At 32.1% G+C, this 72089-nt stretch overlaps 1 protein-coding gene and 1 long non-coding RNA gene across 2 annotated transcripts; both read right to left on the bottom strand.

Moving 5' to 3' along the window:
• Positions 1-39120: 39120 nt before the first annotated feature.
• Positions 39121-43523, bottom strand: LOC142229424 (uncharacterized). Its single transcript, XR_012720402.1, has 3 exons — positions 43293-43523; positions 42864-43227; positions 39121-40032 (listed from the first exon to the last, which is right to left on the bottom strand). It is a non-coding gene; the product is annotated as an uncharacterized LOC142229424 (long non-coding RNA).
• Positions 40040-40896, bottom strand: LOC142229423 (uncharacterized). Its single transcript, XM_075299987.1, has 2 exons — positions 40258-40896; positions 40040-40174 (listed from the first exon to the last, which is right to left on the bottom strand). The coding sequence occupies exon 1, from the start codon at positions 40878-40880 to the stop codon at positions 40434-40436; it is 447 nt and encodes a 148-aa protein (XP_075156102.1). The 5' UTR covers positions 40881-40896; the 3' UTR covers positions 40040-40174; positions 40258-40433.
• Positions 43524-72089: the final 28566 nt, after the last annotated feature.

Genomic DNA, 72089 nt, shown 5'->3' with positions numbered 1-72089 from the left:
AAAGACACAAGTTTTGATTAATTGATCATATCAAAGACTGGATGGTAGGCATAAATACCTGTTGGAAGTGTAAAGATTGGTACATTAAAGTGGTGTCTCGGACCACAAAGAGTGTATGCTATAAAAATGATTCAACGCAGGAAATTTCCCATGCAAAGGCATTTAAAAATGTGTCCAATCTTTGATTTCTTGACCATTGAGGAAGTGCATTTCTCATCCGATTTATTACATTCCGAGTTCTCCAGGTAACAAATTATGCTTAGAAGATTTAAAATTAAATCAATAAAAATACGTCTTCTTTAGACATGAAATTAATATTTTAATAGAAATGACATTTGTATAATAATTCAAATGGCATTCGGTTGTGAAAGCCATCCGTAAGTTGTGATAACAAAGTGACAGTTACGAAAATTAATTAAGGCAGTTTGTGTCATCCGAATTCGAGCAACATTTTTTGAAGTAGAGACATTTATTGGCTCCTACAACTGTCTGTCTTCTATCACAAACGTAAATCCATTGAAATAATCGAAACATTGTAGTAGAGACCCACGTATGATTGCAAATATATTACATAGATTGGGGCAACTGATATTTAATTAGAAATGTAGAATTTTCTTTACTTCAACCGGTTTCCAACCAATCTTTTCTCTGTGTGTATGTACACAAAATAGCACAAATAATTTTCGTCTTCTGCCTTGATTACCAATTAACGAAATCTGCAATTGATAATGAATAGCGCCTCTTGTTTGGTATTGCAAACAAATGCCTAAACTTATAGAAAAATCCCCGCCTAAGAGATATCAAAATAAATCTTCATTGCAAACCCTTATCTCAATACATTGGTTTGTGTATTTGTCGTAAGGACTATTATCGTATAAAAAAAATCCCCAAAAATCCATAACAATAAAAATACTCAAGTATTTCTTCCTGGCTCTGGTCTCAGTTGGATATTTTGCCAAATATGGGTAGCTTAAAATCCCAAAAAGCAAACCGATGGAAATATTTGTCCTTTTGTTCTTGTTGTCTTTGGCTTCATCAGTACTAGAGTTTATTTTTTTGGCTTTTAACATGGTCTTGTAACATGAAACAATCATATTCTGCTACTTCCTACTCTCTTGGCAAATATCAATCTGCTTCCTAGGAATACCAAGGCAAATGTTTCAGCCATCAATTTACATACCTTTTGACACGAAAGTAATTGTGATATTTGACATATCCGATTTTTCATGATGTTTTTTTTGTTGTCCTGTTAACAAAAGGCCTAAAACGTTATAAGGTAAAATTTTTAGTACTTGAGTTTGGCATATTCAAATGATTTGGCTGAAGAAAGGAATGTTAACGATTATTTAAAGTTAATTGTTAACATTTGACAAATGTAACGAAGGAAATTAGTTTTCTACGAAGAATAAAACAACATTTTGATCCTTTTGGTATTGGAAATATTTTTAGAATAAGCTTTGACAAATTTGTAAATGCCTATTAAGTTCAAATTAATGATTTCAATAGAACTAAAGTGAAATGTTGAATAGGAAATAGTTTTTAAAAAGTTGTTAAACCAAATTGAAATTATATCGAAGGGAAAAATATATAAAATGCGTGCCGGTGAACAGAATGGCTGACCATTTTATAGAATTGCAATCAGTTAAAGAAACAATCAATGATGTAACTCAAGCGTGATAGAGTGATTGTGTGACATTTGCCTAAAAAAAGGATAGGTTAGATTAACCTAAAAGAGAATTCACGTTGTCCTGTCTAATGTCGGCAGACATGCACCTATTCGGCTTTTTGTGCGCTCTAACTTCTTCTTTCCAACGCACCTTGCCTTTATTGCAGAAACTCTGCGACTCTAACGAATTCCCTAACTTGTTTCCAGTACCTGTTTCCAAGCTGGTCCGTAATCACCTCTTCACCGATATGGCTAACTCTTTGCCAAGTAAAGGTAAGACAGTGGCAAAGGTCATTATTCCCTGTCCTCCTGACTGTTCTTTTCTTATCTGCACTAAAAAAAAGTTTACTTGGATCCAAAGATTTTGACCTTCCCTTAAGGATTTTGGTATTGATTTCGAGCTTAAGGTGCGTCTTCTTTAAAATAAAGAATTTTTTTAGCGACCTATCTGGCTTTAAATCCAGGACCAATACAATTAAAATTGGGATAAAGATCTCATTTATCAAATTTACGTTGTCTTTTCGCGGTTTATTAATAAAGGTACTCACGTAGAAACAAATGTCAGTTTAAAAATCCAAATTATAACGGATACTTCACAGTAAAAAACGTTTTCTTAATTAAAAAAAAAAAAAAACTTTAAACCAAAGACGTTAAACCTCAAAATAAGTCTTAGCCTATATTTGAAGCGTTTTTATCTTAAATCTAATGTTTCAATATTTCAGTTAATTTAAGGAAAATTTCTTTAAATCAAATATTTGTTTCTTTACTTATTAGTCTTAGTTCAAAGACATGGAACTTTAACAGAGGGACGCTAATATATAAAATTTATGTCCTAAATTTAATGAAAAAAAATGTTTAAGCAAAGAATTTAAATATGAATTTTAAAAAGGAGGCTAATTTTTAGGACACAATGACGATAAAAATCTTCGAATCGCAATCCTTTGGATTTTTGGAATTTTCGAAAAAACACAAGGTGATTATCCACACTCACTCAAGACTGAGCTTCGTCGGCAAAGTCCCAAATAACGGAGAGCCCCTTCCGTGCAGCATATGATGGCCTTGCCGAAAGTTTGATGACCATAATTAGCGCCAAAATGTTGCCAATTTGAAATAATCTCTGGGTAAACAAATATTTCGACAGACAAATATATCGTTCGTATACATTACGAGTCAAGCAAGAATAGCTTAAAATGAAGGTTCCTCGCCTCGTTTTTCTGGCAATTGGGGGCCACAATTTATACCAAAAGATGGTCAATTAGAACACATCTTTGGGCAGGCAAACATTTCGGCTGCAGACCCTGGAAATTCCAACAAGAATAAGGACCACAGTTGCTACAATTGGTAAAATTCTACAAAAAATGGTAGATATTTTATTGTTTGGTAGTTTGGTGGACATTTTGCTTTAGAAAAAAAATGGATAAAATTTCCTATAGAAAAAAAATTTGACCAAACTTTCTATAGCAATAAAATATAGACAGAATTTTTTTTAGAAATTAAATTTAGAAAAATTTTGTATAGAAATAAAATTTTGACAAAAATTTCTGTAGAAATAAAATTTTGACAAAATTTTCTGTAGAAATAAAATTTATACAAAATTTCCTATAGAAATAAATATAGAAATAAAATTTAGACAGAATTTTCTTTAGACTTAATATTAAAAAAATGTCTAGAAATAAAATTTTGACAAAATTTTCTGTAGAAATAAAATTTATACAAAATTTTCCGTATAAATCAAATTTTGATAAAATGTTCACAAAATTAAAATTTAGACAGCATTTTCTTTAGAAATTAAATTTAGAAAAAATTTTTATAGAAATAAAATTTTGACAAAATTTTCTGTGGAAATAAAATTTTGACAAAATTTTCTGTAGAAATAAAATTTTGACAAAATATTCTGTAGAAATAAAATTTTGACAAAATTTTCTATAGAAATCAAATTTTGACAAAATGTTCTAAAAAAATAAAATATTGACAGAATTTTCTATAGAAATTCAATTAAAACAAAATTTTCTATAGAAATAATATTTTGACAAAATTTTCTATAGAAATAAAATTTTACTAAATTTTCTATAGAAATAAATATAATAGAAAATTTTTAATAGAAATACAATTTTTGACCAAACTTTCTATGGAAATAAAATTTAAACAGAATTTTCTTTAGACATTAATATATATTTTTTTTCTAGAAATAAAATTTTGACAAAATTTTCTGTAGAAATAAAATTTATACAAAATTTTCTATAGAAATCATATTTTGACAAAATGTTCAAGTTTTGACAAAATGTTGAAGTTATGACAAAATGTTCAAAAAAAAAAAAAATAAGATTTAGACAGAATTTTCTTTAGAAATTAAATTTAGAAAAAATTTTTATAGAAATAAAATTTTGGCAAAATTTTCTGTAGAAATAAAATTTTGACAAAATTTTCTGTAGAAATAAAATTTATACAAAATTTTCTATAGAAATCAAATTTTGACAAAATGTTCTAAAAAAATAAAATATTGACAGAATTTTCTATAGAAATTCAATTAGAACAAAATTTTCTATAGAAATAACATTTTGACAAGATTTTCTATAGAAATAAAATTTTGACTAAATTTTCTATATAAATAAATATTAAATAAAATTTTTAATAGAAATACAATTTTTGACCAAACTTTCTATGGAAATAAAATTTAAACAGAATTTTCTTTAGACATTAATATAATTTTTTTCTTTCTAGAAATAAAATTTTGACAAAATTTTCTGTAGAAATAAAATTTATACAAAATTTTCTATAGAAATCAAATTTTGACAAAATGTTCTAAAAAAATAAAATATTGACAGAATTTTCTATAGAAATTCAATTAGAACAAAATTTTCTATAGAAATAACATTTTGACAAAATTTTCTATAGAAATAAAATTTTGACTAAATTTTCTATATAAATAAATATTAAATAAAATTTTTAATAGAAATACAATTTTTGACCAAACTTTCTATGGAAATAAAATTTAAACAGAATTTTCTTTAGACATTAATATAATTTTTTTCTTTCTAGAAATAAAATTTTGACAAAATTTTCTATAGAAATAAAATTTAGACAAAATTTTCTATAGAAATAAAGTTTAGCCAAATTTTCTATAGAAATAAAATTTAGACAAAACTTTTAATACAAATAAAAATTTGACAAAACTTTCTACAGAAATTAAAATTAGAAAAAGATTTTCTAGAAATAAAATTTTGACAAATTTTTCTAGAGAAAACAAATTTTGACAAAATGTTCAAAAGAAAAAAAAAATTAGACAGAATTTGCTTTAGAAATTAAATTTAGGAAAAATTTGTATAGAAATAAAATTTTGACAAAATTTCTAAAGAAATAAAATTTTGACTAAATATTTTATAGAAATAAATATTAAATAAAATTTTTATAGAAATAAAGTTTTGACTAAATTTTCTATAAAAATAAAATGTTGACAAAATTTACTATAGAAATCAAATTTTGACAAAATTTTCTATAGAAATCAAATTTATACAAAATTTTCTATACAAATAAAATTTTGACTAAATTTTCTATATAAATAAATATTTGATAAAATTTTTAATAGAAATAAAATGTTGACAAAATTTTCTATAGAAATAAAATTTTCACAAAATGTTCTAAAGAAATAACATTTAAACATAATTTTCTATAGAAATTAAATTTAGACAAAATTTTCTATAGAAATAAAATTTTGACTAAATTTTCTATAGAAATAAAATGAAGACAAAACTTTGATATAAAAAAAAAAATATTAGAGACAATTTTTAATAGAAATAAATTTTCTATAGAAATAAAATTAAGACAAAATATTGATATAAAAATTAATATTAGATAGAATTTTTAATAGATATAAAATTTTTGTTGAAATAAAATGTTGACAAAATTTTCTATAAAAATAAAATGTTGGCAAAATTTTATATAGAAATAAAATTTTGACAAAATTTTCTATAGAAATAAAATTTAGACAGAATTTTCTTTAGAAATTAAATTTAGAAGAAAAAAATATATAAAAATAAAAGTTTGACAAAATTTTCTGTAGAAATAAAATTTATACAAAATTTTCTATAGGAATAAAATTTACACAAAATTTTCTATAGAAATAAAATGTTAACAAAATTTTGATATAGAAATAAATATTAGATAAAATTTTGATATAGAAATAAATATTAGATAAAATTGTTAATAGGAATAAAATTTTGACAAAATTTTCTATAGAAATAAAATGTTGGCAACATTTCCTATGGAAATAAAATTCTAATAAAATTTTCTTTAGAAATAAAATGTTGACAAAAGTTTCTATAAATTTAAATAAAATGTTGACAAAACTTTCAATAGAAATAAAATTTTGAAAAAATTTCTATAGAAATGAAATTTTAACAAAATTCTCGATAGAAATAAAATTATGAAAAATTGTTCTATAGAAATGAAATTTTAACAAAATTCTCGATAGAAATAAAATTTTGACAAAATTTTCCAAAGAAATAAAATTTTGACAAAACTTTCGATAGAAATAAAATTTTGACAAAATTTTCTATAGAAATGAAATTTTAACAAAATTTTCGATAGAAATAAAATTTTAACAAAATTTTCGATAGAAATAAAATTTTGACAAAATTTTCAAAAGAAATAAAATTTTGACAAAACTTTCGATAGAAATAAAATTTTGACAAAATTTTCTATAGAAATGAAATTTTAACAAAATTTTCGATAGAAATAAAATTTTAACAAAATTTTCGATAGAAATAAAATTTTGACAAAATTTTCTATAGAAATAAAATTTTGACAAAACTTTCGATAGAAATAAAATTTGAAATAATTTTCTGCAGAAATAAAATTTGTACAACATTTTGAATAGAAATAAAATTTTGACAAAATTTTCTATACACACAAAGAAAATTTCATTAAAATTGAGCCAACGAAAATTTTTCATTGATATAACGAAACATTTTCATTAAGACTATGAAAATCATCGTTAATAGTACGAAACGTTTCGTTGACTAACAGAAAATTCGTTATAATAACGAAAAATTTCGTTATATCAATGAATTTGTTTCATTGGCTCAATTTTAATGACACATTTCATAAGTATAACAAAACTTTTTCTACAAGTGTAGAAATAAAATTTTGACAAAATTTTCAGTGGAAATGAAATTTTGACAAAATTTTATATAAGATACAATTTTGACATAATTTTCTATAGTAGTTTTTCGGTAATTTTTTCTCCTAATTTTCGTAGATTATTTATGGCTCGAGTAGCAAGCGCGCTCAGCACTCGTCAACCAATAATTGTTTTAAATTAAGTTTCTAGCTTTACTTCTACCTACCAAAATCTCCGGATCTGCGTCCGTTAGCCTTTTGCGCCCGGGGTATTTTGGAGAGTAAGTTTGGCGCCAAAAAGTATATATTATCTAAAGACGACGCTTCGTGGGAAATTGGTATAAATGCCGCAGCGATCCTTTAGTGCTGCGTGTGATGGCTTTGTCAGCCGTTTGAAGGCCACAACTCATATCTATCTATCTAACATTTTATGATATTTCCGAAAAGGTTTGCTTATTAAAAATTAACAAAAAATGAAAACAAAAGCGCCCAATAATACACAGAGAAGGCCTGGTCTCTCCTGATTTTTCTTTCCAGAGTTCAAATTAAACATAATTCTGCATTTGTCCTTCGTAGCCACTATTACCGACATATCGACGATGAATATGGCCTTACAAATATTTTGTAAAGGCTAAGTAAAAGTTTTAATTTCAATGATTTTTTAGTACATTAATACAGAAATAATTAATTATTATGTTACAGAAATAACATATTTCCAAAGTTTATAGAAAACAAGAAACAGATTTCGTTGCCATATTGGAATTAAATCTTAAAACCATACTCGAAAAAAACCATCAAAAATAATATACATTTAAAATGCTATAGTCTGATTTCTTCTCTTCGTTCAATTTGCTTCCACCGCCAATAATGAAAGCGTGACTAAAAATTTGTTATACATTCAATCAAAAATACATTTGTGCTCAACATTTAATTTTCAACACCCCAAAGTTATTTCACAAAACTGAAAGTCACGAACATTTCTTCTAATTTAAGGATATTAAATTTCATTTCGGCAAAAAAAAAACAAATTTAGAATTTCATCAAAGGAAGTAAAGAAAAGCAAAAAAACGAATATTAAGAAAATCTCAAATTTTATTTCGTACCTTAGAAATTCGATCAAGAAAGTGTTTCTGTCAAAGTGGCGTTGCAAAACTATAGAAAAAGGAAACAGAAGCTGAATTCGAAGAAATGAAAAGTGTTAGGCATGCAAAACATGTGTCATCAGAAAGGCATGCAACATACTCTCCCCTGTTTATAAACACACGCCCAGATGCCCAATCAAATGGCATTTCTTCAAAGTTTATATTGAGCTAGAGAAACTTAATCAAAATTCTTATAAAATAAACAGAAAACAGGCATACATGGCATAGAAGGAGTTTGAGATAAAAGTTAAATTTAACTTTAGTTTCTATTTTGCATTTGCCAAAGAAATAAAGTGATTGACGTGAAAGAGTTACATGCTGGGGCATGATGAATTTTTTTTTTTTTTTTGATGGAGAACATAAGATGATAAAGTCATTTAAATTAATTAATTTTGCGATTTAAATAATTTTGAAGACATTTTCAAAATTCCAAAACTAAAGTGACCTTAGTCCCACAAATTTTTCTTTAATGTAAGTATACATATTTTTAAGTAGAATCACTTCATTGACATTTGGGCACGGAAAAAACTTGATATCAGAGAAATGCTTTCACTGTCCCAGCAAAACAAATTTGGAAGTTGTTCTAAAGTCACAATTATAAAATAAGTTATTTTAATTATTTTTTTTATAGCTCGCTTTTTTCATATTTTTAATTATAATTATAAATTTTTTGTTTCAAATAGGTTAAAAACAGAGTTACTTATTGAAATGTTACCAATTATTTAAATTTTGTTGAAAAATAAGCTACATCCATTCTAGAAGAATTGCTAATATTTGAAAATATTTGAGGTCAAACGTTTGACAAGTATTAGAATCACGTTTCCACAGTTGGTAAATTCTACCAAAAATGGTAGATATTTTTTATTATTTGGTAGATTGGTAGAAATCTCGATGTTTTGGTAGATTTTGCAAAAACGTTCTATAGAAAGAACATGTTGACAAATTTTCCATAAAAATAAAATTTTGACAAAACTTTTTTAATAGAAATAAAATTTTTACAAACTTTTCTATACAAATAAAATTTTGACAAAATTTTCTATAGAAATAAAACGTTGACAAAATCTTCTATAGAAATAAATTTTGACAAACTTTTCTATAGAAATAAAATTTTAACAAAATTTTTTATAGAAATAAATTTTGACAAAATTTTCTATAGAAATAGAAGTTTTGACAAAATTTTCTATAGAAATAAAAGTTTTGACAAAATTTTCTATAGAAATAAATTTTGACAAAATTTTCTGTAGAAATAAAATTTTGAAAAAATCTTTCTATAGAAATAAAATTTTGACAAAATTTTCTATAGAAATAAATTTTGACAAAATTTTCTATAGAAAAAAAATTTAACAAAATTTTCTATAGAAATAAAAGTTTTGATAAAATTTTCTATAGAAATAAAACGTTGACAAAATTTTCTATAGAAATAAAACTTTGACATAATTTTGTATAGAAATAAAATTTTGACAAAATTTTCTATAGAAATAAAATTTTGACAAAATTATCCATAGAAATAAAATTTTGACAAAATTTTCTATAGCAATAAAATTTTGACAAAATCGTAAATAAAAACAAGTAAGCAAAGTCTAAAGTCGGGCGGGGCCGACTATATTATACTCTGCACCACTTTGTAGATCTAAATTTTCGAAAATATATCACATCCGTCAAATGTGTTGGGGGCATATATAAAGATTTATCCCAAATACATACATTTAAATATCACTCGATCTGAACAGAATTTGATAGACTTCTAGAAAATCTATAGACTCAAAATTTAAGTCGGCTAATGCACTAGGGTGGAACACAATGTTAGTAAAAACATATGGGAAATATTTAAATCTGAAGAAATTTTAAGGAAACTTCGCAAAAGTTTATTTATGATTTATCGCTCGAAATATATGTGTTAGAAGTTTAGGAAAATTAGAGTCATTTTTACAACTTTTCGACTAAGCAGTGGCGATTTTACAAGGAAAATGTTGGTATTTTGACCATTTTTGTCCAAATAGGAAAAATATATATATGGGAGCTGTATCTAAATCTGAACCAATTTCAACCAAATTTGGAACGCATAGCAACAATGCTAATTCTACTCCCTTTGCAAAATTTCAACTAAATCGGAGTTAAAAATTGGCCTCTGTGGTCATATGAGTGTAAATCGGGCGAAAGCTATATATGGGAGATATATCTAAATCTGAACCGATTTCAACCAAATTTGGCACGCACAGCTACAATGCTAATTCTACTCCCTGTCTAGAATTTCAACTAAATCGGAGTTAAAAATTGGCCTCTGTGGTCATATGAGTGTCAATCGGGCGAAAGCTATATATGGGAGCTATATCTAAATCTGAACCGATTTCAATAAAATTTGGCACACTTGACTATAGTACTAATTGTTCTTCTTGTGCAAAATTTTAAGCAAATTAGGGTAAAACTCTGGCTTCTGGGGCCATATCGGGCGAAAGATATATATGGAGCTATATCTAAATCTGAACCGATTTCAAAAAATCAATAGGGATCTATTCTGAGCCAAAACACATACTTGTGCCAAATTTGAAGTCGATTGGACTAAAACTGCAACCTAAACTTTGATTACAAAAATATGTTGACGGACAGATGGACATCGCTATATCGACTCAAGAGCCCACCCTGAGCATTTTTGCCAAAGACACCATGTGTCTATCTCGTCTCTTTCAAACATATGCACTAACTTATAATACCCTGTTCCACAGTGTGGCACAGGGTATAAAAAAATTTGGATAAAATTTTCTATAGAAAAAAATTTTTAAAAAATTTTCTATAGAAATAAAATTTTCACAAGATTTTCTATACAAATAACATTTTGACAAAATTTTCTATAGAAATAAAATTTTGACAAAATTTTCTGTAGAAATAAAATATTGACAAGATTTTCTATAGAAATAAAATTTTGACAAAATTTTCGATAGAAATAAAATTTTGACACAATTTTCTATAGAAATAAAATTTTGACAAAATCGTAAAAAAAAAAATAAAATTTGGATAAAATTTTCTATAGAAATAAATTTTTAAAAAATTTTCTATAGAAATAAAATTTTGACAAAATTCGCTATAGAAATAAAATTTTGATATAATTTTTTACAGAAAAAAAATTAACAAACGTTTCTATAGAAATAAAATTTTGACAAAATTTTCTATAGAAATAAAATGTTGACAAAATTTTCTATAGAAATAAAATCTTGACAAGATTTTCTATAAAACTAAAATTTTGACAAAATTTTCTATAGAAATAAAATTTTAACAGAATTTTCTATAGAAGTAAAATTTTGACAAAATTTGACAAATGAAATAAAATTTTGACAGAATTTTCTGTAGAAATAAAATTTTGATACAATTTTCTATAGAAATAAAATTTTGACAAAATTTTCTTTAGAAATAAAAAATTGATAAAATTTTCTATAGAAATAAAATTTTGATACAATTTTCTATAGAAATACAATCTTGACAAAGTTTAGTATAGAAATAAAATTTTGGCAAAAATTTCTATAGAAATAAAATTTTGACAAAATTTTCTATAGAAATAACATTTTTACAAAATTTTCTATAGAAATAAAATTTTTACAAAATTTTCTGTAGAAATAATATTTTGACAACATTTTTTTATAGAAATAGAATTTTGACAAAATTTTCTATAGAATAAGTTTTTAACAAAATTTTCTATAACTTCAATATCGTAAAAAATTTTAATTTGTGATTGCTTCATACGTAGAAGTAGCAACTTTCCCTTGTTGGAGGAATCTAAAATATTTAAAACATTTAAAATTCACCACTTTTGCAATTCAAGGGATGGTAAACATTCATAAAATTGTCGCTACTGTTTTTTTTTTTATACTAATCACAAAAATTTGATCAAAATATCAAAATAAGATTTTTATAATTTGGTAAATTGTATTTGGCACAAGTGGCAACCGTTGTTAGAATGGATTTGAAATTATAAAAAAATTTAAAAATATTTATTTAGCAAAATATTTATAAGCAAATTAGTGCAACGGCGCTTGAAATGGTGGACATCCATCCCATGACAAGCCCGTGTTAAATTTATCGCTTCTGTGCCAATTTTACACCACTTCCGGAACTATAGCGTTCGTTTTAGTTCCGGAAGTGGTGTAAAATTGGCACAGAAGCGATAAATTTAACACGGGCTTGTTGGAATTCTAAGCAAAAATTCGCATTCGAATTTTTAAAACAAGAAATCTTTGGCATCTCTGTACATAGATTTCCAACCGTAAAACAAATCTTTCCAATCACATGCCACCTTTTTTCAAATGCCTTTTGAATTTAACCCAGGCACATACTCTCGTAACGTGTAATGCATGGTCACTCACATGCAACGTCAAATTCAAAATAAATTCACATACCATCACATTGCTCTGCTCTCCAAAGCTAGTTAGTTATCCATACTTCATGGGGTAAAGTAAAGGTGGAACCCTGAACATGTTTTCCCCTAAAGTTTTTAGTTTTTTTGTTGCGTCCACTGGCAGTAGTGGCGGTTCATTTCAATCCATTCAACAAAACAAAATCCATTTGGAAATATTTGCACACGTAACTTACGCCACGTTACGTTGTCGTGTTAGCACTATTGTCCTTGTTATCGTTGTTGTTGTTGTTTTGTAAAGCACTTAAAGAGTTAACCTGATAAAATCATCATTTTCGTTTTTTGCACAACTTTACAGCTAACACTCACTCAGTGCTTCGTCATTGCTAATACACCCTATATTCGTCATCATCAAGAGACTGGGAGAGGTTTCTCAAAACAAATGAAAACGACGGAGAAAACAACAACACATATCCCTGAAAGCATTGCTCTATGCCAAAACATATGCAGATGTATAGCAACACTCATACAAAAACTGCCAGTGGGGCGAGACACATATCGAGTTGTGTGTGCATTTAGGTGTAACGTTTGCTGCTATGGAATATTTTGCCATAAAAATATTTGAACATCCCAAACCCACCTATCTATCTACCTTCAAGCATGAATACCGTAAATCCCTATTTTGGGGTTAAAGTTGAATTTTTCTGGCCGTCACTGTAATTTATAGGAAGGCATGCATAGGATGTTGTGATTGACCTAAAGACCATAATACAAACGCCAAATGGTATTGGGTGTAAAATTAATTTGAAATCGTTTACCTTTAATGGTTTTTCAATATTGCTCTCCATGTTATGGGTTTGCCACACAATATTGAATGGTGTGATTTATGATATTTGGTACCTTAACATAGAGATGACTTCCAGAAATGAGAGAAATATAGTACAATAGGTTTACAAAACCATAAAAATGATCTATGATTTAATTTTAAATATATTTCAGAAGTTATTTATATATGATTAAAGAAAACATATAGAGGGTGCATGGTATGTATTGCAATCAACTTAAGTTTCCTATCATACCTAAACCGGTCGCCTGACAGTTGAAAGACTTACACCAGTGATGGTTCCTTTAATTGTCAACAAGTTTAAAAAGGTATTTTGATCTATTGCATTCATAAATAAAGTTATACGTGAAGGAATTTAAGCGTGATAGCTTTATTTTGCCTGCCAAACAACACGTGGTTGACTTTTTTGAGGTTGGACTTGCAACTAATTCCAAGTCGATAGCTTGTTTCGTTCGAAAGTAGCCGTAATTCCAACATACTGACAGACATCGCTAGGTCGACTCTTAACCCCTGCGTGACTCACAATCACTGTCGCCACTCGAACCAAAAATTATCTGGAAAAATGGTTAGAATGAAAAATATTTCATTTATAGAAAATTTCTTAAACATTTTATTTCTATAGAAAATTTTGTCAAAAATTTATTTCTGTAGAACAATTTGTCAACATTTTATTTCTGTAAAAATTTTATTACTATAGAAAATTTTATCAATTTTTTTTTCTGTAGAAAATTTTGTCAAAAAATGTTGTCACAATTTTATTTCTATAGGAAAATTTTGTAAAATTTTATTTCTATAGAAAATTTTGTCAAAACTTTATTTATATAGAAAATTTTGTCAAAATATTATTTCTCTACAAAAATTTGTCAACATTTTATTTCTATAGAAAATTTTGTCAAAATTGTATTTCTATAGAAAATTTTGTCAAAATTGTATTTGTCAAAATTTTATTTATAGAAAATTTTGTCAAAATTTTATTTCTATATAAAGCTTAGTCAAGCTTTTATTTCTGCAAAAAATTTTGTCAAAATTTTATTCCTTTCCAAAATTTAGTCAAGCTTTTATTTCTATAGAAAATTTTGTCAAAATTTTATTTCTATAGAAAATTTTGTCAAAATTTTATTTATATAGAAAATTTTGTCGAAATGTTATTTCTATAGAAAATTTTGCCAAAATTTCATTTCTATGGAAAATTTTGTCAAAATTTTATTTATATAGAAAATTTTATTTCAACAGAATCTTTTGTCAAAATTTTATTTATATAGAAAAAATTGTCAAAATTTCATTTATATAGAAAATTTTGTCAAAATTTTATTTCTATAGAAAATTTTGTCAAAATTTTATTTCTATAGAAAATTTTGTCGAAATGTTATTTCTATAGAAAATTTTGTCAAAATTTTATTTCTATAGAAAATTTTGTCAAAATTTTATTTCTATGGAAAATTTTGTCAAAATTTTATTTCAACAGAACATTTTGTCAAAATTTTATTAATATAGAAAATTTTGTCAAAATTTTATTTCTATAGAAAATTTTGTCAAAATTGTATTTGTCAAAATTTTATTTCTATAGAAAATTTTGTCAAAATGTTATTTCTATACAAAATTTAGTCAAGCTTTTATTTCTGCAGAAAATTTTGTCAAAATTGTATTTCTTTGTAATATTTAGTCAAGCTTTTATTTCTATAGAAAATTTTTGTCAAAATTCTATTTCTATAGAAATTTTTGTCAAAATTCTATTTCTATAGAAAATTTTTGTCAAAATTTTATTTCTATATAAAATTTTGTCAAAATTTTATTTATATAAAACATTTTGTCAAAATTTTATTTCTCTAGAAAATTTTGTGAAAATTTTATTTCTATAGAAAATTTTGTTAACATTTTATTTCTATAGAAAATTTTGTCAACATTTTATTTCTCTAGAAAATTTTGTGAAAATTTTATTTCTATAGAAAATTTTGTCAAAAATTTATTTTATAGAAAATTTTGTCAAAATTTTATTTCTATAGAAAATTTTGTCAAAATTTTATTTATATATAAAATTTTGTCAAAATTTTATTTCTATAGAACATTTTGTCAGAATTTTATTTCTATAGTTCACCACAATTTTTTTCTGATTCAACCACGAAATTAATTGATCCAAATAATTTTTTAATTGAAATGTCTTCAGTCACGAAAATGATAGTTTTAATAGGACATAAAAAATATTTGTTTAAAAAAATAATTGATTACATTTGAATATTTATATAACTTTTTTAACTGATTCCATTAAATATTTAATTGAGTTTGATTACAAAAATCAATTAATTTTTAATTATTTCAATTAATTCTTAAACTTTAATTCCATATACAATTAAATCAGTTAAACAATTAATTGCGTTTTGCAATTGGAATCGATTAATTTTTTTAATTAATTTGTTAATTGAAACTATTCATTGTTTAATAAATAGCATTGTCACTCATTTTCATTACTAACTATTTATTTTTATTTCGATTAAAAATTTATTTTATTTATTAATTGTTGTCAAAATTTTATTTCTATAGAACATTTTGTTATAAGTTTATTTATATACAAAATTTTGTAAAAATTTTATTTCTATAGAAAATTTTGTTAAAATTTTATTTTTTGTAAAATTTAGTCAAGTTTTTATTTCTATAGAAAATGTTGTCAAAATTTTATTTCTATAGAAATTTTTTTCAAAATTTTATTTCTATAGAACATTTTTCAAAATTTTATTTCTATAGTTCACACACAATTTTTTTTTCTGACTCAATCACGAAATTAATTGATCCAAATAATTTTTTAATTGAAATGTGTTCAGTCACGAAAATGATAGTTTTATAGGGCATAAAAAATATTTGATTAAAAAAATAATTGATTTCGTTTGAAAATTTAAATTAATTTTTTAACTGATTCCATTAAACATTTAATTAAGTTTGATTACAAAAATCAATTAATTTTTAATTATTTCAATTAATTGTTTAGTTAAACTTTAATTCCATATTCATATAAATCAGTTAAACAATAAATTGAGTTTTGCAATCGGAATCGATTAATTTTTTTAATTAAATTGTTAATTGATACTATTCATTGTTTAATAAATACCATTATCACTAATTTTCATTACTATTTGTTTTTATTTCGATTAAAATTTTGTTTATTGGTTAATTATTTTTATAAATTAAACAAACAAATTAATCAGTTTTTTAACTGGCATATCTTTCCGATTTTGATTAAAAAGTTAATAAATTAAACTTTTTAATTGGAAATATTTTGGTGATATTTTTTTCTAGTACATTTTGTCAAAATTTTATTTCTGTACAAATTTTTGTCAAAATTTTATTTCTATAGAAAATGTTATTTCTATGGAAAATTTTTTCAAAATTTTATTTTTATAGAAAATTGCATCAAAATTTTATTTATATAGAAAATTTTGTGAAAATGTTATTTCTATAGAAAATTTTGTCAAAATTTTATTTCTATGGAAAATTTTGTCTAAATTTTATTTCTGTAAATTTTCTATAAAATTGAAAAAAATTTAAGGGTTTTTATTTTAAATCTAAAAATTCAGTATATGGGTTATTTTTTTACTATATGGAAAATATGTGTTACTTCGAAGCTATAGGACTTTAACGAAGTGACGAAAATTTCCAAGATACATTCCTTGATATAATGAAAAAAAATGTAATAAAGATTATAAACTTTGTTTTAATGTAAATTCTATTAACTTAAAGCAATTTTGTACTTTATGTTGTGTGAATTGCTATTTCGATTGTATAATACTCGTAGTTCATATTAGTTAATTTTTTTTGTGAAGTCTTTTTAAATTTATCTTAAAATAGGAACTCAGCAGCATTTTGTTTTTTTTTTTTTTTGTTTTAACTCACCAACACATTTTTTGTGTCACTTCGGCCGTGATGTTGCATGTGTATTTGTATATGTTTAGTAGTTTCGGATTTTCGGTGTTATTACAAGAATTGATTAGCATTATCCTGACCACAAGAGATTGTTACAGCATACTCATATTATTGTTATTGTTCTATTATAGTCCTTTTCGTGTTGATGAACAGACATTTGTTTATTGATCTCTACATAGGACTATGTCGATATGACAGCTAATACACTGAACAAAAAACAAAAATTATCCCTATTCCAAGATTAACATTTTCTATATTGTTCAATTCAATTTAAATTTTATTTAATTTTCTGTCTCCCTCTTTACCAAGTTTAAATGGATCTTTGATTTAAGGAACACCAACACATTTTTTTCCTGTGTACATATCCTTGTTGGTACTTTTCGAAAATAATACCATTCATTTTAATTGGTCTATGGAGGGAGGTGAGAGAATATGTTGTTTTGACCATATGTTTGTGATGCTGTTTTCTCAGCTCCAAAGGATATAACAGAAACGGTTGTCTATTTTAGCCATCAAATGACCACTTCAAAGCAATTCCATCCACATGACTAAATGGATGGATATTCTCATTCACATATTGCAATATGTGTTTTGGTAAATTCAGTGATATAGCTCACTTGTGATTCCAAATGTTGATTCTAATTCCCCACTTTGAAATTGGTTTAATTCTTCATGGTGATTTTTGTTCTCAATGGCTTTGTTTTTGTTAGAAACCGAATTGTTCGACAATGGAAATTGTTATTGTTTGTTTGTATGCACTATTTTATTAGTGTCATTTGTTTAGTTATACAACTTATGCTATGTTAGTGGTGTGAGTGGAATTAGTTTTATGTGACCAAAGTCACATGAGATAGAATAATAGGAGGAATCGAATTTATGCGTTTGAAATATTTGAAATACTTTAGCAAAAAACAAAAATTTTCTAGGTCCTTACATTTAACGTTCATCTAAACAGAACTTTCCAGAGATGGAATTAATTTTCTCTTCATACACTCAAAAAAAGTTTACTTGGATCCAAAGATTTTGACCTTCCCGAGCCAAAGATGCGGCTTCTTTAAAATAAAGACATTTTTTACGGACCTCCCTGGCTTTAAATCTAGGATCAATAAAATTAAAATTGGATACAGATCTCATTCATCGAGTTTTTATTTTCTTTTTGTGATATATTAATAAAGGTATTTGTGTACAAACAAATACCAATTAAAAATCCAAATTGTGCCACGTACATCAAAGTAAAAACAGTTTTCTTAATGCTAAAAAACAAACTTTAAACCAAAGATGCAAATCCTTAAAATAAATCTTAGCCTATATTTGAAGCGTTTTTATCTTAAATTTAAAAATTCAATATGTCAGTTGAGTTAAAGACGATTTCTTTAAATTAAAAATGTTTTTCTTTATTTTAAGGAAAATTTGCCTTACTTCAAAGATCTACAACTTCAGCAGAGAGACGCAAAATTTCAAGATTTGTGTCCAAAATTTAATGAAAACAAGTATATACGGCCGTAAGTTCGGCCAGGCCGAATCTTATGTACCCTCCACCATAGATTGCGTAGAAACTTCTACGAAAGACTGTCATCCACAAATTTCAACTCACTCGGATGAAATTTGCTCCTCCAAGAGGCTCCAAAACCAAATCTCGGAATCGGTTTATATGGGGGCTATAAATGATTATGGACTGATATGGACCACTTTTGGCATGGTTGTTAAATATCATATACTACCACCACGTACCAAATTTCAACCAGATCGGATGAATTTTGCTTCTTCAAAAGGCACCGGAGGTCAAATCTGGCGATCGGTTTATATGGGAGCTATATATAATTATGGACTGATAGAAACCAATTCCTGCATGGTTGTTGGATACCATACCATACTAACATCACCTTCCAAATTTCAACCGAATGGGAAGAATTTTGCTCTTCCAAGGTGCTCCGGAGGTCAAATCTGGGGATCGGTTTATATGGGGCCTATATATAATTATGGACCGATATCGACCAATTTTTGCATGGGTGTTTGAGGCCATATATTAACATCACGTACCAAATTTCAACTGAATCAGATGAATTTTGGTCTTCCAAGAGGCTCCGGACTTCAAATCTGGTGATCAGTTTATATGGGGGCTATATATAATTATGGACCGATATAAACCAATTTTTGCACGGTCATTAGAGACCATATACTAACATCATGTACCAAATTTCAGCCGGATCGGATGAAATTTGTGTCTCTTAGAGGCTCTGCAAGCCAAATCGGGGGATCGGTTTATATGGGGGCTATATATAATTATGGACCGATGTGGACCAATTTTTGCACGGTTGTTAGAGACCACATACTAACATCATGTACCAAATTTCAGCCGGATCGGATGAAATTTGTGTCTCTTAGAGGCTCTGCAAGCCAAATCGGGGGATCGGTTTATATGGGGCTATATATAATTATGGACCGATGTGGACCAATTTCCGCACGGTTGTTAGAGACCATATACTAACACCATTTACCAAATTTCAGCCGGATCGGATGAAATTTGCTTCTCTTAGAGGCCTCGCAAGCCAAATTTGGGGGTGCGTTGGGGGTACGTAAACGTGGACCGATATGGCCCATTTGCAATACCATCCGACCTACATCAATAACAACTACTTGTGCCAAGTTTCAAGTCGATAGGTTGTATCGTTCGGAAGTTAGCGTGATTTCAACAAACGGACGGACGGACATGCTCAGATCGACTCAGAATTTCACCACGACCCAGAATATATATATATATATATATATATATATATATATATATATATATATATATATATATATATATATATATATATATATATATATATATATATATATATATATATATATATATATATATATATATATATATATATATATATATATATATATATATATATATATATATACGGAATGACAAAGTTAATATACCCCCCATCCTATGGTGGAGGGTATAAAAATGTTTGAAGCAAGGATTATAAGCTTTCTTTTAATTAAAATGTCATTGTTTTAAAGAATTTCATCATTAGCATTGCGTAAATTTTGAGTCCTAAAATTTAAGTTGCATAATCTTCCATACTAGGTCAAAATTTTTTTCAGTGTAAGTATCTATTTTGAGGTGATCTATAAAAATTCTTTTTTGAAAGTTTGTTGTAAAATAAATTTAGCTGAATTTTACCGGGTATAAACTATATTTAGAACAAATAAAATAATGGAAAATTTCCAAAAATTATTTGAAAAGTATTTCGATTAAATTTTCAGTTGACGTGAAATTTTCTATGAAACACGAGAGTTGCCTTTTATATTCCAGAGACGCAAAATTTCAAGATTTGTGTCCTAAATTTAATGAAAAAAAATTTTTGAAGCAAGGATTATAAACCTTCTTTTAATTAAAATTTCATTGTTTTAAAGAATTTTGTCCTTAGCATTGCGTAAATTTTGAGTCCTAAAATTTAAGTTGCATAATCTTCCATATTAGGTCAATATTTTTTTTTCAGTGTAAATAGCTATTTTGAGGTGATCTTTAAAAATCCTTTTTTTTGACAGTTTGTAGTAAAATATATTTAGCTGAATTTTACCGGGTATAAACTATAATCAGGACAAATAAAATAATGGAAATTTTCCAAAAATTATTTGAAAAGTATTCCGGTTAAATTTTCGGTTGACGTGAAATTTTCTATGAAACACGAGTGATGCTTTTTATTTGAACCAATTGTCGAAGCAATTTTGCCACTCTGATTGAGGTATCTCCAACACATGCATTCTGAATGCATCACATCGACCGTTTCTTCAGATGTGGAAAACCATTTATCTCTTATTTTTTACGTACGGATATAAAAAGAAGTCATTCGTTGCCAAATCAGGACTATAATGTGAATGACCCTTGATATCTATGTTTTGTAAAACTCAAAAATGCAGTTGTTTGATTCGAGCTTGCATTATCGTGGTGAAGAGTGATCCGTCTTCGGCGATAAGTTTTTTTTTTTGTTTTCTTCGAAGACAACTGACAAACAAATGGTTGTGTACCATTCAGATTTGACTTTTCTGCGTTGTTATAGGGATAAGATGGTGACATGTCTAGTTTTTCCAAAAAATAAGCATACTATCATTTGCTTGAAAGTGCTTAATGGGCGAACAACTTTTGTAGGATTTTGCTAATTTTAAAACACCCATACAGTTGACTGCTGCTTTCTTTCGGGACGTGTTTTGAAGCACAGCGATAGTATATTTGGAGCATTTCTTTCGCCATGAGCCTTTTTTGGGCAATAAAGAAATTGTGTGGGATCCAAAACGAACAAATTGAATATATGCTTATCCCACTAATCCCTAAGGTTGTCGACGATCTGGCGATATCAATTGGCGAATGGTAAACGTTTCCAGAACAACAATAATTTTAGGCGACCTTCACAAAATTTGTCTTTAAACACTAGTTCTTTACGAAGCTTTATTGCCAAAAATTAAATGAAGTTCACCAATGCATTGCTGTTGATTTAATCCACATCGAAAGGTGCAACCAATAATTCACGATTTAATTCGACTTTTTGGTCGAGATAAATCTATTAAGTTGCTGTAAACAACACATATAGCGCTCGTATATCAAAACGTTTTGATTACATAACAGGTTGGCTGATAAGTCCCCGGTCTAACAAAGAAAAACACATTTTTTTGGTCAAAATTTGTTTTTATTATTCAACATAGTTCCATTCAAGAGCGATACAACGATTATAACGACCTTCCAATTTTTTGATACCATTTTGGTAGTACTCCTTCGGTTTTGCCTCAAAATAGGCCTCAGTTTCGGCGATCACCTCTTCATTGCAGCCACATTTTTTCCCTGCGAGCATCCTTTTCAAGTCCGAGAACAAGAAAGAGTCGCTGAAGGCCAGATCTGGAGAATACGGTGGGTGGTGAAGCAATTCGAAGCCCAATTCATGAATTTTTGCCATCGTTCTCAATGACTTGTGGCACGGTGCGTTGTGCTGGTGGAATAACATTTTTTTCTTCTTCATATGGGGCCGTTTTGCCGCGATTTCGACCTTTAAACGCTCCAATAACGCCATATAATAGTCACAGTTGATGGTTTTTCCCTTCTCAAGATAATCGATAAAAATTATTCCATGCGCATCCCAAAAAACAGAGGCCATTACTTTGCCAGCGGACTTTTGAGTCTTTCCACGCTTCGGAGACGGTTCACCGGTCGCTGTCCACTCAGCCAACTGTCGATTGGACTCAGGAGTGTAGTGATGGAGCCATGTTTCATCTATTGTCACATATCGATGGAAAAACTCGGGTGTATTACGAGTTAACAGCTGCAAACACCGCTCAGAATCATCAACACGTTGTTGGTTTTGGTCAAATGTGAGCTCGCGCGGCACCCATTTTGCACAGAGCTTCCGCATATCCAAATATTGATGAATGATATGACCAACACGTTCCTTTGCTATCTTTAAGGCCTCTGCTATCTTGATCAACTTCATTTTACGGTCATTCAAAATCATTTTGTGGATTTTTTTGATGTTTTCGTCGGTAACCACCTCTTTCGGGTGTCCACAGCGTTCACCGTCCTCCGTGCTCATTTCACCACGATTGAATTTTGCATACCAAACAATTATTGTTGATTTCCCTGGGGTAGAGTACGAAAACTCATTATTAAGCCAAGTTTTTGCTTCCACCGTATTTTTTCCCTTCAGAAAACCGTACTTTATCAAAGCACGAAATTCATTTTTTTCCATTTTTTTTTTTCAAAATAAGAAAATAATTAACTTACAGAAGTCAAATTTTGACACGAATTATTTGAAGGTTGGTACTATATAAAAATAATATGCATTTACTAGCGACGCCATCTATGTGCAGAAAATTGCACATGTTGTCAGCCCTGGCGAATAACGGTTTTTGGACGTATATTTTAACAAACTATATTTTCTGACATCTGAAAGTATTTATTATCGTATAACAGTAATAAATTTTGAATTTAGAATTTTGATTTTTGGCCAAAAAATTGGGTCCGCCAGACCATAGTGCAATGGCTAAAATCAACGAATTAAAGTACGAGTTAGGTTAGGTTATGTGGCAGCCCGATGTATCAGGCTCACTTAGACTATTCAGTCCATTGTGATACCACAGTGGTGAACTTCTCTCCTATCACTGAGTGCTGCCCGATTCCATGTTAAGCTCAAGGACAAAGGGCCTCCTTTTTATAGCCGAGTCCGAACGGCGTTCCACATTCCAATGAAACCACTTAGAGAAGCTTTGAAACCTTCAGAAATGTCACCAGCATTACTGAGGTGGGATAATCCACCGCTGAAAAACTTTTTGGTGTTCGGTCGTAGCAGGAATCGAACCCACGACCTTGTGTATGCAAGGCGGGCATTCTAACCATTGCACCACGGTGGCTCCCAAGTACGGGTTGCTTGACCACCCACCTTATTCTCCTGATTTAGCTCCCAGTGACTTTTACTTGTTCCCAAATCTAAAAAAAATTCCTTGCTGGCAAGCGTTTTACCTCAAATGAAGATGCAATTACAGTTGTAAACCACTATTTTGAAGACCTTGAGGAAAGCAATTTTAATCAAGGGATAGAATTGCTAGAAAAGCGTTGGACTAAGGGCCAGTTTCTCAATGTCTTGTTATTATTTGTCGTGTCGATAAAACAGCTGATCCCATACAAAAATTTTACTAACCGGAGGTCTTTCTAACCGGTTAAAATTAATCGGAGGATGAGAAACTGGCCATAAGTGTATTGAAGTTTCAGGAAATTATATTGAAAAATAAAAATATTTTTGAAAAACTAACTATTCTCTTTCATTGATAGCCTATGAGAAGTTTCCGAACCGCCCTCGTATACTCTCTGTTATATAATGCAGAATCGAAATGAATATTCCCTTCCACACTGAAGAAATCAAATCGGCTGTTATCCCATTTGTTTACCGCTGAAAAGGGCAATGCCGGTCAGTGTGGTATAATTCGTTCGTAATTTATAAGGTGCAAGTATCCTTATTTAATAATTTTAGTTTCGATTTAAATAAACGATATGAATCTCTTTATTAATATGCCCATATATTTAAATAAACTCTATACTTTAATGGAGAAATAATAGTTTGTTAATACGGTTTCGAATATTATTAAATTTGGATAACATAACTGAATGATTATGATGGCAGCAACTGCTGTTACTGGAACTGTAAAAATCCATTATTGCAGATTTTACATTATTACATAGAATAGACCGATGTTATGCAATGTCATCCCCAATAATAATAATACCATATATATCTACACTGAAAAAAATATTGTCTTGAGGTCAAAGATTTCATGTCCTTAAAATATTTACGAATGCAAACTTTGCTTAGCGTAGAAGACGCATTTTTCTAACATTAAGCTTTTTCCTTGTCCAAAAGTCTATACACTTTTCAACTAATTTGTGTTGTCCTTATAAATAAGTGATTGGGCTTAAAAATGGGTATCATAACATGAAACATTTTTGGGCTAAGGTCAACTTGACTTTAGTACCCAGCAAAAAAATTTGGAAGTTCTTCCAAAAGCACAACTTTAAAAGCACTTCCAGAATATGTACTCCCAATGATGTTCTTTATTTTAACTACACAGGAAGTTCTTTTCATTCAATTTTTTATAACAAGCTTTTTTCATATTTTAAATGGGTAATTTTAACTTTTTTTTTTTTAATGTGGTTAACAACAGTTTAAGAATTCATAAAATGGTACAAATTATTTAAATTTTGTCGAAAAAACAGCTAAATCCAATCTGAAAAAATTGTGAATTTTTTAAAATATTTGTGGTCAAACGTTTCAGACAAGCGTTAGAATCCATTAAAAATTATAAAAAATTATAAAAATTATTTATTTGACAAAATATCACAGAATTTTTTAATTTACATCCAAAACATTGATTTCGATTCACACCTAAAGAAGTGATCCAAATTCAGTGCACCGGCTGTTGAAATGGAGGACTTCCGTCCTATGACAAGCCCATGTTAAATTCATCGCTTCTGCGACAATTTTGCACCACTTCCGGATCCAAAAAGAACATTTTCATTCCTTTTTTGGCGACGCTGGGTAATTGAGAAAAATTCTTTAAATTTAATGAAATTTTCTTTAAATTTGTTGTCTCTTTGCATCTTAACTACAAAGCAAAAAATCGTTTAAATAAATATGGCACATGTTTTTCAAAACTTTATTTTAAAGAAGTTTTTTACTTGAAACATACATAATTTCTACTGGATGTCGACTATTAATTTAGAAAATAAAGTTGTCGTTAACTCGTTTTTAAAGGACTTTGATAGCTTATGAAGAAAAAAGCTGCGAAAGCGAAAAATTAAAATTTGCTTCCTAGAAGCAAGTACACAAAACCCAAATTTAAAAGGGAATTGTGTCTTAAAAGTATCCTTACTTGTATTCTCCGCTTCTTTGGCTCGGAATCAATACCAAATTTTTTAAAGTAAAAACAAAATCTTTGGAACCTTTCTTTTCAGTGTAGATGTTGCGATTTATTACAAAAATATAAACAACATTTGTATATCGTGTCTATTTATTAAAAGTAAACATTTTGAAATTATTAATTGGTAATACACACTGAAAAAAATATTGTCGTGAGGTCAAAGATTTCATGTCTTTAAAATACGAATACAAATTTTGCTTAGCATAGAATATGCATTTCTCTAAAATAAAGTTATTTTCCTTGTCCAAAAGTCGATAAACTTTTCAATGAAGTCGTATTGTCCTTATAATTAAGTGATTTGACTTAAAAATGGGTATCTTAACATGAAAGAAAAAATTTATAGGCTAAGGTCAACTTGACTTTAATAATTCAGAAAAATTCTTTAAATTTAATGAAATTGTCTTTAAATTTGTTGTCTTTTTGCATCTTGACTACAAAGCAAAAAATCGTTCAAATATAGACATGTTTTTCAAAACTTTATTTTAAAGAAGTTTTTTACTTCAAACATAGCATAATATCTACTGGAAGTCGAGTCTTAATTTGGAAAATAAAGTTGCTATTAACTCGTTTTTAAAGGACTTTGATAGCATATGAAGAAAAAAAGCTGAGAAAGCGAAAAATTAAAATTTGCTTCCTAGAAGCAAGTACACAAAACCTAAATTTAAAAGAGAATTGTGTCTTTAAAGTATCCTTACTTGTATTCTCCGCTTCTTTGGCTCGGAATCAATACCAAATTTTTTAAAGTAAAGACAAAATCTTTGGAACCGAGTATGCTTTTTTTTCAGTGCAGAATAATATACATATTGCAATGGCGTCTAAATATTTCCCCAAACACATATCCACAGTAATATTTACCAATCATGGTCATAGCAAACAAAATGACATTGGTAATAGTAAATGAGACAGTGTCGAATAGTTATCAGTGTCAGTGTCGATTACTGTTTTGTAATTTAGATCTATGTCACCCAAGTGCAAAAGGTTAATATCTATTCAGGAACACAAACAACAAGTGTTTGACAGGAATGCTTTCCCAACACAAGAGCAACACAGTCATAAAGAAGAACATATTTCCAAGAAACAAATGCGTTCACTGGTATGTGTTTTGTAGGAGTCACAGAAACATTAGGGTATACCTATATCCTTGCTTATAGGTGACAGAAGGAATCCCTTCTGCATGACCCCACACTAAGGGTTTAGCTTCAATACGGTTTAGGGACTCAGATTCCTTGGAAACGGTAGTATAAAAAGTTTCGTGCAGACACGACTTCAAGCAGAAATTATGCTATGTTTCAAGTAAAACCCTTTTTTTGAAATAAAGTGTTGAAAAATATCTCCTATTTTAGAAAGCTTTGTACGATAATTGCCTTTTTTGACAAGATATTGCAATCTGCCAACAGAAAGCTCTGACATAAAGCTTGACATTTTTAGGTTATACGTATTCAGAACATTTCGACATATGAGTGCTATTTGTGTTGTTTACAGCAACTTAAAAGATTCATGTCCTCCAAAAAAACAAAAATTAAATCGTAAACATTTTGCTGCAATTATTTTTTACAATTTTTGACGTGCACACCAAAAAATGTTTTTCTGATTCAATCACGAAATTAATTGATCCAATTAATTTTTTAATAGAAATATCTTCAATCACAAAAAATGATAGTATCAATTAACAACTTAATTGAAAATCAAATAAAACATTAATTGATCCAATTAAAAAAATAATTGATACTATTTATTTTTGTGATTGAGTTTTGGTAAAATTAAAAAATTCCAGAATCAATAAAATTTTTAATTGAATATTTTTTTAAAGCTCAATTAACATTTTAATTGGAAAAATGTTCGTGAATATTTTTTCTGTGTGGATTAACTCAGCGACAGTGTTTCGATGAAATTAATTCAATTTTTATGCGATGCGGCTCCGTCAAGGACCAGTGTTTATCGATAGTACATTGAAAAAAAAACAGCATGTCTGGTTCCAAAGATTTTGTCTTTACTCAAATGATGTTGGTATTGATTCCGAGCCAAAAAAGCGGAGAATACAAGCAAGGACACTTTTATGATATTGGTATTTATTCCGCGCCAAAAAAAGCGGAGAAGACAAGTAAGAATACTTTTATGACACAATTCTCTTTTAAATTTGGGCTTTGCATACTTGATTCTAGGACACAAAATTTAATTTTTCGTGTTTTAAGATCTTTTTTCATATGAATATGGTATCAAAGTCCTTTAAAACAATGTTAACACAGAAAAAAATATCACCAAAATATTTCCAATTAAAAAGTTAATTGAAGTTGAAAATTTTTTCAATTAATAAATTAATTGATACAATTAACTTTTTAATCATGATAGAAACATTAAGTTAATTAAGTCAATGATTGAAATTTTTTAAATTTTTAATTAAAAAATTAATTGATACAATTAACTTTTTAATCAAATTCGGAAGATTATTCCCTTTCACTACACACAAAAAAAAATTCTGATTCAATCACGAAATTAATTGATCCAATTAATTTTTTAATTGAAATGTCTTCAATCACGAAAATGATAGTATCAATCACAGTTTTAATTGGGCATAGAAAAATTCTTGATTAAAATATTAATTGATGTCATTAGCAATTTTCAATTAATTTTTTAATTGATTCAATTAAAAATTTAATTGATTTTGAATGCAAACCCCAATTATTTTTTATTTAAAAAGGTAATTATTTTCAATTACTTTCTGAATTGGCTTAGAGTTTTTATTTGGATTAAGAAATGTTCATCACTTTTTTTAACTGACTTAGTCTTCCGAATTTGATTAAAAAGTTAATTGTATCAATTAATTTTTTAATTAAAAATTTTAAAATGTTCAATCATTGACTTAATTAACTTTATGTTGTATCTTGATTAAAAAGTTAATTGTATCAATTAATTTATTAATTGAAAAAATATTCAACTTCAATTAACTTTTTAATTGGAAATATTTTGGTGATATTTTTTTCTGTGTACACACAAAAAAATTTTTTTCTGATTCAATCACGAAATTAATTGATCCAATTAATTTTTTAATTGAAATGTCTTCAATCACAGAAATGATAGTATCAATTAAAAAATTAATTGAAGGTCAATTAAAAAATTAATTGATCCAATTAAAAAATTAATTGATACTATTAATTTTTGTGATTGATTTTTGTTTCAATTAAAAAATTTGTTGATTCAATTAAATTTTTAATTGAATATTTTTTAAAACTCAATAAAAATTTTAATTGGAAAATTTTTCGTAAAATTTTTTTCTGTGTACACAGAAAAAATATCACCAAAATTAAAAAGTTAATTGAAGTTGAAAATTTTTTCAATTAATAAATTAATTGATACAATTAACTTTTTAATCATGATAGCAAATTAAGTTAATTAAGTCAATGATTGAACATTTTAAAATTTTTAATTAAAAAATTAATTGATAAAATTAACTTTTTAATCAAATTCGGAAGACTAATTCAGTTAAAAAAAGTGCTGATTTTTTTTAATTTTTAATGAAAAATGTATTTCAACCAATCATTTGTTAATCCAAATAAAAACTTTAAGCCAATTCAGAAAGTAATTAAAAATAGTTACCTTTTTTAATTAATAAATTATTTGAGTTTTGCAATCAACATCAATTAAATTTTTAATTGAATCAATTAAAAAATTAATTGAAATTTGCTGAAAAAAATCAATTAATTTTTTAATCAAGAATTTTTTCTATGCCCAATTAAAACTGTGATTGATACTATCATTTTCGTGATTGAAGACATATCAATTAAAAAATTAATTGGATCAATTAATTTGGTGATTGAATCAGAAATTTTTGTTTTGTGTGAACGACAACATTAAATTCTAAATTCAGGCTCGAAAAATGAAAAATTTATTTTTATCATATCTTCTGGAATATACCTTCTATAAGGAAATCAATTCGTGATGCCATTAAATACCCACCACCATGAATCAAATATAATAGTTTACTTTGAAAACTCATCGTCGTAGCGGGTTACTTGATAATATATAGGTTAGGTTAGGTGGCAGCCCGATGTATCAGGCTCCCTTAGACTATTCAGTCCATTGTGACACCACATTGGTGAACTTCTCTCTTATCACTGAGTGCTGCCCGATTCCATGTTAAGCTCAATGACAAGGGACCTCCTTTTTATAGCCGAGTCCGAACGGCGTTCCACATTCCAGTGAAACCACTTAGAGAAGCTTTGAAACCCTCAGAAATGTCACCAGCATTACTGAGGTGGGATAATCCACCGCTGAAAAACTTTTTTTTTTGGTGTTCGGTCGCAGCAGGAATCGAACCCACGCCCTTGTGTATGCAAGGCGGGCATGCTAATCATTGAACCACGGTTATAATATATAACATTTTAGGGGGTTTGATGACAAATCTTCTCCCAAGCAAATCAGTTCAACCAGTACGCTTCCTGAAGAAAAAAATTAAAGATTCTACCTATGAAGAACAGCTCAGATTCTGGATTTGATTCTGGAAAACCAATTTTGTTTTAGTTTTAGAGAAATCATAAACATATCGTGTATATGATGAAATAACGCCTTGATTTGGAGTCCTAGAAATAAATTCGGGAGTTAGGGCTATATGAGGTCTATACCAAAACATGGACCAATACTCACCACCTCTTAATGTTCCTCAAATACCTCTAGAATTCCACTTTCAGACGAATTGGTGAAAACTACGAATTCTAGAAGCCCAAAAAGTAAAATCGAGAGATCGGTCTATATAGGGGCTATACCAAAACATGGACCGATACGGACCATTTTCGACACACCTCTTTCTGGTCCTAAGATACGTCTATATTTCTAATTTCCGGCAATTTGGATAAAAACTAAGGATTCCAGAAGCCCAAGAAATAAAGTCGGAAGGTCGGTCTATATGGGGGCTGTACCAAAATATGGACCAATAGGCACCATTTGCGACACCCCTATGTTATTTGTGATCTTAGAATACCTGTAGATTTTCAATTTCAAGCAAATCGCCTAGAAAATATTGTCTCTAGACGCCCAAGAAGTAAAACCGACAGATCGGTCTATATGGGGCTAAAACAAAAAAATGGACCGATTCTCCTCAATGTCGGCACACATATTTGGGGTCCCAAAATACGTCTAGATTTCCAATTTCAGGCAAATCGGGTAATAAATACAGTTTATAGAAGCCAAAGAATAAAAATCGGGAGATCGGTGTATATGGCGACTATACCAAAACATGGACCGATGCGGACCATGGTCCTAAAATACCATAAAATACCTCTATATTTTCAATTTGATAGAAAATACAGTTTCTAGACACCCAAAAACCAAAATCGGGAAATCGGTCTATATGGGGGCTATACCAAAACGTGGACCGATACGGACCTTCTTCGACACACCTCTGTAAGGTCCCCAAATACCTCTAAATTTCCAATTTCATGCAAATCGGATAGTAGATACAGTTTCTAGAAGCCCAAGAAGCAAAATCGGGAGATTGGTCTATATGGGGGCTATACCAAAACATGGACCGATACGGACCATTTGCAACACACCTCTTTATGGTCCTAGAATACCTCTAGATTTTCAATTTCAGGCAAATCGTATAGAAAATACAGTTTCTTGACGCCCAAGAAGCAAAATCGGGAGATTGGTCTATACCAAAACATGGTCCGATGGGCACCATTTTCGGCACACCTTTTTATGGTCCCCAAGTACTTCTAGATTTTCAATTTCAGGCTAATTGGACAAAAACTACGTGTTTTATAAGCCCAAGACCCCAAATCGAGAAATCGGTTTATATGGAGACTATATCAAAACTTGGACCGATATAGCCCATCCTTGAACTTGACCTGCCTGCGTCCAAAAAACGAATCTGTGTCAAATTTCAGGACGATAGCGCAATTATTGAAGGCTGTAGCGTGATTACAGACAGACAGACGGACATGCTTATATCGTCTTAGAATTTCTCCCTGATCAAGAATATATATACTTTATATAGTCGATGTGTTACACACGGAATGACAAACTTATTATACCCCTATCACCATTATATGGTGGTGGGTATAAAAATAAATTCAATTTTGGTCCACATTTTTGCTCACAATACAAAATAAAGCGTCTGGAAATAATCCGTAGTCAAAGGATGACGTTAGTGAACAAAATATAAGTATGACTTTCCAGGGTTAAATAAGCAAAGTTGAAACTCTTAAACCAAATGTCTGCTGTCATCCTAATATACTCGATTATATAGCCCCCTTCTTCTAGTTGACAGTGATTATGACAGTGTGCGTATTACACACATGGTCATAACACCCATTGAGAAAGTTTAATGGTCAGTAAAAACGTTTGATTAAGTATACAATTGAGTCAACTCTTAGCAATTCAAAGATGAAAGCAAAACAACAAGAAAAATATCTCCTTCCCCTTTCGCCCACACGTAAAGAATTAAAAATTTTGATGTCAATAACGATTTTGATATCATTTATACTCTCTCTCTCTCTCTCTCTTACTCATACCACCTTCAAAACCCAATTCCCATTTTCTTTTATTTGTTGCTTACTCCCATGCTCTCTCTCTCTCTTGCTGTTACTGGCATTAAGGTTATCAAATCATGTTGACCTTTTGTTTACTGATCCCTATATACAAGAGTATACAAAAGGGGACATCTCGCCCATTGATTTTTTTTTGGAATTGGTTTAATATATATCGATGCGGGGGAGGGGTGTGTGCTGGAGCGGATTTTATTGGAGAACAAGTAAATTGAATTGAAATTCATACACATAGAGATAGATATTGTTACCACATGTCTTGACTCTGTGACCATAAAGGTCTATTGCCATCACAATTGTCCTACATGTCCAGATATGAAGGCCCCACTCTGAGAGTATACAAAAAGTAAGTGTTTGTGTTATTGACTACGTGATGTTAGATTACAGTGTGGATGTGTGTATGTGTGGCATGTTCAATATATAATGTTGTCCTTTAGTTTTTTGTCGTTTGTTGCTCTATCGTTATTGCTGTCTAAGGTCATATCTGAGATGTGATGTCAGAAGAAAGACCTATAGGAGCAAAGACCATAGCAAAAGCAATAACAACAATAACATAGACAATAACAACAACAACAGCTAGGGAATAGTACTGCAATAACTTTATTATTCTATGATGTTCAATAAAAAATCTATCGTCTGTTAAATTGAGTCATTTTGTCAAGTGTTCGACGTGTGATGCTATTCGAACACTTGTGTTATTTTTCTGTCTTTATGTCCTCTACCATAGGGTGCGGGGTATACTAACACTGTCATTCCGTTTGCAACATATCGAAATATATCCTACCGTCTGAATGTCTGTCCGTCTGTTTAATTACGCTAATTTCCGAACGAAATATGCTATAGAAGCTTTTTGCTACAACGAAAGAATTCTCTTCGTTAATTTTACGAAGAATTCTTCATTAAATATTTTTCTTGAATTCTTCATTAAAGCAACGAAATATTCATTCATTTTCGTAAATTTTACTAAGAACATTTTACGAATATACGAAACGTCTATGAAATATTCTACATTAATTTTTCTTCGTAAAAGTTATGTACTTTTAACGAAACTTTCTTCAAATTTCATGATTTTTGTGTAGAAGTTTTTACGAATTTATGAATATATTACGAAACATTTTGCGTTAAAATTTCTTCATAAAAAGAATAAATTTTAAAGAAAATGTTTCGTACATTTTCTTTAAAATAAACGGATATTGTAAAATATCCGTTCGCGACATAATATTTCCTTTGATAATGTTCTTGAGTGTATTCCTTTATCCTATTTTTTATCCATGTTCGAACATTTTTTAAAAAAAGTACGAAAGTTTTTCATACGAAAATACGAAACATTTTCAAAAAAAAAAAAAATACGAAACAATTTCATAAAAAGAACGAAATTGTTTCATAAAAAGTACGAAGATTTTTCATAAAAACTACGAAAGTTTTTCATAAAAACTACGAGAGTTTTTCATAAAAAGTACGAAACAATTTCATAAAAAGAACAAAATTGTTTCATAAAAAGTACGAAGATTTTTCATAAAAATTAAGAAGATTCTTTATAAAAAGTACGAATTTTTTCTTACAAACTACGAAAAATATGGAAGAACTTTTCCTCGTAAAAAGTACGAAATATTTCGTACTTTTAATGAAAAGTTTTTATGGTTGCAAAACAATTACAAATTCCGTACTTTTAAGAAAATTTTCGTTCTTTTTACGAAGAAAATTCTTTCGGTGTAGAAATTATTATTGATATCGGTCGGATGGTATTGCAAACTCGGTTGCCAATCGTGCCAAAAATAATTTAACACAATTAAAAGAAAAAAAAAAAAAAACAATATATATATTAAACTAAAAAAGGCCGATTAAATACGTATATAAATAAGTTTAAAGTTTCTATAGAAATAAAATTTTGACAACATTTTCTATAGAAGTAAAATTTGGAAAAAATTTTCTATAGAAATAAAATTTGGACAAAAATTTTCTATAGAAATAAAATTTGGAAAAAATTTTCTATAGAAATAAAATTTTGACACAATTTTCTATAGAAATAAAATTTCGACAAAATTTTCTATAGAAATAACATTTTGACAATGTTTTCTATAAAAATAAAATTTTGGTAGATTATTTATGGCTCGAGTGGCAACCATGATTATGAACCGATATGGGCCAATTTTTGTGTGATTGGGGATCATCTACATATAATTATAGACCGATATGGCACACTTTTGGCATGGTTATTAGCGGCCTTATACTAACATTTCAACCGGATCGGATGAATTTTGCTCCTCCAAGAGGCTCCGGAGAAATTCTTGCGTGTTTGTTAGAGACCACATTCTAACACCATGTTCCAAATTTCAACCGGATCGGATGACTTTTGCTCCTCCAAGAAACTCCGGAGGACAAATCTGGGGATCGATTTATATGGGGGCTATATATAATAATGGACCAATATGGACCAATTCTTGCATGGTTGTTAGAGACCATATACTAACACCACGTACCAAATTTCAACCGGATCGGATGAATTTTGCTCCTCTAAGAGGCTCCGGAGGTCAAATCTGGGGATCGGCTTATATGAGGGCTGTATATAATTATGGGCCGATGTGGACCAATTTTTGCATGGTCATTAGAGAACATATACCAACACCATGTACCAAATTTCAGCCGGATCGGATGAAATTTGCTTCTCTTAGAGGCTCCGCAAGCCAAATCGGGGGATCGGTTTATATGGGGCTATATATAATTATGGACCGATGTGGCCCAATTTTTGCATGGTTGTTAGAGACCATATATTAACACAATGTACCAAATTTCAGTCGGATCGGATGAAATTTGCTTCCCTTAGAGCAATCGCAAGCCAAATTTGGGGGTCCGTTTTTATGGGGGCTATACGTAAAAGTGGACCGATATGGCCCATTTGCAATACCATCCGACCTACATCAATAAAAACTACTTGTGCCAAGTTTCAAGTCGATAGCTTGTTTCGTTCGGAAGTTAGCGTGATTTCAACAGACGGACGGACGGACTGACATGCTTAGATCGACTCAGAATTTCACCACGACCCAGAATATATATACTTTATGGGGTCTTAGAGCAATATTTCGATGTGTTACAAACGGAATGACAAAGTTAATATACCCCCATCCTATGGTGGAGGGTATAATAAATAACCATAAATCTAGCAAATTTTAAAAAATCTTATTTTGAAGCTTTTAGCCATAGTTTTGCGGAAAGTATGAAAAAAATATTTTTTCTTTAAATGCGCTCATTCGATGCCACCTTTTAGTAAAAATTGTTTGGGTATATAAATATATCTTGACTTGTAAATGTGTCAAATTTTAAATGTTTTAACGATTTTAGCACGAAAACGAAATAGCACGATAATTCACATTTTTCAAGATGTTGAGTTTATAGAAAATTTTGTCAAAATTTGATTTCTATAGATTTTTTTCAAAATTTTATTTCTTTGGCAAATTTTCCTTAAATTAATTGCTATAAAAAATTTAATCAACATTTTATTTCTTTTGAAAATGTTGGCATATTTTGTTTTCCTATTGAAAAATTTGTTAAAGTTTTATTTCTATAGATTTTTTTTTTTTTTCAAAATTTTAAATCTATTTCCCCAATTTTTATATTTATTTTCCCCAAAATTTTACTTCTGTAGAAAATTTTGTCAAAGTTTTATTTTTATAGTAAATATTGTCCAAATTTTAATTCTATAGAAAATTTTGTAAAATTGTATTTCTATGGAAAATTTTCTTCAAATTTTATTTTTATGGAAAATTTCCTCAAATTTTATTTCTATAGAAACTTTTGTCAAAATTTTATTTCTATAGAAAATTTTGTCAAAATTTTATTTCTCTAGAAACTTTTGTCAAAATTTTATTTCTATAGAAAATTTTGCCAAAATTTTATTTCTATAGAAAATGTTTTCAAAATTTTATTTCTATAGAAATTTTTTTCAAAATTTTATTTCTATAGAAAATTTTTTCAACATTTTATTTCAATGGAAAGTTTTATCAAAATTTAATTGCTATTGAAAATTTTGTCAACAATTGAATTCTATTGAAAATTTTGTTGAAATTTTACTTTTATCGAAAATTTTGTAAAAATTTTTATTTGTATGGAAAATTTTGTCAAAGTTGTATTTCTGTAGAAACAATTTTTATTTTGTATAGAAAATTTTGACAAAATTTTATTTCTATGGGAAATTTTATTAAAATTTTATTTCTATGGAAAATTTTTTCATAAATTTATTTCTATCACAAATTTTGTCGAAATTTTATTTCTATGGAAAATTTCGTCAAAATTTTATTTCAATAGAAAATTTTATTGTTATGAAAAATGTTGTCAAAATGTTATTTTCATAGAAAATTTTGTAAAAAATTTTACTTCTATGTAAAATTTTGTCAAATTTTTATTTCTATAGAAAATTTTATCAAAATTTTATCTGTATGAAAAATTTTGTCAAAATTTTATTTCTACAGAAATAAATTTTACTTTCTATACAAAATAAAGTACAATAAAGTACAAATAAAGTACAAATAATGTAATGGAAAAAAAATTTTTTTTGACAACATTTTTTTTGTATAGAAAATTTTAAAATCAAAAGTTTATTTCTATTGAAAATTTTTTCAAAAAATTATTTCTATCGCAAAATGTATTTCTTTAGAAAATTTTATTGCCATGGAAAATTTTGTCAAAAGTTTATTTCTATGGAAAATTTTGTCAAAATTTTATTTTGGTAGAACATTTTGTGAAAATTTTATTTCTATAGAAAATTTTTGTGAAAATTTTATTTCTATAGAAAATTTTGTCAAAATATGGAGAATTCTACCAAACAGTAAAAAATCGACCATTTGTAGAATTCTACCATCTGTGGCAACCATGATTGCCCCATATAAACCGAGTTATCTAAAATAGATTCCATATGGCCTAACTAACAATTTAGAAAGCAATTTTAAGCAGTTTTAAGATGGCTTGTCATCGTCAATTGTTACCACAAACCAAGTAATTCGATTGTGGATGACAGTATTTAGTAAAACTTTTTAAGCTATCCATGGTGGAGGGTACATAAGATTCGACCTGACCTAACTTTCAGCCGTATATGCTTGTTTTTGTTCTTTTTCTCTCTCATGTATCTTCAAGGAGTCTTTTAGTCTTGTAGTCCTTTGACTTTTCGATTTTTATAGCTCTAGAAAATTGCAACGATTACAATTTTATTTTAGTATATTAGTTTGTTGAACGGTGAATCATTTGGTTGTCGTTAAATAGAAATCTTGATAAAAGGATAATTTGTCTTCAGGGATTTATTGAGAAGAGATTAAAACAAAAGTAGCGAGTGATTAAATATAAAGACGAATAAGTGCAATAAATTGAAATTGATTCAATGAAAGCAATAAAATTTCTTAATCTTCATTATGATTCTGTTGTTGCTCTATTACTTCGAGATATATGAAGTATTAGTGATAAGGAAAAAAAAATATATATATAAAAATTTACCCCGTTTGGCACCTACACCCAGGAAAAAGGATACTTGGAAATCAATCACTGCAATATAATCTCATTATTTTGTCTCTTGCTTTTTTGATATAATGATTGAGAAAATGTCTATTTAACTATTATAGACCGATATGGACCAATTTTGGCATGGTTATTAGCGGCCATATACGAACACCACGTTCCAAATTTTAACCGGATCGGATGAATTTTGCTCCTCCAAAAGGCTCCAAATCTGGGGATCGGTTTATATGGGGGTTATACGTAAAAGTGGACCGATATGGTCCATTTTCAATACCATCCGACCTACATCAATAACAACTACTTGTGCCAAGTTTCAAGTCGATAGCTTGTTTCGTTCGGAAGTTAGCGTGATTTCAACAGACGGATGGACGGACGGACATTCTTAGATCGACTCAGCATTTCACAACGACCCAGAATATATATACTTTATGGGGTCTTAGAGCAATATTTCGATGTGTTACAAACGGAATGACAAAGTTAATTACCCCCCATCCTATGGTGGAGGGTATAGTAAAAAAATTTTTGAAAAACTAACTATTCTTTATTATTATAGTTGTTATTATTATAGTTGTTCAACTGTTATACTAACTATTCTCTTTCATTGATAGGCTAAAAAGTTTCCAAACCGCCCTCGTGTATATCTATCGACCAATAAATCATCCGATGTATCTAAGGAGCACAAATGGGTGTGCCGAAAATGGTGCCTTTTTTGGGCGTCCAGAAAACCTATTTTCAATCCGATTTGGCTGAAATTTGAAATATAGAGGTATTTTAGAACCACAAAATAATGTACTGTTAATGGTGCCGATCGGTCCATGTTTTCATATAGCCCCCATATAGACCGATGCCGCGATTTTTTTTTATCTGGTCTTTTTGGCAATTTGGAATGGCTTCTAATCGGAGAAATCCAAAGTCAGCAGCTGGTCACTTAAGAGCAAGCGAAGTACTCGAAGTACTTATCAATCAGTACTCCTTGATTCAATATAGCGCTCAATAATAAGTGCCATACTTTTTAGAGCAGTGTCCGAAATGTGAAACCACTTGACGAGGCTTTGATACTCTCAGAAATATGAGCTATCCCAATAAACACAAACGTTTGAAAAATACTAAAATTCAATAATTTTTCAAACATTTTTTCAAAGGATTAGGGTAATATTCAAGTTGAGAAATTGTTGAGAAAATCGCGTTCTCAACAAAAAACAGACATTACCCTCAACAGTAAAATTCAAAAAAAAAGCAATAATTTCTCAATTGTAATCCTCAAATTGAAATGCATCGCTACTCAATAATTTCTCAAACAGTTTTCAATGTGATAAAAATAAAAAATTAGCATTGTTGCGAATACTTTCAAATCACAATTTGTATGAAAGTCAATCCTAGTTCTAACTGAAAGTCAATACTAAATTTCTAGAGATTTTGTAAATTTTATTATTTTTTTCGTTAACAAATATAATAATCTTAGAAATAACATTAATAATATATAAAAATAATAATATAATGCCAATCAAAATGTAATTATCTTATTAAACGTATTAATAAATAAAACTATGAATACAACCATGGCTGAACAAGAAGGTTAAATCATAGGCCCATATGATTACAATTTTTTTATTTCGACAAAATTTTAAGATGTCAAAATCATATGTTTATGGTGATTGCAGCTCTCCAAATGACACTGCATAGCAAATGCATCTCAAACAAACTCGCGCATTCATAGCTGGAGAATTGTTCAAAGATGACTTGAGTATCTTGATAACATATTCCAGAACCAAAATACCACGCACATCAGTTTTTAGACTGCATCATAAACTGTTTTTGTTAATAGATGGCGAAGATCCATTTGACTGACTTCCATTCTTAACTTTGGAGGGTATTATAGTCTTATTTGTCTCATATCGGCGTTCCTCGGATGAATTATCCACTTCACAATCACTCATAGGTGACGCAATTAAATTTGAATCATTATTTTTCTCTGATTTGAATTATTTTGTTCAGGACAATTGAAAGAATAAATAATTGCCACTTTTACCAATGCCATACGATTCTTTTATCAGCTGATTTTGACTTCTTAAAATTGTAAACAACATATTGAAATTTGTTGTTTTTGTTATCGTGATTCAACCTCCTTATTCAGCCATGAGTACAACTTTAAATATTTTAAACATTTTTACATGTATAATTCCATTTCCTCCATAATGTTGGTGTCAAATAACTATTAATTAATATACTGGCAATTTGAAATAATTACTATCGAGGAACTTGCTGGCTTGTGTTTTAGAATAGATTCCAGCAAGAGGAAATCACAAAATATTAAACTGATGACGGGATGTAAATTGATGTAATGCACATTTTCATCCAGAAGTTCTTGATATAGGAATTGTTGCACTTTGTTTTAATTGGTTGCACCTTGTAAGTTTTCTGAAAACTTTTCTTTGTTGTTCCCTTCATCGGTTTTTCATCGGCCAACATCTTCCAAGAATATACCATCCAATGATTTTAGTTTTCTTTTTGGTTATTTTTAGATCTGTTCTAAAATGGGCTTTCAAGGTCTCTCAATATGCAAATAAAAAGACTTTATTTCATATTTACATCCGACGTTTCGTTGGTGATTTCCAACTTCTTCTGGGATGAATTTTTTATTGAAATCTGGCAACCATATTGTAAACAAAAACAAATATAACATACAATTACTTCTATGTAGCGTATCATAAGCTAAACTCTAAACTTACATTTAGTCTTTTGTCATATTTTTTAAAATTAATTTTAAATTGTAAAAAGTAACGGCACAGGAACACCACGACATTAAACAAATATTTAAAATAATTTCAAAAATAATTACAAAACTAAATTAAAATATCACAGATGTTTTTCCTTATGACTACGATCATAGAAGATTGGACGTAAACTAAATAATAGCTAATGTATAGGCAGCATTAGTGTTATCTTTGTCTTCTTTTCTGTTTATTGCACATTGAACTCTTTGTTGTATTCTTAGACTCTCTAGAGTATAACGTTTATTCTCCTTTCTCTCTTTGTCTAAGATTTTGACACTCTCAAAGTCTGCTTTATGTCCCAACTCAATGCAGTGTTGTGCTAAAGCTGTTGTATGTCTGCCTTTTCTTATGTCTGCTTCATTTTCTGTTACTCTTGTCGCTAAGCTACGTTTAGTTGTCCCAACATAGTATTTGTTGCATGGTTGTTCATCATTGCCTATGCACTTGATTTCATATACAACATTGCTTTGTTGCGTTTTCTCTATTTTTGTTTTGGTTTGGGTGAATATCGTACTTAATGTTTTGTTGGGTTTGTGAGCGAATGTTGTTTGTTGGTCTTCTACTATTTCTTTTAGCATTGTTGTTTCTGTTAGCTTTGGGATATATGAAATGCTATAATATTTCATGGTGTTGCCAAGTGTTTTGTTATCATCCGTATTATTTCGGAATTTTTGTGTTTGTGTTGTAGACTTCTTAATTAAGTTATTTATAATATATTGTGGGAATGAGTTTTTAAGGAGAATATTTGCTACCTTTTTTAAATTGGCTGTCTGAAATTGTTGATCACTTAATTTTATTGATTTCTGGATTAGACTCATTGCAGTATTTATCTTTTGTTTAAAAGGTTGGGTAGAATGAAAATTTATTATTCTTCCGGAAGCTATTGATTTTGTGTACCATTCTGTGGAAATTTTGTCGTTATTTCTATGTAGCTTTACGTCCAAATAAGGCAAGCAGTTGTTGGTTTCTTTTTCTATTGTAAATTGAAGTTTGTTGTGGTATTTGTTGAATGTTGCAAGTATTATATCTTCATCTTCTTTTTTAATTACCGCAAATAAGTCGTCCACATATTTAGTTATAAACTTTATTGTAATATTCCTTTCACTAAGTTCTTTGATAGTTTCTGCTAACATATTATCCAAAACTATGTCGGCGATCGTTGGAGACAATGGGTTTCCCATTGGCATGCCATACGTTTGATAGTACAGAATTTCTCCATACTTAAAATAATTGTTGTCATTTAAACAAAATTGAAGTAGTTTTAAGAATTGTGTCTTAGGTATTTTAGTGTGTGTTTCTAAACTTTTCCATTGTGTCATTATGTTTTTTATCGCTAGGTGTATAGGTATGTTGGTGAACAACGATACCACGTCAAATGATACTAGTATGTCATTTTCGTCCAAAGATACATTTTTTAACTTGTCTTTTAGTTCATATGAATTTTTTATATTATATTTTTCCGAAATGAGATTTTTAATTATGGAACCCACATGCTTGGACATGTTGTAACATGGCACTTCAACTGACGACGATATTGGTCGCAGAGGCATATTCAGTTTATGTATTTTTGGAAGCCCATATAGTCTAGGTGCGTTCGCTGCATTGGATGTCAGCTTAAACTTTTCTTGCGCAGAGATGTAGCCGTTCTTGAAAAGATCCGTTATTATTTTGTTGTTTTTCCTTTGAAGTTTTTGTGTAGGATCCTCCCTTATTGTCTTATAAGTTGTCTTGTCGTCTAATAGTTTTTCCATTTTTTCTTCGTAATCTTTCTTATACATTATCACTGTTTTATTTCCTTTGTCTGATTTCGTCACAATAATTTCTTTGTGTTTTCGTAAGAATCTGCTTGTTTCTTCAAATGTGTTTAAGATAAACTTTTCTTTTTGAGTATTCCTTGAAGTTCTTTTGTGGGTCATGATTCTATTAGCAATTTTGTTCCTTTTTATATCCTTTTCCCTTTCATCAGTAATTGTTTGTACCCACTGCTCCAGGTCAGCAATTAAGTTTATTGTTGAGAAGTTGTCGTTTTTTACAGGGATTGCAAATTTAGATCCCAACGAAAGAAGCCATTTGCTGTTTTCTGCGAATTCCACGTCAGTTTTGTTTACAAACCATGACGGGTTAAATTTAAAATTATACTTGTCAAGTTGGTTTCTGTTCAAATTTTGTATCTTTGTTGAATGTGTCTTTTTTACGCGATGTATAATATCTATGTATCTTCGATTTTGTCTTTTGGTGAAATTTTTGTACTCTGTCTCATTTAACGTTGATCGTAGTGTTTGTTTGTGTGATTTGATACGCTTGTGTAACCTTTTCAAGGTTAAATTAGTTTCTTTAATTTCTAAATTCAATATCTTTACGTGAAATTTCTGTTCAATCTTTTTAAGTTCTGGAGATATTTTAATTGCGTCAAAAAGTTTGTTTACGGCTTTTGTTGAGTTAAGTATATGATTTGGAATCAAACCGCTTTTTCTACAGTTTAGAAGAAGATAGTTTTCTGCAAAACAATCGAGTTTTGTGATTTCCATTATGTTTTCATTTCACTTTTTATTTTGACTTACCAATTTGTATTTCTTCCAACTGACCACGTACTTCGTGATTTCCTCAAGAACGTTGGTGTTACAAAACTGTTGTTATTAAAATACTGGCAATTTTCAGGAACTTGATGACCAGATAATTGGAATAAATTTCCAGCAATTTCAATTCAGAAAATAACAAATTAAACCGATGATGCGATTTAAATTAAACTATCGATGTAATGCGAATTATCATCCAGTAGTTGTTGATATGGAAAAGCATAAATACCAAGTTTGTTTGGTTGCACTTTGATTTATGGAAACTTTCTCTTCTCGATAAGCCACTATCATTTTTCATCGGCCAGCCTCTTAATGTGTCCAAGAATCAGTATCCAAATATTTTAGTTGTCTGCAAAGAGATTTGATTTTAGTGACTTTCTTAAAGTTTTCATTTCTTGTTTTAGTTTTACTTACCAATTATTATAAGCAATTTCAATTGATTATTAAAAAATTTCCACATTTTTGTATTTCTTCCACGAACTTTGTTGTCCAAAGTAGTATTGAAAACCATGTGGTTTTTTCGTTGCATTTCAGGGTAGTGTTTTGTCAAAGTTTTCTCGAATTATCTTCAACACATTTTCAAAGTTTTCGTCAACATTTTGCCAAATTGGTTGTAATTCGCAAACAATTTGAAGATGTATTGAAGATGAGCTGTTTCAAGTTAAGTTGAATTTATGTTTAAAATGATATTTACCCTCAAACTGAAAAGGTGTTGCATTTCAAAAACGCTCATCCTGTGTTTATTGGGATACTAGTGGACGTAGATAAACTACAACTGTAAAATATTTTAAGAATTGGGATTGTAGCAATGACCCTCTTCTTTTAAGGCACTTGTTGTACAATGCCGGTATAACTCATATACAGAAAGAAGAGTTTTATTTTGAGGCATGCAAAGTTTCTTTTGGCGCCAAAAAATATTTTTTTAAAAAACATATTACAAAGTTCAGTTTTATTTGCTCTTAAAGAAAGTAGTTAATAAGAAAGGGGAATTTCGTTAGTTTAAAATTTCGTTGTGGAGGAAAGTATGTTTTTCTTTGGGACGTATTTTATATATCTCCCTTAAGTATATTTCCAACGAATCGAACTATTTATAATATCGAGTAAAGCATAAAACGTAAGTTTTAATTTTAACTGTTCACAAATCTTTAGCCTCTAATACCATAGAGATCAAATTGATTTACTCGTAGCTTAAAGCATCTAACCTTTATTGCATTCGATTTCTTTAACACGCTTTTTACAACCAACCACAAACAATAGATTTGGGAAAAGTAATCTTTGTTTTCTTTATGAACTTCCATACATAACATTCAAATGAGCGAATATCCTTAATAGACATACGACCATTGAATATCTCCAGCAATTCTTCAACAAAAGAAGAGAATGAAAAAAAAGAAATTGGGAATAATTCATTTATCCTATGGTTGTTTCCCGAACACAGAATACCATCATAACCTCCTTTCATCTCATCCCTGACCATTGTGTGTGTGTCAGTCTTTGTAGAAAGCCATTTGCGGTTTGTTTCCTTTTTATTTCGAGCAAGTGTGAGTTTGTGTTTTGTGGCCTTTCGTTTTATTTAGCCAACCTCACAGTGAATCATGTTATCCTTTGGCTCCATTTAACCTAACAAGCACCTATTTTGAGATGTATGTGGATACGGGAATGTGTGTGTGTGCGTTTGTGAGTCTGGTGGCAGAAAGTTCGTCTCCTATGGCAACAACCAATCATTTCTACTACAACTTCGCAACCATATAAACTCATATACAAATATACAGACAAGCACACACACACACATACACACACATTCACACAATAGGGCCATTACTACGCATATCCTTGTCTAAACATTGACAAATGCAAAACTAACTCAATTTAACACAAAGCAAACCTATGATGATGTCTTTTGGCTTATTTGTGTAGGTGGGTGTGAGTGTCTTTTGATTTTGCATTGCTTACATAGTTGACCCTATGGCACAGTGGGTGCAATGATTTTGCTTCAGGGTATGCCGTTGTCACAAAACTTCATATAAATCCCAAACATAAGTGGGTAAGAAGTTTGAGTGAAGATCAGAATGCCAAGAATGCTGATATAAAACATGCTTGAAAATTATAACTTCCCATCAACGAAATTTGTTGATGAGTACTAAGCTGAGAAGTATATTGACCGGATATTAAAGATTATGTAGCCTAAAATGTAGGATACGCAATTTACATTTTTTGTTTTCAAAAAAAAAAAAAAAAAAAACAAGTAAGTAAAGTAGAAAGTCGGGCGGGGCCGACTATATCATACCCTAAACCACCATTACAGAATTAGTAATCATAAGCATTTGTGGGGTAACATATAGGTCTGGGAGATAAACCGCAGGTGCATATTTAAGAAAATTAAGGGTACATGTCCATGGGTGCTTTGTGTCAATCTGACTAAAGCTCATAGTCAATGTTGCCAGAGAAAATGTTCGGTTTACCCTACAAGGACAAAAAAAGTTCCCTACTTTCCCATACATTCCCAAACAATTTTCCCTACTATATTTTTCGTTAAATTTTACAAAACAAAAATGGTTCTAAGTACTTTATTATCTTAAAACATGAATATGCAACGTATATAACTTAGAATATAAATTTGTATTACCACCACGGTTGCCACAGTTGGTAGAATTTTACCCAAATTAGTAATCTTTTTTGTTAAATCTCTATAAAAATAAAATTGTGAAAAAAGTTTCTATACAAAAATTTTTGTGAGAAATTTTTCTATAGAAATAAAATTTTGACAATAAATTCTATAGAAATAAAATTTTGAGAAAAAATTCCACAGAAATAACATTTTGAGACAATTTTTTATAGAAATAATATTTTGAAAAAAATTTCTATAGAACTACAATTTGGACAAAATGTTCTATAAAAATAAAATGTTGACAAAATTTTCTACAGGAATAACGTTTACCACACATTGTTAAAGATCAAGCCTTCCTGGCTTCTAATTTCCTCCTCTAGAGCCACCAAAATGTAAAAATCATTACAAATTGTGTGAAAATGTCCTACATTGTGGACCTACGTCCCTACAAGACGCTAAATATTAGAAAACCCCTAGATATAGGGAATTTCCCCTACTTCTAGCAACTTATTGATATTGCACCTACGGAGTTAGTATGCCACTAATATTGAGCCCATTATTAAAAAAGAGAAAATCGTTAAATAAGTGTGGTAATAAATACAAATTTGTAAAAATCGAGCAATATTCTTATGTAAGAGCTACAAGTACGTATAAGTACGATCGGCTAGTACATCAAAATTTGAAATTTGAGTAACATTGGTTAATAAATAAGAGTACTATGGCCAAATTTGGGAAAATCGAGCGATGCATATATATGGAATCTATATCTAAATGTGAACCAATTTGAATAATATTTTGCGGGTTTGGTTAATGCCACAAAAGGTTACCTTGTGCAATATTTGAGTAAGATCAGTTAAGAAATGAGGCCTGTATGGTCAAACATAAGGTTATTAGAGGCGAATTTTTCAAAATCGGGTGATACATATATGGGAGCTATATCTACATCTGAACCGATTTCTATGAAATTTTGCACATATAGTTAGTACTATAGAGGACTGGATCTAGCCAACTTTTAGTAAGATCGGTTAATAAATAAGGGTTCTATGGCCAAATTTGAGAAAATCGGTCTATACATATATATGGGAGCTATATCTAAATCTGAACCGATTTCGATGATTTTTTGCACATATAGTTAGTGCTATAGAAGGCTATATTTAGCCAAATTCGGTTAATAAATAAGGGTTTTATGGCCAAATTTAGAAAAACCGGGCGGTACATATATATGGGAGCTATAAATCTATAAATCTAAATCTGAACCGATTTGATGAAATTTTGCAGACTTGAAGGGCGATAGAAAATATTAGATCTTGCCAAATTTGGTGACGATCCGTTTGAAAAAAAGCGCAACGTGACCCCATTTGTCGAAATCGGGCGATACATATATATGGGAGCTATATCTAAATTTGATCCGATTTCTTCCAAATTCAATAGCGTTCGTCCTTGTGCCCAAAAAACTCCCTGTACCAAACTTCATCAAAATCGGTTAATAATTGCGACCGGAATCCTGTGAACAACAAATACATGGACAGACGGACGGACGGACACCAAGCGCTAGATCGACTCAGGAGGTGATTCTGAGTCGATCGGTATATATTTTATGGGGTCTAAAATCAATATTTCTGGTAGGCACATTTTTTGGCCGATCAAACTTATTATACCCTTACCACTATGTGGTTTAGGGTATAAAAAAAAAAACAAATAGGACACACATTATGGAAATTGGCGTTCTTTCGTTAACGTCACATTCCTTTTAAGCCTGATTTCTCTTAAGTAAAGAAAAAAAATTTTGTATTTTAAGAAAAAATTTTTAATTTTATACATTGAGTCCTCACATTAAAGATAAAAGTTCTTTGAATATAAAAAACCGTTTTGAGCATTTTGAGTCTTTGGTTTAAAGTTCTTATACCCTTCACGATAGGATGGGGGTATATTAACTTTGTCATTCTGTTTGTAACACATCGAAATATTGTTCTAAGACCCCATAAAGTATATATATTCTGGGTCGTGGTGAAATTCTGAGTCAATCCAAACATGTCCGTCCGTTCGTTTGTTGAAATCACGCTAACTTCCGAACGAAACAAGCTATCGACTTGAAACTTGGCACAAGTAGTTGTTATTGATGTAGGTAGGATGGTATTGCAAATGGGCCATATCGGTCCACTTTTACGTATAGCCCCCATATAAACCGACCTCCAGATTTGACTTGCGGAGCCTCTTAGAGAAGCAAATTTCATCCGTTCCCCAAATTTGACCTCCGGGACCTCTTGGAGAAGCAAAATTCATCCGATTGAGTTGAAATTTGCTACATTACGCTAGTATATGGCCTTTAACAACCATGCCAAAATTGGACCATATCGTTCGGTAATTATATATAGCCGACCCACAATCACACAAAAATTGGTCCATATTGCCAAAAATAATCTAACAACATTTTATTTCTATAGAAATTTTTGTCAAAATTTTATTTCCATAAAAAATTTTGTCAATTTTTTTTTTTTCTTTAGAAAATTTTGTCCACATTTTATTTCTATACAAAATTTGGCAAAATTTTATTTCTATAGAAAATTTTGTCAAAGATTTATTTCTATAGAAAATTTTGCAAAAATTTTATTTCTATAGAAAATGTTGTCAAACTGAATTATAGTCGTATTTAATCGGCATTTTTTATACCCATAAGTTTGTCATTCCGTTTGTAACACATGGAAATATCGATTTCCGACTATATAAGGTATATATATTCTTGATCAGGGAGAAATTCTAAGACAATATAACGATGTCCGTCTGTCTGTCTGTTGTAATCACGCCACAATCTTCAATAGTGAAGCAGTCGTGCTGAAATTTTGCACAAACTCGTCTTTTGTCTGCAGGCAGGTCAAGTTCGAAGATGGGCTATATCGGTCCAGGTTTTGATATAGTCCCCATATAAACCGACCTCCCGATTTGGGGTCTTGGGCTTATAGAAATCGTAGTTTTTATCCAATTTGTCTGAAATTGGAAATCTTGAGGTATTTTAGGACCATAAAGAGGTGTGCCGAAAATGGTGAGTATCGGTCCATATTTTGGTATAGGCCCCATATAGACCGATCTCCCGATTTTACTTCTTGGGCTTATAGAAACCGCAGTTTTTATTCAATTTACCTGAAATTGGAAACCTAGAGGTATTGTAGGACCACAAATACGTGTGCCAAAAATTGTGAGTATCGGTCCATGTTTTGGTATGGTCCTCATATAAAACGACCTCCCGATTTGGGGTCTTGGGCTTATAGAAACCGTAGTTTTTATCCAATTTGTCTGAAATTGGAAATCTAGAGGTATTTTAGGACCATAAAGAGTTGTGCCAAAAATGGTGAGTATCGCTCCATATCTTGGTATAGCCCCCATATGGACCGAGTATCGGTCCATGTTTTGGTATGGTCCTCATATAAAACGACCTCCCGATTTGGGGTCTTGGGCTTATAGAAACCGTAGTTTTTATCCAATTTGTCTGAAATTGGAAATCTAGAGGTATTTTAGGACCATAAAGAGGTATGCCACAAATGGTGAGTATCGCTCCATATTTTGGTATAGCCCCCATATGGACCGCTTTCCCGATTTTACTTCTTGGGCTTCTAGAATCCGAAGTTTTTATCTTATTTGCCTGAAATTGGAAATCTAGAGGTATTTTCGGGTCATAAAGAGGTGTGCCGAAAACGGTGAGTATCCGTCCATATTTTAGTATAGCCCCCATAAAAACGATCTCCCGATTTAAATCCTTGGGTTTCTAGAAACCGTAGTTTTCATCTGATTTGTCTGAAATTGTAAATATTCTGGTATTTTAGGCTCACAAAAACGTGTATCGGTTTAAGTTTTTATCGGTCCATTTGGTAATGCCTCCATATAGACCGACTTCACTTCTTGAGGGTGTAGAAGGCGCACTGATCATGAAAATTGCTTGAAACTCAATGTAAAATTTCCAGATTTTACTTCTACAGATTTAAGATTTCAAATCAAAACGTTATTTTATAATTTTCTTACACACTTACAAGAGATGTTAATGATTCCTCTAAAACTCAAAAAAAAATGGTTCTTATAAATCCAGAATCTGATATAGTCCTTATAGGTGAAATCTTTAAATTTATCTTCGGGAAGTGTCCTCAAGTCCTCAAGCCCTCCTGAAATGTCAAAGGAAACCCTAATATTTGGTTCATGGTGGTGGGTATTTAAGATTCGGCTCGGCCGAACTTAGTGCTGTATATACTTGTTTAAATATATACCCCGTATAGACAAACTTAAACAAATTAGAAGTAGGTGTTTAAGTTTTAGGATACCTTGCCATCGGCAAGTGTTACCGCAACCCAAGTAATTCCATTATGGATGACAGTCTGTAATAGAAGTTTCTACGCAATTCATGGTGGAGGGTATATAACATTCGGCCTGGCCGAACTTACGGCCGTATATACTAGTTTTTCCTAAGTTTTAATTAATTTTTGTACTTTGTTTTGTGGTATAACTTGACTTTTTGTATCCCCAACCTTCTCCCAGGATAAACTTCTGAGTCGATCTAGCATATTTAGCAATATATACAATAAATTGAACTTAGGTTCTCTAATTATCATGTAAAAATTGGTTCCATATCGGTGAAGAAGTAATTAGGCTTGTTCCCAATTATGGTAACAGGGACTGGTAACAAATTATGAATTCGTTAAAGAATAAAAGAAGGCTACGACGGAAAAACACGTTAGAGCGCACATCCAGCCAAGTACTGTGTATGTCAGTGTTCTCAGAAGTAGGGGGAATTCCCTACAAGTAGGTTTTTTCTAATATTTTGCGTCTTGTAGGCACGTTGGACCACAATGTAGGGACATTTTCACTCAACACAATTTTTAATAATTTTTACATTTTGGTGGCTCCAGATGAGGGAATTAGGAGCCGGCAAGGCTCATATATATTAACAACGGTTACCACTCGTGCCAAAAAAAAAAAAATCTACAGAAATTTGAAGAAAATCTTACCACAAATCTACCAAACAAACATTTCTGTAGAAAACTTTGTGAAATTTTATTTCTATAGAAATTTTTTTCAAAATTTTAGAAATATAAAATTTTCTCAAAATTTTTTTGCTATAGAAAATTGTGTCAAAACTCCTGGTGGCAACCGTGGTGATAATACAAATTTAGTTTTACGTAATATACGTTGCATTTTTCATAGGTTTTAAGATAATAAAGCACATAATAAATCACATTTTTGTTTTTGCAAAATTTTGATTAAACTTAACGAAAAATATTGTAGGGGAAATTGTAGGGAAATTTTTTTTGAAATCTGAAACTTTGGAAGACTATGTCAAAATTTTCCTAAAATTGTCCTCAGCGGAAGGACCATTAGAGACGAAGTGGCCGCCAACATTTGTATGCAGTAATCTCCAAACATTAAATTATATGAACCGTACTATCGACTCAAATAAAGTGTTTGTGCATTTTTCTGAATTTTATGTGGTTTTTAATTTCCTATAGCTCTTAATAAATCATAAAACTATAATCATAAGGTAAAATAATTAAAAATAAGTTTCACAAAAAAAAAAATAGAAAATAAAATCCTTGCCACTGTTCCCGGCCGCATCCAATTGGCAGATGTGCTTTAGCATCACAGTGATGATGTCTGACTCTTCACATGAGAATGCTTTTCGCATTTCATAGATGTTTTACATTTTTGTTTGTGTGTTGGTGGATGATCCTTCAAGGATTGTGTTTAGCAACGCTTCATTTAACAGAACATGCGGGTCACTTAATCCTTCACAGTTCACAGTTGTTGTTGTTGTTATTGCTGTGTGTGGAGTATACGCAAAGATTTTTGCTTTATGGTTGTTGATGTGCTGGTTGGAACTTCACAAAAAGGGGGAAACGTAGATGAATTGGTTCTACATGTTTCTGGTGTGTTTACCTAGACCTCTGGTCCATTAAGAGTAAATTGTTGAACATTATTCAAAACCGCAAATGTTACAACACCAGCTTTTAGCCTTCTTTTACTCATATACATGCAGGGTGTGAGCATGAGTGTACAAAGGTGTTGGCTTGTTGCTTATTTGCAAAGACCATTGTCTTAAGCAACAGTAATCGTTATTTAAATATCTGGTATTTAAATAAAGTCTGGATTACAGGATTTCAATAGTATACTGCGGTGGGCAAGGAATAGTGAGATATGTATGCAAAGAGGAAAACAACGTTTGGAAAACGGGTTTCGCAAACGTTCTTCTTTGGTTACAGGATTTTAATTTCTTAGTAAAGTTGAGACCCTTATCACAAAAATAATTGTTTTTCCAAAATCAGTGTTTATTTTGTTCAGCAGCCATTTTCTACATTAATTCCATTTCCAAAAGTTATATTTGTCACATTATTAGTAAGAAAAGGATCGAGTTTGTTTTCTTGAAATAAAGTTCCTTTACATCGGCTTGTGTGCACACAATCATGCGGTCTATAAATAGAACTACTTGACTGTACTCATTGCTTGTACATTGATGACCATACACGTAGAGATAATTGTATGTTGTTGTTAATAACACCTACATGGCTCATTGGGCTGTTGGTTTGCTTACAAACTCTATGGTCCGATTGGGAGCCTCCCTGGTGCAATAGTGAGCATGACCGCCGTGCGTGCAAGATTCAATTCGTTTCGACCAAACACCAAGAAATTTTTTCAGCGGGGGATTATTCCCTCTCAGTAATGCTGGTGACATTTCTGAGTGTTTCAAAGCTTCTCCAAGTGGTTTCACTGCAATGTGGAACGCCGTTCTAACTCAGCTAAAAAATAAGATACCTTGTCATTGAGCCAAACACCACTTTGATATCACAATGGACTGAATAGTCTAAATGAGCATGAAACATTGGAGTGCCACTATACCTAACCTAAGCTAACTTAACCTAACCTAACTATGGTCCAAGGTTCGTTAGAGAGCTAAGTAAACCACTTGGAAGTGAGTAAACCAGGTGAAGAGAGACGCAAGTAGCCAGAAAATTCAAAAATTCATTGTGAAAGCAATTTAATAAGGACTTTAAAAGAGTCTACGTTCATCACAAAAACCCTATGCTTTTCTTGCAAACAAAATTCCTTACAGCAAAAAGCAAATGGTAGACAATGATTGTTTTGTCTAAAAATTATTTGGGAGAATAAATTTCGTTTTTTTGAGTGTGTTTATAATACCCTCCACCATAGGATGGGGGTATATTAACTTTGTCATTCCGTTTGTAACACATCGAAATATTGCTCTAAGACCCCATAAAGTATACATATTCTGGGTCGTGGTGAAATTCTGAGTCGATCTGAGCATGTCCGTCCGTCCGTCGGTCTGTTGAAATCACGATAACTTCCGAACGAAACAAGCTATCGACTTGAAACTTGGAACAAGTAGTTGTTATTGATGTAGGTCGGATGATATTGCAAATGGGCCATATCGGTCCACTTTTACGTATAGCCCCCATATAAACGGACCCCCAGATTTGGCTAGGGGAGCCTCTAATAGTAGCATATTTCATCCGATCTGGGTGAAATTTGGTACATGGTGTTAGTATCTAACAACCACACAAAATTTGGTCCATATCGGTTCATAATTATATATAGCCCCCATATAAACCTATTCCCCGATTTGACTTGTGGAGCATCTAAGAGAAGCAAGTTTCATCAGATCCAGCTGAAATTTGGTACATAGTGTTAGTATATGGTCTCTAACAACCATAAAAAATTGGTCGACATCGGTCTATAATTATATATAGCCCCCCATATAAACCGATCCCCAGATTTAGCTTGAGGTGCCTCTAAGATAAGCAAATTTCATTCGATCCAGCTGAAATTTGGTACATAGTGTTAGTATAGGGCCCAATCAAAAATTGCTCCATATCGGTCCATAATGATATATAGTCCCCATATAAACCGATCACGAGATTTGACCGCCGGAGCCTCTTGGGGGAGAAAAATTCATCCGATTCAGTTGAAATTTTGTATTTTGCTCATATACATGCATATATTACATCCTCTATATAAACCGATCCCCAGATTTGAACTGCGAAACCTTTACTTTTAGGAGTATATAGCTTCAGATTACTGGCGGATCTGGAAAATGTTAACTTAAGCAGTCTGCTAATGTTCTTGGAACAATCTGGTTGGTTCAGCGAAGAAAAATAATCGAGAAGGTTCTGCGGTTAAAACTGGAAGTGCCCATATGTAATAGGTACTTTTAGTTAATGTGGTATCACAATGGACTGAATAGTCTAAGTGAGCCTGAATCTTAATCGGACTGCCACTTTAACCTAACCTAACCTCAGCTTTGGAGAAGCAATATTCATCCAATCCGGTTGAAACTTGGTACCCGGTATATGGGTTTTAACAACCATGCCAAAATAGGCCTCAGATAAATCGATGTTCAGTGACACAAAAATTGGTCCATATTCGTTCATAACTGTATATAGCTCCCATGTAAAGCGACACCCATATTTCAATTCTGGCTCTTTAGTTAATTAACGTGCAAAAGTCCATATCGGTTCGTAATTATTTGTAGACTCACTTATATATACCTTTTGTGTCCAATATATACCACGTATGGACTAAGTTACAATTTAGAAGACGATGTTAAGTATTACCACAACCCAAGTAATTCGATTGTGGTTGACAGTCTTTCGTAGAAGTTTCTACGCAATCCATGGTGGAGGGTACATCAGATTCGGCCTGGCCGCACATAAGGCCGTATATACTTGTTCTTTTTGCATTTGATATGACTTTTCATCGAGTATTGCCTCCAATTCGGCATCTGAAAATTTTTCAGCTGTCCCGGATCGTCTGTGCCTTACACATTGAAATCACAACCAGCATTGGCAGTATTTTTTTTATCTAGTCCCCAAATTGAGATGCTTTCGTTTCCAAAAACCTCCCGTTTAAATTAAATATCCCCAATACATTTTTAGCTTCATTTAATGATCACATTCACATTCAATATGACATTTCTGAACAGCGAACCAGGCTAAAGGTCATCAACTATCACTTGCCCTAATCGCCATTCGAATGACTATGGATATAAAGAAACTTTAAATGTCTTAGCCAAGCAAAATAATTTGTAAATTTGCGCTTGGACTCCGAAACAATACCGTTATAGTCAAAATGTTATATATTAAATATCCGTCGGCCTACTCCAATAATATATTTTTCATTTGAAGATTAAATAAATTCAATAGACTATCGGAAAAGACGAATGGGCCTTTTCAGAATTGCACTGTACTGCATCCCTAGGTTAGGTTAGGTTATGTGGCAGCCCGATGTATCAGGCTCACTTAGATTATTCAGTCCATTGTGATACCACAGTGGTGAACTTCTCTCTTATCACTGAGTGCTGCCCGATTCCATGTTAAGCTCAATGACAAGGGACCTCCTTTTTATAGCCGAGTCCGAACGGCGTTCCACATTCCAGTGAAACCACTTAGAGAAGCTTTGAAACCATCAGAAATGTCACCAGCATTACTGAGGTGGGATAATCCCCCGCTGAAAAACTTTTTGGTGTTCGGTCGTAGCAGGAATTGAACCCACGACCTTGTGTATGCAATGCGGGCATGCTAACCATAGCACCACGGTGGCTCACAATCGGTGGCACTGCATCCCTAAGTCTCCAACTCAAAAATGTAATCCACGTTCCTGAAGAAAAATCTCTAATGTGGAGGAAAGTACTATCAGGCGAATTTGGAGCTCGATATCCAAATACGTGACCGAATCATTCCCATGTGCAAGAACCCCAAGGTTCTTGTCGGGACATTTGACATCCTGTTTCAGTAGAGTAGAAACAACACCCTGAAGGCATTGTCTGGTAGCACATGGAGGAACGATAAGGAGTCGAATGGTCGGCAAGGATGATTCATGATTCCAAAATGCTTCCGGTGAGGCACCACCTCGACGTTCTCAGGAAGGCAAACCACCCCACTTCCAGGAGGGCTTCCTGTGAAAGGGCCAAGTCTGTCCGGTTCAATTTCGGATGAGACCTATATTAAATTAATGGCCTGATCGGCGAAGATAGTGATGAGGAAATAAATTGTTCAGAATGCTGCACTGGTAGGAAGGTAATATCTTCCTACCAGTGCAGCATTGTAATGGGTTGAAGACCACATGTCAGCGATAACGAGAAGTGGCTCCGTAAAAAGATCATACCAGTGCTGTTTCAGCTGCAATCTAGCACTTCTGCAGTCAGCAATTCAAGATAAATTACCGAAGTATGGTAATTCACACCTATTTGCGTGTCCTGCGAACCCAACAGACACGTCACTTTGGATGTATTCAGTAGAGGCAGCTTGTTTTCTTGGATCGGATGTAGATGTTTAAATTGGCAAACTCAATATTATTCTCCTGTTACTCAATGTTATTTTTTGCAACCCTTTAAGACGCTACGGAACTGATTCAATTCCACCAACTCAAAAATTTAATCCCCGTTCCTTAAGAAAAATCTCCAAAGTGGCGTAACGAACTATTCGCAATTTCAATCAATGGGATATAACTTGGCGTATAACATAACAGGTTGGCTGATAAGTCCCCGGTGTAACAAAGAAAAACACATTTTTTATACCCATCACCATAGAATGGTGACGGGGGTATAATAAGTTTGTCATTCCGTTTGTAACACATCGAAATATCGATTTCCGACTATATAAAGTATATATATTTTTGATCAGGGAGAAATTCTAAGACGATATAACGATGTCCGTCTGTCTGTCTGTTGTAATCACGCTACAGTCTTCAATAATGAAGCAATCGTGCTGAAATTTTGCACAAACTCGTCCTTTGTCTGCAGGCAGGTCAAGTTCGAAGATGGGCTATATCGGTCCAGGTTTTGATATAGTCCCCATATAAACCGACCTCCCGATTTAGGGTCTTGGCCTTATAGAAATCGTGGTTTTTATCCAATTTGCCTGAAATTTGAAATCTAGAGGTATTTTATGACCATAAAGAGGTGTGCCAAAAATGGTGAGTATCGGTCCAGGTTTTGGTATAGCTCACATATAGACCGATCTCCCGATTTTATTTCTTGGGCTTATAGAAACCGCAGTTTTTATTCAATTTACCTGAAATTGGAAATCTAGAGGTATTGTAGGACCACAAATACGTGTGCCAAAAATTGTGAGTATCGGTCCATATTTTGGTATCGCCCCCATATAGACCGATCTCCCGATTTTACTTCTTGGGCTTATAGAAACCGCAGTTTTTATTCAATTTACCTGAAATTGGAAATCTAGAGGTATTGTAGGACCACAAATACGTGTGCCAAAAATTGTGGGTATCGGTCCATGTTTTGGTATGGTCCCCATATAAAACGACCTCCCGATTTGGGATCTTGGGCTTATAGAAACCGTAGTTTTTATCCAATTTGTCTGAAATTGGAAATCTAGAGGTACTTTAGGACCATAAAGAGGTGTGCCGAAAACGGTGAGTATCGGTCCATATTTTAGTATAGCCCCCATAAAAACGATCTTCCGATTTAACTCCTTGAGTTTGTAGAAACCCTAAAATTGTAAATATTCTGATATTTTAGGCTCACAAAAACGTGTATCGGATTAAGTTTTTATCGGTCCATTTGGTAATGCCTCCATATAGACCGACTTCACTTCTTGAGGGTGTAGAAGGCGCACTGGTCATGAAAATTGCTTGAAACTCAATGTAAAATTTCCAGATTTTACTTCTACAGATTTGAGATTTCAAATCAAGACGTTATTTTATAATTTTCTTGCACACTTACAAGAGATGGTAATGATTCCTCTAAAACTCAAACAAAAATGGTTTTTATAAATCCAGAATCTGATATAGTCCTTATAGGTGAAATCTTTAAATTTATCTTCGGGAAGTGTCCTCAAGCCTCAATCCCTCCTGAAATTTCAAAGGAAACCCTAATATTTGGTTCATGGTGGTGGGTATTTAAGATTCGGCCCGGCCGAGCTTACTGCTGTATATACTTGTTTTGTCAAAATTCGTTTTTATTATTCAACATAGTTCCCTTCAAGAGCGAAACAACGATTATAACGACCATCCAATTTTATGATACCATTTTGGTAGAACTCCTTCGGTTTTGCCTCAAAATTGGCCTCAGTTTCGGCGATCACCTCTTCATTGCAGCCAAATTTTTCCCTTGCGAGCATCCTTTTGCGGTCTGGAGAATACGGTGAGTGGGGAAGCAATTCGAAGCCCAACTCATGAATTTTTGCCATCGTTCTCAATGACTTGTGGCACGGTGCGTTGTCTTGGTGGAACAATACTTTTTTCTTCTTCATATGGGGCCGTCTTGCCGCGATTTCGACCTTCAAACGCTCCATAATGCCAAATAATAGTCACTGGTGATGGTTTTTCCCTTCTCAAGATAATCGATAAAAATTATTCCATGCGCATCCCAAAAACAGAGGCCTTTACCAGCGGACTTTTGAGTCTTTCCACGCTTCGCAGACGGGTTCACCGGTCGCTGTCCACTCAGCCGACTGTCGATTGGACTCAGGAGTGTAGTGATGGAGCCATATTTCACCCATTGTCACATATCGACGGAAAAACTCGGGTGTACAGCTGCAAACACCGCTCAGAATCATCAACACGTTGTTGTTTTTGGACAAATGTGAGCTCGCGCGGCACCCATTTTGCACAGAGCTTCCGCATATCCAAATATTGATGAATGATATGATCAACACGTTCCTTTGATACCTTTAAGGTCTCTACTATCTCGCTCAACTTCATTTTACGGTCATTCAAAATAATTTTGTGGATTTTTTTGATGTTTTCGTCGGTAACCACGTTCCTTTGATATCTTTAAGGTCTCTACTATCTCGCTCAACTTCATTTTACGGTCATTCAAAATAATTTTGTGGATTTTTTTGATGTTTTCGTCGGTAACCACCTTTTTCGGGTTCTACTGCGTTCACCATCCTCCGTGCTCATTTCGCCACGCTTGAATTTTGCATACCAATCAATTATTGTTGATTTCCCTGTGGCAGCGTCCGAAAACTCATTATCAAGCCAGGTTTTTGCTTCCACCGTATTTTTTCCCTTCAGATAACAGTATTTTATCAAAACACGAAATTCCTTTTTTTCCATTTTTTTCACAATAACAAAAGTTGCTTCACAAAAGACGCTCTATCTCACAAACTAATTGACTACAGACGTCAAATTTTGACACGAATCATTTGAAGGTTGGTACTATATAAAAAAATATGCATTTAATACTAGCGACGCCATCTATGTGTTAGATCGGGGACTTATCAGCCAACCTGTTAGAACGATTTTGCAAGTTGCGTGTGACATGAGTCCTCATAGAGTAATGCCTCCCATTCATAGAGCATCTTCAAACTTCTTCGACTGTACCGGACGTTCTTTATCTTGCACATCAAAATCACCACTTCTGAAGCGCACATGAGCTTCGGAGAGTAATCGATGTAATCCAGCTTTCGCTTACTCCAAATGAGTAAGGGAAAGCTACCCGAAAAAACTGTTTTGTGGCAATTGACACATTCTGAAAATGAAAGCTATTGAATGAGGGTATGGAATGAAAATAGTTTCAACTTCTGTTGTAAATTTTGTCATTATTTATTTCCGCTCCTAATACTAAAATTACTTACTTCTCCAAAAAAAAAAAAAAAAAAAAAAAAAAAAAAAAAAAAACACACTCGACTCTAGGCTTTAATTAAATCCAAACAAAGTTATAAAAATATATTTAAATGATAAATCCTAAGGTAACACGTTTACATTTTCATTATATTCTTAACAAAACAATTACGTTGAATAACTGTAATGTACACTTATCAAAATTTGCATAAGCCCCCGAAAATCCTTATTTATCCCCAGTCATGCCATTAGGAAGACAATATACACTCTCCTCTCTCTCTCTCTCTCTCTGGAGATTTGTATATATTTCAAGAAAATCCATCTTTAATATCCTGCCAACTATTATTCAGCCATAAGCTATGGTATTTACGTATTTTCATGACTATTTAATTTTTGAAAAGCGCATTCATGTATTAATTGAGTTTCTTCTTGGTCGACGACGTCTTCGTCACCGTCATCCTCGACATCTACCGAGCGATATATTCTTGTGATTCACTACTGCTGCTTCCTTCTGTTTTTTTTTCGGTTTGTGCGGTGATGATTCTCTCACTTGAAAGGAAATAAGCCAGAAAAGGATCTACCCACAAGTTGTTGCTAAAGATAAATGGAACTACGTTTATCCGGTGTTGGCGTTGGCAATAGTGGTGGTGATGATAAAATCCTCTAAACGCAATTTTTCCACGCCGTTGCCGTAGAACGATTGTGTGGCGGGAAGCAAACTGTTGAGGGATTTCGGTAATAGTTGGCTGGCTATGTGTTTTTGCCTTCCTCTCATGGTTTTCATCGTTAGCTGGCTGCGTCTTCCACTCAAATAGTTGATTTAGGATTTGCCAGTGAATCAACTTAATTAATTGCTACTTGGCTTAAAACGATTGCACCTCATTAAGGATATCTCACTCTTAGCCATTCTCTGTCTTTCTGTTGGGATGTTTGTCCTTCCCGAGTTGGTATAGTTGTTGGCTTCTGTTTTTCACTTTCGTTCAAATGGAGCCCCATGCACTGTGGGTTAGAATGTGGTGAATATTGCGATTCCACAAATAAGCAATAAATGGAAAGCAGAGAGAGTCAAATATATGATACTATAATCTACAAATTGAAAAGTGCGATCTTGTATCCAAACAGCTGGGGTAGACGGATCGGAACCTCTCGAACCCTAAACAGAAAGACAACATCTCCATTTCCACCAATTTCTATATGGCGGGATGGTGTCAAACTACGAAGTAGGTTAGGTTAGGTTATATTGCAGCCCGATATCAGGCTCACTTAGACTATTCAGTCCATTGTGATACCACAGTGGTAAACTTCTCTCTTATTACTGAGTGCTGCCCGATTCCATGTTAAGCTCAATGACAAGGGACCTCCTTTTTATAGCCGAGTCCGAACGGCGTTCCACATTCCAGTGAAATCACTTAGAGAAGCTTTGACACCCTCAGAAATGTCACCAGCATTACTGAGGTGGGTTAATCCACCGCTAAAAAACTTTTTGGTGTTCCTGGCTCACAAACTCCGAAGTAAAACCGTACGATGAATACAGGCAATTTGAAGAGCATTTCCAGACTGCAGACCGTGCAGAAGCCAAAGATGATTATCACGAGCACTTAGAAAGACAGTCCCCACGATAATTTCCGCCAAGAGTTCCGCCTCAATTGGCCTAGATTGTTTGGCTGAGCACTCTCGGAATACCTGATATTTGGAATACAGGGAAAGAAATCAAGTACATCTTGGGAAATCGTATTGGTTATTCTACTTTTTCCTGTTAAAAGATTCTGCAAAAAAATTTACACATTAGATGTCTTCATAGGGCACAAGGTGCAGGGAGCCACCTTGGTGCAATGGTTAGCATGCCCGCCTTGCATACACAAGGTCGTGGGTTCGATTCCTGCTTCGACCGAACACCAAAAAGTTTTTCAGCGGTGGATTATCCCACCTCAGTAATGCTGGTGACATTTCTGAGGGTTTCAAAGCTTCTCTAAGTGGTTTCACTGCAATGTGGAACGCCGTTCGGACTCGGCTATAAAAAGGAGGTTCCTTGTCATTGAGTTTAACATCGAATCGGGCTGCACTCGGTGATAAGAGAGAAGTTCACCAATGTGGTATCACAATGGACTGAATAATCTAAGTGAGCCTGATACATCGGGCTGCCACCTAACCTAACCTACATTGCAGGGGCTCCTCTACCACCAGAAAATGAAATGAAAATCTGATAACCTATGCGGAAGATAGTTCCATAGTTACGCAGTTCCATAGACGCTAAGGAGCATTCGATTCTCGTAGGTAGCATTGAATTTATCTAATTGGAATCCTATATTAACCTCTTCAGGGATATTATAGAAATCTTCCATCCTAATAAACTTAAGAGATGGTTGGAAAATATACGACTCGTAGACAACCCCATTTGGAATTTGTAGGGAAAATATTCTCGTCCGGTGTCCTGTATCTGCTCTATCCATACTTCCAACAGGTAGAGAGGACAAGGAGATTGAGGTAAGGTTTAATGACTCCCTCCCAGCAATGAAGAATTTCTTTGTGGGCGAGAAGCTCAAGCAACCTTTTTAGGTCGTGGACCAAACATGGGAATCTGGAGCTCGATATCCACATACGTGACGTTTACATTACCATGTGCAAGAAGGTTCTTGGCATGACGTTTGGCAGCCTGTTTCTCTTTAGTGAACAAGTGGATTTGGTTGCTAGAAACGTTGGGAGTAGAAAAAAGACCCTGAAGGCATCAACAAGTAGAACATAAAGGAACGATAAGCAGTCGATTGGACGGCATGTATGATTCATAATTCCAAAATGCTCTTGGTGAGATAACACTGCGACCTTCTCACCTACCAGGAAGACAACTCACGCGAACCATGCCACTTCCAGGAGGGTTTCCTGTGAAAGCGCCAAGTATGTCCGGTCAGAAGGGATGCACATTTCATTAATCACCTGATCGGCGATGATTGTGATGAGGGAATAAGTGGTTCAGAAGGTAATATCTTCCTACAAGTGCAGCATTGTAGTGATTTGCAGACCACCACCTGTAAGCGACAACGAGATACGGCTGCCTAAAAAGATCAGAGCGGTGATATTTCAGCTAGGATCTGGCATCTCCAGGAATCTGATCATCTAACTCTCACTTCTGAAGTAGAGGTGTACACGTGATTCTTGGCATGACGTTTGGCAGCCTGTTTCTCTTTAGTGAACAAGTGGATTTGGTTGCTAGAAACGTTGGGAGTAGAAAAAAGACCCTGAATGCATTAACAAGTAGCACATGAAGGAACGATAAGCAGTCGATTGGTCGGCATGTATGATTCATAATTCCAAAATGCTCTTGGTAAGGTAACACTGCGACCTTCTCACCTACCGGGAAGACAACCCACCCGAACCATGCCACTTCCAGGAGGGCTTCCTCTGAAAGCGCCAAGTATGTCCGGTCAGAAGGGATGCACATTTCATTAATCACCTGATCGGCGATGATTGTGATGAGGGAATAAGTGGTTCAGAAGGTAATATCTTCCTACACCGAAAGAATTCTCTTCGTTAATTTTACGAATAATTTTTCATTAACTATTCTTCGTGAATTCTTCATTGAAATAACGAAAATTTTCATTCATTTTCGTAAATTTTACGAAGAACATTTTACGAATATACGAAACTTCTACGAAATATTCTACATTAACTTTTCTTCGTAAAAAGTTCGTACTTTTAACGAAACTTTCTTCAAATTTCATGAATTTTGTGAAGAAGTTTTTACGAATATTTTACGAAACATTCTGCGTTAAAATTTCTCCATAAAAAGTACGAAACATTTTCTTTGAAATAACGAAGAAGTTTCATTGAAGTTGTAAAATTTCCGTTCGTGGCATTAAATTGTCTTTTATAATGTCCTTGAGTGTATTCCTTTATTCTATTTTTTATGCAAGTCTATGCTACTTCTCTTTTGAGTGATAGCGCGCTAAGAATAAAAGTGAAGCAATAAAACAAAAATTATTCAAAAACTTAAGATGTAAAGTAGTGATGTCATTTGTCACACTTGTAACTACAACCAAATGCATTCTCGACTATATTTTTTTTTCTAAATGTTCGATCATTTTTGAAAAAAAGAGTAGGTGTCACTGAAGACGACAATAAAAACTTTAAATATATATATTTATTCGCAATAGTAATATTGATTTAAAAGAAAACGATCAAAAATAAAAATAAATAAAAAAAAGATATAAAAAAATAAAAAAAATATTAATAATAATTGCAAGAGTAGTTTTTTTATTGAAAATTATAAAATTTTATATTTTTTTTCTTTAGACTTAAGAAGTTTATATTTGTGATAACTTTAATACCATACCTTTAACCATCTTAGATTATAAGTAAAACTTTGTTTCGAGGAGTTATTCTTTAGTAGATTAATTGTAATTTACCTCAATTGGCCTTTAAGGCTTCAAATTACAAATAAAGATAATAATAATAATAATAATAATAAAAGTACGAAAGTTTTTCATAAAAAGTACGAACATTTTTCATAAAAACTACGAAAATTTTTCATAAAAAGTACGAAACATTTTCATAAAAAGTACGAAGATTATTCATAAAAAGTACGAATTTTTTTCTTACAAACTACGAAAATTTTGGAAGAACTTTTCTTCGTAAAAAGTACGACATATTTCATAATTTTAATGAAAAGTTTCTTTGGTTGTAAAACAATGACAAATTTCGTACTTTTAACGAAATTTTTCGTTCTTTTTACGAAGAAAATTCTTTCGGTGTACAAGTGCAGCATTGTAGTGAGTTGCAGACCACCACCTGTAAGCGACAACGAGATACGGCTGCCTAAAAAGATCAGAGCGGTGATATTTCAGCTAGGATCTGGCATCTCCAGGAATCTGATCATCTAACTCTCACTTCTGAAGTAGAGGTGTACACGTGATTCTTGGCATGACGTTTGGCAGCCTGTTTCTCTTTAGTGAACAAGTGGATTTGGTTGCTAGAAACGTTGGGAGTAGAAAAAAGACCCTGAATGCATTAACAAGTAGCACATGAAGGAACGATAAGCAGTCGATTGGTCGGCATGTATGATTCATAATTCCAAAATGCTCTTGGTAAGGTAACACTGCGACCTTCTCACCTACCGGGAAGACAACCCACCAGAACCATGCCACTTCCAGGAAGGCTTACTGTGAAAGCGCCAAGTATGTCCGGTCAGAAGGGATGCACATTTCATTAATCACGTGATCGGCGATGATTGTGATGAGGGAATAAGTGGTTCAGAAGGTAATATCTTCCTACAAGTGCAGCATTGTAGTGAGTTGCAGACCACCACCTGTCAGCGACAACGAGATACGGCTGCCTAAAAAGGTCAGCTAGGATCTGGCATCTCCAGGAATTTGATCAGCTAACTCTCACTTCTGAAGCTAACAATCTTAGATGAATGTCCGAAGTGTAGACATTCGTTTAGACTCTTTGATAAAAATGCGGAAAGGTTGCTAAAAACGTTGGCAGTAGGAACACGACCTTGAAGGCATTAACTGATAGCACATGGGGGAATGGTAAGGAGTCGGTTGGTCGGCCCCTTTTGAATTATGCGGTCGCCGATTGGATTCCCATTATAAGATGGATGCCATTCTAAACCACCAGCACAACATCTGCAGAATGATTCCAAAATGCTCTCGGTGGGCAATATTGCGACTTTCTCACCTACCAGGAATATAAACCAACAGAACCATGCCGCTTCCAGCAGGGATTCCTCTGAAAGGGACAAGTAACAGGTTGGCTGATAAGTCCCGGGTCTGGCACATAGATGGCGTCGCTAGTACTAAATGCATATTATTTTTATATAGTACCAACCTTCAAATGATTCGTGTCAAAATTTTACGTCTGTAAGTCAATTAGTTAATTAGTGTAAGTCAATTAGTTTTGTTATTGTGAAAAAATGGAAAAAAAGGAATTTCGTGTTTTAATAAAATACTGTTTTCTGAAGGAAAAAATACGTTGGAAGCAAAAACTTGGCTTGATAATGAGTTTCCGGACTTTGCCCCAGGGAAATCAACAACAATTGATTGGTATGCAAAATTCAAGCGTGGTGAAATGAGCACAGAGAACGGTGAACGCAGTGAACGCCCGAAAGAGGTGGTTACCGACGAAATCATCAAAAAAATCCACAAAATGATTTTGAATGACCGTAAAATGAAGTTGATCGAGATAGCAGAGGCCTTAAAGATATTAAAGGCACGTGTTGGTCATATCATTCGTCAATATTTGGATATGCGGAAGCTCTGTGCAAAATGGGTTCCGCGCGAGCTCACATTTGACCAAAAACAACAACGTTTTGATGATTCTGAGCGGTGTTTGCAGCTGTTAACTCGTAATACACCCGAGTTTTTCCGTCGATATGTGACAATGGATGAAACATGGCTCCATCACTACACTCCTGAGTCCAATCGACAGTCGGCTGAGTGGACAGCGACCGGTGAACCGTCTCCGAAGCGTGGAAAGACTCGTTGGCAAAGTAATGGCCTGTGTTTTTTGGGATGCGCATGGAATAATTTTTATCGATTATCTTGAGAAGGGAGAAACCATCAACAGTGACTATTATATGGCGTTATTGAAGCGTTTGAAGGTCGAAATGGCCCCATATGAAGAAGAAAAAAGTGTTCTTCCACCAAGACTACGCACCGTGCCACAAGTCATTGAGAACGATGGCAAAAATTCATGAATTGGGCTTCGAATTGCTTCCCCACTCACCGTATTCTCCAGACCTGTACCCCAGTGACTTTTTCTTGTTCTCAGACCTCAAAAGGATGCTCGCAGGGAAAAAATTTGGCTGCAATGAAGAGGTGATCGCCGAAACTGAGGCCTATTTTGAGGAAACCCGAAGGAGTACTACCAAATTGGTATCAAAAAATTGGAAGGTCATTATAATCGTTGTATCGCTCTTGAAGGGAACTATGTTGAATAATAAAAACGAATTTTGACAAAAAAAGTGTTTTTCTTTGTTAGACTGGGGACTTATCAGCCAACCTGTTATGTCCGGTTCAATTTCAGTAGGGACCTACATTCAATTAATCACCTTATAGTTATGAAGGAATAAATGGTTCAGAAGGTGAAACCTCCAACCAGTACAGTATTGGAATGGATTGAAAACCACCATCTGTCAGCGACGACAAGAGACGGCTTCTAAAAGAGATCAGATCGGTGATATCTCAGCTACGAATTTTCAATATAATTTTCTGAATCACTGTGATATAGTTTGCAATTCCACTTCATACGTCTTACCACACTACTGAGGAAAAGTGCAAAATCCTATGGAATACATTTTCATTTAAAAGGGATTTTGTAAATTTTTGTGTCTGTTCAATGTGGTTGCTCTGGTGTCTTTACCAACCAGGTATGTGGAGGACTGCTATGAGGGATTGCGTGTGTGTGTTAATCTCGATGAAAAATTGCGGTTACAAACGCTGAGGAATTAATGTCTTATTTTTCATTTGAACAACGTGGGTAAAAGAGAGACTATGGAATTAAAAAAAAAAAGCAGAAAAACAACGAAATGCCGCAAAAGCCGCTAACACATTTAATGAGTCATTAATGGGGTCGTTTTAAAGATCCCTAGAAAATAAAAGAAAAATGAGCAACGAACAAGGAACAAAAAAAAAACAGACAGAAAATCTCATTCTATTTATATTAGATAATTTGTATAAGAATTTACAAGATTTCCTTCCTTCATTTCCATGTTGTTCATCTTATGGTTGCATGCGGCATGCCGAGGGGGAAAACAACCTCTTAATTGTTAAGAGGGTAAGGGCGGTCTGTGTGTGTGTGTGTATACCAACACTTCACAGATCCTTAAGGCAATAAGGATACACAAGAGGAATGTGTAATAGAGGCAGGGAGAGAGAAGGAAGAGTTGAATGGAGGCTTGTAGAGACTAAATGACTTTGTATCTTGTATTCCATGGAAATTTGTTTATTGTGGCTGTTGAATAGCTTCTTTGTGTTACTATAACAACAGTTCAACATCAGTAGCAACAAACAGCACTAGCAGCATAAGGAACAGTACCAGTACGATGAGTTGTACGTGGTAGTGTAGTAGCAATTGTTGGAGTTCAAGCAGCATTAGCAACAGCAGCAATATATTAACAATAAACATTGAATATGCTTAGTATGAGAAAGAGCTTAAATTTACTTCTTGGCCATGCACTGCAAAAAAAAATTTTACAGTTTCAATCATACCCCCTCTCAGTTATGATGCTCCTGAGTGAGCTTTCACTAAGTTATTTCACTGGACGCCATTTGGACAGAAGCAGGGCTACCAAAAGCAGGTTGTCATTGAGCTAAACATAGAATAGGGCAGCGCTCGAGCCAAAAAATAATCTACCAAAATTTGAAGAAAATTTTACCAAAAAACTACCAAGTAAAAAAAATATGTAAGTGCAAGTGTATATATATTCTTGATCAGGGAGAAATTCTAAGACGATGATCGTCTGTCCGTCTGTCTGTTGTAATCAAACCTGCAATTTGGCACAGACTCGGTTTTTGGTCTATATCGGCCCAGGTTTTGATCCCCAGATTTGCCTTGCGGAGCCTCTAAGAGAAGCAAATTTCATCCGATCCGGATGAAATTTGGTACATGGTGTTAGTATATAGTCTCTAACAACCATGCAAAAAATTGTCCACATTGGTCCATAATTATATATAGCCCCCATATAAACCGATCCCCAGATTTTACCTCCGGAGACTCGTGGAAGAACAAAATTCGTCCCATTCGGTTGAAATTTGATACGTGGTGTTAGTATATTGTCTCTAACTACCATGCAGGAATTGGTCCATATCGGTCCATAATTATATGTAGCCACCATATAAACCGATCCCCAGATTTGACCTCCGGAGCCCCTTGGAAGAGCAAAATTCATCCGATTCAGTTGAAATTTGGTACGTGGCGTTAATATATGGCCTCATAGACCCATCCAAAAATAGGTTGAAATCGGTCCATAATTATATATATCCCCCATATAAACCGATCCCTAGATTTGGTTTTGGAGCCCCTTGGAGGAGCAAATTTCATCCGAGTCAGTTTAAATTTGGTACATTGTGCTAGTATATGGCCGTTAACAACCATGTTCCACTGTATTTTTTCCCTTCAGAAAACAGTATTTTATCAAAACACGAAATTCCTTTTTTATCCATTTTTTTCACAATAACAAAAGTTGCTTCACAAAAGTCGCTCTATCTCACAAACTAACTGACTTACAGACGTCAAATTTTGACACGAATCATTTGAAGCTTAGGTTAGGTGGCAGCCCGATGTATCAGGCTCAGTTAGACTATTCAGTCCATTGTGATACCACATTGGTGAACTTCTCTCTTATCACTGAGTGCTGCCCGATTCCATGTTAAGCTCAATGACAAGGGACCTCCTTTTTATAGCCGAGTCCGAACGGCGTTCCACATTGCAGTGAAATAACTTAGAGAAGCTTTGAAACCCTCAGAAATGTTACCAGCATTACTGAGGTGGGATAATCCACCGCTGAAAAACTTTTAGGTGTTCGGTCGAAGCAGGAATCGAACTCACGACCTTGTGAATGCAAGGCGGGCATGTTAACCATTGCACCACGGTGGCTCCCGATCATTTGAAGGTTGGTACTATATAAAAATAATATGCATTTAATACTAGCGACGCCATCTATGTATCAGACCGGGGACTTATCAGCCAACCTGTTATATACTTGTTATTTACTGATTTTTGATGAAATTTGATACATGGGATGTTTTTACCACATGGATAAACCCTATTGAATTTGGAAAAAAAAATCGATCAAATTTAGATATAGCTCTCATATATATGAATCGCCCGAATTTCCCAAATTTGTCCACAATAGCCTTATTTATTTACCGATCTTACTGAAATTTCTGTGGTATCAACCAAACCTGCAAAATATCGGTTTAGATTTGGAAATAGCTCCCAAATCGGTTTAGATTTGGATATAGCTCTTATATAAATATGTAGTGCTCGATTTATTTTTATCATAATGCCCTCATTTAGTCTTCTTTAATATCAACCAAACCTGCAAAATATCATCGAAAACTTGGCCCTAATAAAAACCTTATTTTTATTACCAAAATGTCCCCATTTATTATCCGATCTTAGTCAAATTTACTCCAAGGAAATCTCCTGTAATATTAACCAAACCTGCAAAATATCATCCACATCGGTTAAGATTTAGATATAGCTCTCATATATACATAGTTATAGCCCGAGTTTAACATACTGCGCTTATTTACACACCGATAAAGTAACCTTTTTCAGTACTCTTTCGATTTTTGCCCTTAGAAGAAGGTTGGAACAGAAAAAAAAAGAAAGATTGGCGCAGAAGCGATGAATTTACATGGGCTTCCCAGCAAAAACAAGCGTTGCCAAAAAAGTAGTGACATGTTCTTTCCGGATCCGGAAGTGGTGCCAAATTGACGCAGAAGCGATGAATTTAACATGGGCTTGTCATAGGTCGGATGTCCACCATTTCAACCGCCGCTGCACTGAAGTTGCATCACTTCTTAAGGTGTGAGGCGAATTCAGTGTTTTGGATGTGAATTAAGAAATTTTGTGATATTTTGAAAAAAAAAATAAGTTTTAAATTTTTTTATAATTTTTAATGCATTATAACGCTTGTTTGGTACGTTTTTCATCAAATATCTTAAAATAATCGCAACTTTTCTAGAAAGGATTTAGCATTTTTTTCGGCAAAATTTAAATAATTTGTACCATCCCAGCAAAAACTAGGTAACCACATCTCATTACAATTGACATTACCAGGAGTAAAGCTGTCATTACACGTTGCATTACATTGCGGCGAGTTATAATGACTAACTTGTAATGACAAAAAAAAAATACTTTTCGGTAATTTTCGAATTGTTATTCTCAAAATTTTTGGCAGTTGTAGTTAATATAATTATTCACATAATCGAGCACTTACATAAAAAATAAAAAAGAATATGTAATGTAAAGGCAATTCTGAAAAATTTTCCGTTAAGAATTTTTTATCACAAATATTTCATAATAATTGTGTTTAATGGCATTATCACATTATGTTTTAAATAAATGCTTTCTTATACCTCATTGACATAACACTTCCAAAATGCGCTTAAACTAAATTTCAAATGCCATTTGCCTTATAAAAAAGAGACTTAAAATCCACTTTTAGTAGATTTCGAACCTTATGTGAATTGGTTATTGGATATATTATAACGTAATTCACGAATCCAACTCCCTTAAACAACCTACATTTATTTCTATTTTAAGTGTGAAATTAATTTGAGTGTAATCTTATTTAGACTATTTATTCGATTTTTTGTTTATTTATACAATATTCTATTTCTATTCAAGTAGTTCTCCTATTACAGCACCACTCGCCATATTTTGATCCATTGTAATCGGCGATAGAAATCAATATTTTCGAGATTTGGTTGCCTGAGACAATAAGTGGCTATTTTGCAAGCTTTAGTGTATCTACGAATAAGTCATTACATATTTGGTGATTATATGCTTTAAATGCACTACTTATTTTATGGCCGAAAGTATGCCTGGGGAGAAGTACTTTCCTCCTAGGACATGCGTATGTAAATGTAATCCGAAGCGATGCCAATTAATAAGTGGTTATTAATTTTTAAATAGGCTTACCTACAAGATTACCGGGTAATGAGAGTTTTTGCTGGGATTTTATTAATTCTTAACCTGTTTTTAGCCTATTGAAACAAAAAAAAAAATTCCCATTAAAAATATGAAAAAAACGAGTTATAGAAAAATTTACTCAAATGAACTTCCTATGCAGTTAAAATAAAGAACATCTTTAAAAGGCCATTTTTGGAAGTTCTTTTAAAATTGTGCTTTGAGAAGAACTTCAAAATTTTTTCGCTGGGTTGTCATAGGACGGATGTACACCATTTCAACAGGCGTTGCACTGAATGTGCATCACTTCTTAAGGTGTGATTCGAATTCAGTGTTTTGGATGTACATTTAAAACTTGCGATATTTTTCGAAATAAATATTTTTTTTATAATTTTTAATGAATTTTAATGTTTGTCTAAAACGGTTTGACTATAAAATTATTAAAAAATTCGCAGTTTTTCTAGAATGGATTCAGTATTTTTTTCGACAAAATTTTACTCTGTTTTTAACCTATTTGGAACAAAAAAAGTTCAAATTGCCCATTAAACATTAAGTTATAAAAATTGAATTAAAATAACTTCCTGTGCAGTTAAAATAAAGAACATCTTTGGGAGGACATTTTTGGAAGTGCTTTTAAAATTATGCGTTTAGGAGAACTTCCAAAAATTTTTTACTGGAATTTTATAGCTTTGTTGGCCCTTTGAAGGTCATAATTCTAGCCAAAGGGACCAATCTCAATTGGTTCTAAAATTTGTAGTTTTTGATTTTAAGCAATAATAAGCGCTTTATCAGCGGTTTTTGCTTCATATAGAATGGTTGCCTTTTTTGGCGGGATTGGGCAATCGTAGTGTTGCAATTTGCCAACTGACAGCTCCACCGTAAAATTTGACATTGTTGAGGCTATACGTGCTCAAAACATTATGTCATACGGACCCTATTTGTGTTGTTTACACCAACTTAACTAAACTAAATTGAATTTATATTTCGTGCGATTATTTTTATACCCTCCACCATAGGATAGGGGTATATTAAATTTGTCATTCCGTTTGTAACACGTTGAAATATTGCTGTAAGACCCCATAAAATATATATGCTGGGTCGTGGTGAAATTCTGAGTCGATCTAAACATGTCCGTCCGTCCGTCTGTTGAAAACACGCTACCTTCCGAACGAAACAAGCTATCGACTTTAAACATGGCACAAGCAGTTGTTATTGATGTAGGTCGAATGGTATTGCAAATTGGGTCATATCGGACCACTTTTACGTATAGCCCCCATATAAACCGACGCTCAAATTTGGCTTGCGGGGCCTTTTGGAGGAGCAAATTTCATCCGATCCGGCTGAAATTTGGTACGTGGTGTTGGTATATGATCTCTAACAACCGTGCCAGA

This window comes from Haematobia irritans, chromosome 3, assembly GCF_050003625.1.
Source record: "Haematobia irritans isolate KBUSLIRL chromosome 3, ASM5000362v1, whole genome shotgun sequence".
Lineage (NCBI taxonomy): Eukaryota > Metazoa > Arthropoda > Insecta > Diptera > Muscidae > Haematobia > Haematobia irritans.
Note: the sequence above shows the minus strand (reverse complement) of the source record. Positions and strands in the feature narration are given on the sequence as shown.

Bases quoted from the DNA above. Each gene is read 5' to 3' on its own strand.
- LOC142229423 (XM_075299987.1), bottom strand. From the start codon at position 40,880: ATGCTAAAAGAAATAGTAGAAGACCAACAAACAACATTCGCTCACAAA.